This window comes from Pinus tabuliformis, chromosome 9, assembly GCF_031772625.1.
Source record: "Pinus tabuliformis cultivar Carrire ecotype Pingquan chromosome 9, CPIR1, whole genome shotgun sequence".
Taxonomy (NCBI): Eukaryota; Viridiplantae; Streptophyta; class Pinopsida; order Pinales; family Pinaceae; genus Pinus; species Pinus tabuliformis.
The window spans coordinates 1,306,422,509-1,306,494,597 of NC_142307.1; the positions used below are offsets into that span (position 1 = coordinate 1,306,422,509).

Here is a 72,089-nt window from a genome sequence, read left to right on the forward strand (position 1 = left end):
TGAACTTCTCCCTTATTTGTATATTGTTCTTCGCTTTGATCACCTTTGTTTTGATACCATGTAGAAATTTCACCATAGATTAAAACTGATTATGCAATGTACTAAAGCCAAATACTTAATCTACTTCTACAATCAAACTTGCGGAAGCTTAATCGATTTTGAGCAAGATCAAATAGAACATGTATAACAGAGAAGAAGAAATCATTCACACATGAAACACAAAAGAATACTCTGGGGAAAGCTTCAGCTAAAACCCCGCTATCTGTATTATAATACAAGTTCAAATATCTCAGGATTACATAAAGCTTTAGCTCACAAGCTATCTAGCTCTTAGTACAATCCCTCACTGCTGCTCATAGACAAAATAGACAATACATATGCCTTCCTTCAGTCCTCCAAGACTCCTATTTCCTTGCGCAGTTTCTCCTGGGTCCTCCAGCTGCAACTTGTGTGATTCTCACCTCACACACAACACTGACCTCTGAAGTAACTGCAATCCTGAAGGAGATGATTCCTTCTGCATGGATGAGTTTCCTATATAGGAAAAATCCTCCAACTGATAGTACACTGTCCCTTCCTCTGATCTCAACTGGGTCTCTGACTGAATTGACATGCATGAGTTATTTATGAGACAATATTCAGTTATCTGAAGTGCAGCAGTTACATGCATGAATGCATTAACTAGCTGAACTCACAATCAGTTCCACAAACGATTGGAACTAATCTAACTGGACTTAACTCAGTTAACTGAGCTAACTAATTACAACTCAAAGTACAACTCATCCTGACCTCCTTTAATCAAGGGATAACTTCCTCAATCAATGGAGATACTGTTGCATGCCTTCACATAGACTTCTTGTTTGACTTTCTACAACTAATTAACTCAAGATGAATTAATTAATTATTTTACAAACAGCTGCCAAGATCAAATTCGAATTTTACTTCTTAGTTTTAGTTCAGGGACTAACTAAAATTGGAATCTATCCCGAAATTCTATTTATAGCAATGCTAATTTTAGCATTTCTATTTTATCATTCCTTGTTGCTATATCCAAAAATGGTATCTGAGATGCTACTTATAGCATTTCTATTTTTAGCATTTCTTGTTGCTATTTTCAACACTCCCTCTCAACAAGAAAGGCATTCAACTCGAACCTAATCTTGAACTTTTGGAATGTTCTGCATGCAACACTTCTCCCTAGTGTTGTTGCTCCAGCAACTCTAGGAACAAAAAAAATCCAACCTGAATCTAAATGATGACTCTGTCATCAAAGTCTCTGATTGCTATTGCCTCTGTCAACCAAAAACTCTGCACATCTGTGCTCTTCAATATCTGAATTTTCTAGCCTCTGTCACTTTGATCTCTGACTGCATCAATCACACTGATTCCTACTACTGCATCCGTGCTATTGTTGGTCCTATCTTCTAGCACTGCATCTGCACTGCACCTCCTCTCATCATGTTACATCGTGCTGCCCACTGTTATACTGCAACTCAGTTACTGAGAAGTATGTAACTGATCTCCCAACTGACCTCCGTGTTGGGCTAGAAACATCCTCTGATGCTGAAGCTTCCTCTACCACTCCATCTGCATCTGTCTCTACCCACTCATCCAGTCTTGCTACTCCTCGTTAGGGCTCCCGTAGCAAGGTCTAATCAAAGAGGTTGGGTACCTCAATGATCTTGCCCCTATTCTAGCCTTCTTGGGACTGTCACTCCACATCACCCCACCTCCGACCTGGAGGTATGGATGCATGTGATCCCTCTGCCCACTTGGCTCGAAATTTCCCCCTACTAGAGGTCTCTGCATGAGTGGCTGCCTCCACTCGGTCTCCTCTCAGCTTCTCCAGTCCTCCAAGCCTCCTATTTCCTTGCACAGTTTCTCCTGAGTCCTCCAGCTGCAACCTATGTGATTCTCACCTCACACACAGCACTGACCTCTGAAATAACTGCGCAATCCTGAAGGAGATGATTCCTTCTGCATGGATGAGTTTCCTATATAGGAAAAATCCTCCAACTGATAGTACACTATCCCTTCCTCTAATCTCAACTAGGTATCTGACTAAACTGACATGCATGAGTTATTTATGAGAGAATATTCAGTTATCTGAAGTGCAGCAATTACATGCGTGCATGCATTAACTAACTAAAATCCCAATCAGTTCCACAAACTGTTGGAACTAATCTAACTTAACTTAACTCAGTTAACTAAGCTAACTAATTACAACTCAAAGTACAACTCATCTTAATCTCCTTTAATCAGGGGATAACTTCCTCAATCAATGGAGAAACTGTTGCATGTCTTCACATAGAATTCATGTTTGATATTCTACAACTAATTAACTCAAGATGAATTAATTAATTATTTTACAAACAGCTACTAAGATCAAATTCAAATTTTACTTCTCAATTTTAGTTCAGTGACTAACTAAAATTGGAATCTATTCCGAAATGATATTTATAGCAATGCTATTTTTAGCATTTCTATTTTATCGTTCCTTGTTGCTATATCCAACACTAGTACCTGAGATGCTATTTATAACATTTCTATTTTTAGCATTTCTTGTTGCTATTTTCAACAGATTCTCTAGATTTGAATCATCATGTAATGCAACTGGTGGGCCATGAGGCAACGAAGGTGGTTTTCTCATCTCTCCACAAAATGTGACATGTGCGATGGCCAATTTTATCTGCATGCTATTTGCAATGGTATGCCTAGTCTCAGCGCCAAGATGTGAAGAAATCTATAGCTCTGTCAATAATACCATGCTCTGAGATGGTCATGGAAACAATCTCAGAGGTGGTGCTACATGCGCAGGGTCTCTGAGAGCCTTGACACGTTTATAACTATGTCCCAAACCAGGTCCATAAAACCTAGATCCAATGCTAGTGTAATCTAGCCTCATATGTAGCACAAACTCTACATATATGTCCTTTGCAAAGTAAATGGGGACTTGGTCATGGTGGGGGAACTAACCCCAAGCTCTAATGAATCGATCATAAACAAAAGAGGTTGCATCAACATTCTTAAAATATTTTAAAAGAATCAGACCAACATGTATAGCACGACATTCCAGAGGGATGTCAAATAACTCCACATGAATACCAATTTTCTTGGTGGCATCTTTCACCCCCTTCCCAGAATGTGGGTCTCTAACCTCTAGCCTCCTAATCCTATGTATGGAATATAGGAGGTGGCTTTGTGGGTCTTCCCTCTAGTATGTCTCGATCAACCTATTGATGCTATCTAACATCAGAGATAAACTATACCTAGTAGGTGAACTAGCAAAGATTTTATCTAACTCTCGTGTGATCCATGTCTGTTGGGCCCTAACATCGACCTCAATAGTGATACTGTCTATAACACCATTCCATAGAGGGATCGATAGTGCACTTTCATCCTCATCTTCAGCTTTTTGAGGCTCTGAAAATGATATATATATATATATATATATCTACACACACACACACACACACACACACACACATATATATATATATATACACACACACACACACACACACACATATATATATATATATATAACAAACTAGAAGTGTAATGACATATACATTAAATTCAAACACATCAATTGAAGACGATTTAAAAATTAAAGAAAATTTCAAGACATAAACACATAAAGTTTAAAGAGGATTTAAAATGCAATATGTATACCTACAACAAGTGAAGAAGGTCCACTATTCATAGCAAGATCATCAACAGAGACAGAAACACTGCCTCTGACACTCTGACTTGTGTCGAAAGGATGATCTATGAGTGGAACAGACACTCTAGTATGGCTACATATCCCCAAACACTCTAACAGGTTGTGGTTGGGGGGTGTATGGGATATGGATATGAAAATTACATATAATACATATAAACTAATCCAAGAAAAAAATGTTGACATAGAAAGAATGTTGACAAGAAAACCATTTATAAACTCAAGTAGAATAATCTAGGCTAAATTCCTAAACTAAATAGAGTGTCTATTTTGATAAATTATCAACCAAAGTATTGAGTTCCATGTAAACACAATCGAAAAATGTGATTGAAAATCTAACTTACACTTTTTCCCATTTATAAATAATGCATTTTATTCATAGAGCATAAATATGTAAATATATGTAAAAAATTGAAATAAGCATATTTGCAAAACTAATAAAACTTCATGCCAACAAAATACTTCATAAGACAAGCTCTTATAATGTTTGATTTTGACACATGCCATGTACTAGGTGTAAGCACATGAAGGCAATGTTTCTCGTATGACATACTACATAATGAAACAATATGGTACAAATTAGAAAATAGTCAAAATGATTATATATTCACTTTAAATACACTTTTCATCATGGATTTAATGTATGTATCAATGATGCATTGTTAAAAATTAAACTTATATATATATGGAAGGATTCAGGGTGCAAGGGAGAAGGGAGAACTCTCCCAATGTCTACTGCTACTTGTATCATCCAGGGTTCGAATCTCGTCACCTCGCATCTGGGGCGAGCGCCAGTGTGGAGTCAGGAGAACGGTGTGATAGTCAACTGCAGATCCCCTTTCCTTGGGAAATTGATATTTTCAAGCTCTGGTTTACACTAGTCTGTGGAAATGAAGGGGAAGAGAAGAAGTTCTTCCTCTTCTACTAGTGTTATCGTGTTTGTCTCTAGCGACGCTACTGAAGTGCAGGTAGAGATGCCAAAAGAGGTTCTTTCTGGCGAGTGGCCTGGAAATTTCTCCATGTTTAACTTCAAAGATCTGTCTTCTTACCTAGAGCCTATGATCTTTAAATCAGAGAGAAAGGGATTTGTGGAAACTAGAGAAGGAGCGAATATGATGGCGGCGGAGAGATTTTTTGCAGGTACCTATTATGCGATTGTCCAGTCCCGTGACCAAGGAAACATTGACGATCACAACGCTGGATCTGTCTGCCTACACGCCAACAACTCTGAGGCCTGGGACAAATTGCCCTACATGCATCTTATCCACAAACCAGAGTACGACAACGCTGCACTTGCATGGTCATTGTTTGGATATGGGTTGATCCTTTCCTTTACGGAAGGCAGTATTATCTTCAGATACATCATCGATCTAACAGATTAGGCATCCAGAAGACCGAGCGACCCACACCACGACCAGATATGGAGGTCTGTACATGCCACAACATCTTTCTACTCTGGACCACAATCCCAAACCGCAGAGAAGGGTAATACATGGGCAGCGCTTACAGGAGCTTGGAAATCCCTAATACATTTGTCGACCCTACCAGAATATGCCCCAGAACTGACAAAAATGAAACTCAAACACCAAAAATGCCTGTTAGGCAAGCAGATCAGCGGTGATCTTATAGGTTGGATCAGGTTGAAGCTCTGCATGGAAGCAACAGGACGAATAGATCTGACAAATCCAGGCACATGGGTAACAAATTCAACAACACCGCAGGTGGACACACACCCAAAAGAAGAGGATCTGATACAAATTTTCATTAAAACACTGGAAGGCAAGACTCTTTGCTGGAGGATCTGGGAAGGGAGGAAGATCCAGGAGCTAAAAAACAAGATCTTGAACCAACTAGGTATACCAGCATACCGACAAAATCTGATCTGCTCAGGGCATAGTTTACAGGACAATCTTACACTGTAGGATTATGGCATCACCACAAACAAAACCATAATAATTAACCTGCATTTGAGGGGTGAAAGTGATGGAATCAGCTCAAAAATCACAGGATCCTTCAAGGAAGCAGTTAAAGGCAAGGAAAAAGCACATGACAAAACCGCAACATCAGTCGAGCTTCCAGAACCCTATATTGTAGAACACAAATCTGAGAACCATACACTCACAATTGCTCTGCCTAAGGTAAAAAACTTGTACACAGATCTTTATTCCAAATTAGTTATATGCAGATTCAATGAGTTTTGGCAAAAAACTGACGTTTTGCACCAATGGATATATGAGGCCTGGTCTCCAGACTGTGAGATATACTTATGCCCCAAGGGTTTTTTTTATAGTCAGATTCATAACAGAACAAGAAAGAGAATATATCCTCAACAAGGGGCCATGGTTTTGGGGCAATGCAGGACTATTTATGACCCCATGGTTCCTGGAATTTGACACCAACACAATGGTGGTATCAAAGATGCCAGTGTGGGTCAGGTTGCACAACCTCCCGTTACATTTTTGGCATCACAATGTATTAATCGCCATAGGGAATGTATTGGGAAAATTCCTAAAGACTGATGAGGACAGAATCTCAAGGGGGATACTCACATTTGCTAGGATATGTGTTGAGGTAGACCTCAGTGAGGGACTACCAGAAAGCATAAACTTGAATTTCAATAATACACAGTGGACACAACCACTAGATTATGAAAACACAACTTTCCGATGCCGTGGATGTCTACAAACAGGACACCTCCACAGTGCCTGTCCTAAAGCAAAACAAACTCCCAAATGGAACAAGAAGCAACAGAAATAGCCAAAAGGATGGCAATGTATAGCCCCCTTGGAGGAAGAAGTAGAAAAAGCAGAAACAGAGGATCAAAAAGACCAGAAGAGCACACTAAAGAAGGAGGAGGACCCCAACAACCAAACACAACACAAAACATCTCGACTAACAGGAATGGAAATAATGGGAATCAAGTGAACTCATGGATTAGAAGGATCTAATTCTGACAAAGACACTCTCATTGAAAATCAGCTTACCATTATAATGGCAACTCCCAAAACTGGAGGTTGGTGTAAGGTGGAAAAAAAGAAAGGGAGAAAAGAATAGTAGTCAATTTTTTATTTTTATTTTTACTTTTTGTCTATCTTGCATCCTGTGAAAACAGGTACAGGCCATATGCATATGCTTTTTAGCATCTACAAAATGTAATTTTGTCATTATGAATAAAATTACGATTTTTTCCAAGGGAATATATATATATATATATATATATATATATATATATATATATATATATATATGCTATGTTGTGTTATATAGTTAAATAAAAATATAGGAAGTGTAAGTTATAAAATCATTACTCAACTAATAAATTTAACAAGGGCGGGAACTAAGACATATATAGTTGTCATGTATCATTATATTAAATAATTCTACAAATATGAGTAATGGAAAATTTAAAGAAAATTACAGTTTATAGATCAACTCGAGTCTTAAAAAAGTTGTTGATCATCACCCATCTTATATTATTATGAAAAACACATTATATTAAATAGTTATAATACTATGTTAAATGTTATATATATATATATATATATATATATATATATATATATATATATATATATATATATATATATATGATGATGGTTAACGTCCACTGAGACCAAATTTTGGTCTATCAGACCTAAAGAAACTAATTATTTAGTTTGATTTAAGATTTTATTCCTATGCTCAAAAAGCTTGGAGAGAAGCCTCCCGAGCTCACTGTAATTTTGACAACGTAAAAGGCTAGGAAGGTTAGTATTGCAACAAAGATTTTGAAACTGAGATCTAATGTGGTTGTACACAGGGCACTCTAAGTGGAAGTGATTTTCATCCTCGATGTTCGTATTCTCACAGAGATAGCAGAACCTTTCCATCCATGGTGTTTTAGGAACTGCCCAACGACCCGTTTCACTATGGAGTTCATGAGAGTTCGGTATAATCTTGGCTCTATTAATTTTCTTCTTTGAGCTAGTTAAAACAGAGAGATACTTTTGATCTTCTAGGGTGGGGTTGATGACCTCCTTATAATATCTTAATTTTCTTTTAGCTACTAAAGTTTTCTCACACTACATTTTTTCTTTGAACTTAGAAGTAACAATATTTTTAATGTTATTAATGTTTTGCAATGCAACATTTTCATCGATATCCCAATGATTTAACCAGGCCCTGGTGTCTTTATACCAACCTTGTTTGAGCCTTAGGTGGTTTTGGTTGGAATTTAAAGCTAGCTTAGGAAGTCTATGGTCTCCTATGTTATTGAGTTTGTGCTTGTACAACAAAATCCTAGTTATAGCTAGGCTCTCGATAGGGGAAAGACCCATTTCTTAAGGAGAATAGGATAGGGTGTGTTGCTTTTAATTTTGAGGTTATACGTTATAAAACGCTTCTGGATTTGCTCAATCTTATAACTATAACTATGTTATATATAATTATATAGTTATGTTACATGCTATGCTATGTTATATAATTATATATCTAATTATACTATATATATATATATATATATATATATAAAATTATAGTTATGTTATAGTTAATTTTATCTTTTGTTATATATTTGGGTAATAAAATTTAATTAAATAAAAAAATGTTTTGGAAGCATTGCGCTATACTATAGATTATTGCTTGCAACTGAACCCGCCTATAAAATAGATTTTGGTGCATCTCTCTATGAATATGTTGGAATTCCTATTCTCTATTCTACAGTCTTCAAGATCATGGGGCTTTCCCATCAGCCTATAAAATAGATTATGGTGCATCTCTCTATGAATAGGCTAGAATTCCTATTCTCTATTCTACAGTTTTCGAGATCATGGGGCTCTCACATCATCAGTTGAGATTCCTTGTCAGTGGTTCAGATCTTTCTTCTTTATTAAAAAATATTTAAAATAAAAAATTAAATAAATTTTTTATTAGATTTAATAGAAGTTCACTATGAGAAACCATATTCATTATGTCAATTTAAATTTCCTAATTTATATATTTATTGGAATTTTATAATTTAATTATTTTCAATTTTGAAATTTTTTTGAGCATATCAAATTCGTTCGAAATTTAAAATGCATTTTTAGTAACAATTTTTTTTTTTTTGAAAATTTATTTCACTATATCTTAAAAAAAAATTTAAAACCTAAAATAATTAAAAATAAAATTCACTAAAAATATTTATAATAAACATGTTAATATAACATATACAATGAAAAAAAATCTAAATTATAGGTTTTCTTTTGTGCTTTTCATGGGTTTTGTTGGTGATTTTCATGATTGTTCTTTGTAGTTTTTGTATGCTAAGTTTTTTTTTTTTTTTTTTTTTTTTTTAATTAATTTATTTTATTGTACAGGGAAAAAAAAAATGATATGAAAGAGACAAAAATGACAAGAAACCTACCTCGGCTTGAGCCTCTGGGTCATTGGTGAGGTTGATGGGTAGCTGGATTGACTTCCTCCATCTTGGTCAAGCTTACAAAACTTCTGTCGAATTCCTTTTCCTCTCACGGTTCGAGCAAAATGACTTACGCGGGTCGCTCAGGGATTTGAATTGGAAATAACACTCGATCAAGCCACATAATCGTTTAAAAAATGTAGCTTGATCAACCCATAACACTTGATCGAGCCATTAACTCGGGTTAGAAAACTACTCGATTGAGAGTTTGTTTAAACAGTTGATCAAGTTATTTTTAAGTTCGATCCATAACACTTATCAAGCCATTAACCCCTGCTCGATCAAGAATTTGTTTAAACACTTGATCAAGTTATTTTTAAGTGTCTCAACAACTTGATCAAGCGCTTAAAAATTGATCAATCAAAAATTCATTTTTCTGCAAAACGTGCCCTCATTTTGTCAAAAAAATATTACCCAACTCCATACTTTGACCCTCCAACTTACATCTATATTAAAATATATTTATTATTTTAAATAATATATAATTAGTATATAAATAATTAAAAATAATATAGATATCAAACCAATTAAAGATGAAATGAAAAAATTGATATAATTAGACCATGAGCGTAACAAAAGGACCTTGAACCTTATAATCTTCAGTTTTAAAGAGGAGGTAGATGAGGATACTTTAGCCATAGCCCAGATAGAATTACATAATAGATTACAAATTGAAACAACGTGTCTCACAGAAGCAACAAGGTTGGGGAAATTAACTGAGAATAAAGGAAGGTTGATTCGAATAAAGGTGAGCTCTACTAACCATAAGTATGACATACTTAGTAAAACCTCAAGTCTGAAAGGAACGAGAATATTTATAAATGAAGATCTCATTCCAGAAGATCAAGAAGAATTAAGAAAGGAGGTTCAAAAGGTAAAAGAGGCTAGGAAGGAAGGAAAATGGGAAATAATCAAAAATAAAAAAGCCATTATTCGAGATAGAAACAAAAAAGATAGTAATAAATATCAATTCAACATGCTCCAGGTTCTTTCTTGGAACTGTTGGGGCTTTCCATGGAACAAAGGCCCCAAGCTAAGTGTGTTGATATTATATTGCTTGTTGAAACTTGGGAGCACGAAGAATCTAAGGTCCAACTTCGCTCTGCAATCTCGGAGTTTTATCATCCAACTTTGCTCTGCGTTGCTCGTAAGGGTGTATTTCTACAACTCTACAGATTGTATGCATAATATATCTCTATGACTTACGAATCCAATCTCTCCACGACTTGTATGAATTAGATCTCTCTGTGGCAGATGTGAATAATATATCTCTATGACTTAGAAATAAGATCTTTCAGTTGGACAATCTGTGGATCTGTGGCTAGTTTCTCTCAGGTCTACAACAACACTTTTATGGTCTCTTCCAAATGTCCAATCTCAGGGACTCTCACTACCACTCTAACAAATCCAATCTGGTCTGCAGTGTCATCTTTGCGAAGAATAACAAGGATTCGGGCCTGCGGTGCCTACGGTTCAATCATCTATGTGGTTTGAAAACTAGTTTTATAAAAAAAATTGTGTTGGGTCTGCGAATCGGGTCTATGGTGCGATTTTTCAATCCAATCTTTGCGGTCTCATCCATTCATCTTTCCAGATCCAATTTGGTCTGCAGGCTATAGTTCAATCCAATCCAGGGCACGTGTAGTCTGCGGTCCGGTTTGCTGATATTAGGTGCACACATTCCTTATCTTTTTCTAATACATATCTGCTCATATATTTTCAAGTATGAATAATTCACCACAGCTTCCAAAGGTAGACCTAGCACAGTTTCTCTACAAAGCCTTTATGAGTATATAGAGTCTTTAGAGAAATGTAGAGAAGAAAGAGAAGTCAAGCTACAAGCAGAATTAGAAGCCATGCTGGAAAATAAATTCACATCTCTTGAAGACAGGATCCAAAAACAAATAAAAAATAAAATAGAACTACTGGAGAATAAAATGGAGGTAATGGAGACTAGGTTGCAGGTTATAGCAAAACAAAACCAAGATATGAACCAAGCATCCCAGCAAGGAGATGTTAATACTTTAGAGAGTCTTAAAATGAAGGACATGATTAAAGAACTAGAAGAAAAAGTTAATAGCTGCCTCACCCTAAATATTGTGGCAGGTAAATTAGATATAAAACCAATTAAAGATGAAATGAAAAAATTAATAGAATTAGATCATGAGCGTAACAAAAGGGCCTTGAACCTTATAATCTTCGGTTTGAAAGAGGAGGTAAACGAGGATACTTTAGCCATAGCCTAGATAGAATTACATAATAGATTACAAATTGAAACAACGTGTCTCACAAAAGCAACAAGGTTAGGGAAATTAACTGAGAATAAAGGAAGGCTGATCCGAATAAAGGTGAGCTCTACTAACCATAAGTACGACATACTTAGTAAAACCTCAAGTCTAAAAGGAATGAGAATATTTATAAATGAAGATCTCATTCCAGAAGATCAAGTAGAATTAAGAAAGGAGGTTCAAAAGGTAAAAGAGGCTAGGAAGGAAGGAAAATGGGCAATAATCATAAAATAAAAAAGTCGTTATTCGAGATAGAAGCCAAAAAGATAGTAATAAATAGCAATTCAACATGCTCTGGGTTCTTTCTTGGAACTATCGGGGCTTTCCATGGAACAAAGGCCCCAAGCTAAATTGGATCTTGAATGATGTTGATATTATATTGCTTGTTGAAACTTGGGAGCATGAAGAATCTAAGGTCCCTAACATAGATGGCTTTGCACTATGGTCTACCTAAAACAAGCGATCCTCCCATAGAGGCATTGGGGGTATAAATTGTTACATTAAGAGGAACATCTCCCCCCATGCTAGGATTTATAAAAATGACCCTTACAACCAATATAGTTGGATAGAGATTACTAACATTAATGATAAAAAGACCTACATATAAATCTGTTATTTCCCCCCCATCAATTCTAACTTCTATATGAAAAAGAATCTAGATAAAAATAGTCCTTACAATGATTTAGAGAATGATATTTAAGCCTAAGGAATTCAGGTAATATACTTTTAATGGGTGACTTTAATGCTCGAACTTCAAGAAACCAAGTTATTCTTCTAAGCAAACATTCCAACCCTAATCCTCTTTGGTTAGACGAAGACCTTACTCTGGCTAGCCTGTACAGGAGGAGCTTTGAAGACGTCACGGAGAATTTGTTTGGGTCGGAGCTAGTCAAGTTTTGTAGTGCTCAGGATCTCATAATTTGCAATGGTCTAAAGAAGTGGCCCATTTCTAACCAGATGACCTGCATCCATGGGCTTGGTAGTAGCATGGTAGACTATGTTATTTCTGATCTCCCTTTATACAACGAAATAATAAATTTTGACATCTTAAACGACCACAAGCCTAACTCTGATCATAGGCCTTTACTTATAACTCTCAATTTTGTCATGCATAGAGATCCCATAGAAGATAATCCTTATAGCCAAAAGAACTTAATCTTTGATAGAAATAAAAGCAATCTCTTTCTAAATGAATTAAAAACTAATTTGCTTCCTTTATCTAGTATAGACAACATAGAAGGCCTCTATCATAATTTTACTACAACCCTCTCATATTCTATTAACAAGTTCTCAATTGAAGTTTCAAGTAATAAAAGAAATAACAAAACCAACCCATGGTATGACAAAGATTGTAAAAGTGCGAGGAGAGAAATTAAGGAAGTTGTTGATGAATCTCTTAAAATTGGCAAGATAAAAATATACAAAGCCCTAACTAAAAGGAAAAAAGGCAGTATATTCGTAAAATACAAGAGAATCTCTTACACATCTCTAAGGTAGCTCCTAAGAAATTCTGGAGGCAGATTCTAACTAGGAAAACTAAAGATAATAATAAAATTGCTTTACACGACTGGAATTCCTATCTTAAAAAGCTTTATGAATCTCCAAATGTCATGGATAACTTTGAAACCCTGCTTATAACAAAAGAAATTTTCTAATTAGAAGACATTGATTTTGGGGTTAAATGCCTGGCAAATGGGAAAGCTAAGGACATTAAAGGTTACCAGGCGGAAATCTTAAAAATTAGATGTCCTGTCCTCATCCCCCACATCCACAAGATTTTCAATCAAGTAGTCAAGCAAGGGTTCCCTAAACCATGGACTCAGAGCCTCATTATCCTTATTTTTAAAAGTGGGGATACAAATAACCCCTTTAATTATTGGACAATTATGATCAACCCGCTCTTAGCCAAGTTATATGGTATTATTTTGGAAAATAGGTTGAGCATATGGCTTGAAAGTGAAGGTAAGCGAGCTAAAGGCCAAGCGGGCTTTAGAAGGCAGCACTCAACAACGGACCACCTCATTACACTTAGGATCATTGTGGAGGAATGTCGCAATGATAAATCCAATCTCTTTTGTTGCTTTGTGGACTTTCGAAAGGCTTTCAATACAGTTCCTAGAAACAACCTATGGAATAGATTATAAGAGCTAAAGGTTCCTTTCGAGTTGAGAGCTTCTGTTACAAGGTTATACGAGAATGTAATTGCCAATTTAAAGAGCAATGAGGGGTGGTCGAAAGATATTAAGTGTAATATCGGAGTTAAACAAGGTTGCCCCCTCTCCCCTACCCTATGTGGCATTTACATCGACAAGCTAGAAGGTTGTTTAGAGGAAGCAGGCTGTGATGGCACATCTTACCTGGGATAGTCATCATCCTTCTTGTCTATGCTGACGATATTGTTCTTCTCGCAAGGCGCCCATCTGATCTTGATAAGCAACTTAGACTTCTTCAGGATTTATGCTCTACCATGGGTATGATTGTTAACACTGACAAAACAAAAGTTATGATTATCAAATCCAAGAAGGACACTTACACTAATTTTATATATGACAATAGTAACTTGGAGGAAGTGTCTTCTTACAAGTACCTAGGAATTGATATTCATCACAAGCTCAACTGGAACTATAGCATTGAGAAAATGATTAATGGGGGGTGGAAAGCTTATTTTGGTCTTGAAAATAATTGTAAAATGATAAACCTCGTAATATGGGATAGAAAGAAGTCCCTCTTTGAAACTTTAGTCACTCCTGTTATCTTATATGGATGTGAGGTTTGGGGTTGTAGCATCTCTAGAGAATCCTGGAGAAATATTGAGCAAATCCAGAAGCGTTTTATAACGTATAACCTCAAAATTAAAAGCAATACACCATATCCTATTCTCCTTATAGAAGTGGGTCTTTCCCCTATCAAGAGCCTAGCTATGACTAGGCTTCTGTTGTACAAGCACAAACTCAATAACATAGGAGAACATAGACTTCCTAAGCTAGTTTTAAATTCCGGCCAAAACCACCTAAGGCTCAAACAAGGTTGGCATAAAGACACTAGGGCATAGTTAAACCATTGGGAGATCGACGAGAATGTTGCACTGCAAAACATTAATAACATTAAAAATATTGTTATTTCTAAGTTCAAAGAAAAATTGTGGTGTGCGAAAGATTTAGCAGTTAAAAGAAAATTAAGATATTATAAGGAGGTCATCAACCCCACCCTAGAAGATCAAAAGTATCTCTTTGTTTTAATTAGCTCAAAGAAGAAAATTAATATAGCCAAGATTAGAACAAACTCTCATGAGTTCCATAGTGAAATAGGTCGTTGGGCAGTTCCTAAAACACCATGGATGGAAAGGATGTGCCATCTCTGTGAGAATATGAACATCCAGGATGAAAATCACTTCCTCGTAGAGTGCCCCACGTACAACCACATTAGATCTCAATTTCAAAATCTTTTTTGCAATACTGACCTTCCTAGCCTTTTACGATGTCAAAATTAAAGTGAGCTCGGGAGGCTTCTCTCCAAACTTTTTGAGCATAGGAATAAAATCTTAAATCAAACTAAATAATTCGTTTCTTTAGGTCTGATAAACCAAAATTGTTTTTTGAGCATAGGAATAAAATCTTAAATCAAACTAAATAATCCATTTATTTTGATTTGATAAACTAAAATTTAGTCTTAATGAACATTAAACCACCACCACCATCATCATCATCATATATATATATAATCATATAAATAATAATTACTAATTTTTTGATTTCATCCTTTAGATTTTTTTGATTTTCAAGGTCTTTTATCCGATACAAACATACCTAATACAAACATACCTAAGTAAAAATGGCATATGCTCCTTTTCATGACATTTTCCAATAACTTTAAACTATGAGATGATACACTCATTTGTTTCTTGGATTTTAAAATAATATATTATTTAAATTTATACAACGAAATTCAGTTGCTATTAGAACAACATCAATATTTAAAGGAGAATATAAATAAATCTGGAATACATATTAATAAATAATAAAAAATTAAATATTATTTTATTCCTTATTGGCACCTATAAATATTTAAATATATTTAAATGCAACTGAATTAAATTCCAAAACAATATTGTTATCCAATATCCCATTCACTATGTGTCAATTTCAAAATGACTCTAAATACAATTACCATCCACTATGTGTCAATTTCAAAATGACTATAAATACAATTACCATGGATTAGAAGATTGTTATCTTATATTTATCTATTTCTAACTCATAATTAGAGGGGTTTTACTGAGAGTAATATCATACTATATTTATAGTAGAAAATATATATTAAGAAAAAAATGATATAATATATTAAGCATATAATATAAGATAAAGTGTTTTTAAATTAGTAAATATAAAAAATAAAACACAATAATATAATTTTAGAAATATTAAATGAAGTCCAATACTTATAATTTAAAAGTACCTTTCCAACGAATTTATTAACTATTAAACATTTAAACTATACGATGCCAATATAGTTTTTCTAAAATATATATATATATATATAACTCTTAAAATTTTATAAAATAATTATGAACTAATATACATATATATTTTAATTTTAAAAGTGATGTTTTTTTTTTTCATTGTGTTCCGGTCAACAAAATTAAAAATAGACATATTTTTATATCCGTCGGGATAAGTTATATTGTAATTTCTTTTTAATCAAATAACATTGACTTTTTCTATTTTAAAAAATTTCTCTAAAATTTTATAAAGTTAATCGCAAATTATTATATTGAACTGGTGTTTTTCAAAATTAAAATTATTTTTTGAAGTTTTGAAATTCAAAATTCTTATTTTCTGATTAAACTAATTATTGAATAAAGAAGGGAGTTTATTTTGAAATTGTCAAACAGAAAAATAATATAGAAAAATTGTCAACATATATTTAATCTACAAACCTCCGTTTTGATTGTTTATTTATTCGCCACATTCCATTCCATTAAAGAAAGAAACGTAACCTGAACGCTTCCGTACGTGAAGCTTTGCCTTATTTGACTTCTCGAGCATTTGTTGCCGGCCTTTTTTTATCTTCCCATTTTTATTTTTAATAATAAATTAAAATAAAATGGATTCATTTATTTATTTTATTAATAAATTTGGAGTTAAAATCTAAACTCAAATTAAAAGTGTAACTATATTTTTTATAAATATTGATGATGATGATGGTGGTGGTTCACTTCCACTATTGAGACTAAATTTTGGTCTATTGGACCTAAAGAAACGGATTATTTAGTTTGATTTAAGATTTTATTCTTATACTCAAAAAGCTTAGAGAGAAGCCTCCCGAGCTCACTGTAATTTTGACAACCTAAAAGACTAGGAAAGTCAATTTTGCAACAAAGATTTTGAAACTGAGATCTAATGTGGTTGTACACGAGGCACTATAATATAGAAAAACTATTTATATTAGTTATCTATAAAATTCTATTAAAAATTATTACAAAACCTGACGTGAGTAATTTGGTATTTTAAGCTTGTTTTATTTGACATATTAACATTATAAATTAGTGTATGGATCTTAATTATTTATAAAAAAAGTATGATAATTTTTTCAAATCATTTAATTTCTTATTCGAATTAAATAATAAATATTTTCTTATTAAAATTAAATAATAAGTATATTGTTTTTTTAATTAAAATTTATATATATATATAAAATATTAAAATTATAAACAAAATTATTATTATCATTTAAAATTATTAATTACCTTTTACCAAACAACAATACTACATATTATACTTGTTTATTTTATTTTCTCAAAAACTAATATAATTAGTCATAATAATCTTCTATATAAATTACAATAGATTACATCTTTAAAAATCATAATACCACACAATAGTTTTATAAAAAGTAAACTAATCTTGTAACAAATTATTTGACTTTCTAATCACAAACATAATAAAAAATTTCCAACTCAAATTATCAAAATTTGATCCAATTTCTAAATCAATTAAAACTTTAACTTATTATATCCTTAAAATATAACAACCACACAAGAATTTACGATAAGTTTAAATGAATCTAAGTTCTACACCTCTTAGTGCAATAATGCCATGCATTACATATTTATATCTTTATTTTTGCCATCATATCAAGTATAAACTATTTCTTTATCACTTTTAAATATATTTATATCTTTATTTTTGCCATCCTATCAAGTATAAACTATTTCTTTATCACTTTTAAATATAGTATATTTCTATTCAGGTTATTTACATGTTTTTAATATACTAAAATTGTATTTTAAGTATTCAAAATAATAATATTAAAAAAATTATATTTAAGGTATTAAAAATAGCAAGGTAATTTTATAGTTAAGTGGATTAAATAGGTTAATAAATTAAATTGAAAAAAAAAACAAATCATAAAAATAAAAAAGAAATAATAAAATTTTACACAGTTTGATTTTTTTTTTTTTCATACTTTTTAGGTTTGAAGTTAAAATAAATTTATAATATATATTTTAAACTCCAAGTTTATTTTAGTAAAATATTTATTTATAATTAAAAATATAACAATGTTGAAAAAACATAATCACCTAATAACCAGTGATGTATAAATTTTGATAAGTATCAATCTCGCCAAGAAATACGAGAAGTCAGACAATTAAAAATTAAAAAAAGTATAGATTGGATAGACCAATTTAATCTTAGTGGATGCTAACCACTATCATCATCATGTAAACATCCGATAGACAGTTTAATGAAAAAAAGGGATTGGTTCCCTTAGCATAACCTTAGTTAGGAATTGGGATTCTGTTACTAAAACACCGAGGAAGGAAATTGGGTTAGTCCCTGGGCCCAGTCGCTCTCGACAATCCAAGAGCAAAAAACATTACCTCAACCATACCGGGGTGATATAATCGCGAGCATATGTAGTTACGATATGTATCAACGCAAAATACATTTAATTCTACTTGGTCAGTCATGTAACTCTTACCAAGCTAGTGTAAGGATGCTTGGTTATACAAATTTTACACTATACCTACATTCGTGAAATATTCAATATGTGTTATGTTGATTATAATTAAACGCCTAGGGTGATTGTGTAACCAACTGTAGAGTATTGTATTAAACAATTTATTTTTATGAATTTTATAGTAGGAGATGTGATAATGATTTAATTCTTGTGTGACCAACTGTAGAGTATTGTATTAAACAATATATTTTTATGAATTTTATAGTAGGAGATGTGATAATGATTCAATTTTCAAAATATACTATGGATGAGAGAGTTAGAGAGTTTATAGTTTTTATGACGAAAATGAAAATCATTTTTTCTTAGATTGTTTATCTTATACTAAAATTAAAACTTTGTAAATATATATAAAATAAAATTGTAATACAAAAACAAATAAACAATAAATAGATATTAAAACAAAAACAGTAACATAAATTAAAAAATTAAATCGAAATCGAAATAATAACAAATAACCTTACATAGTTGGCCCTTCTTAGTTTAGAAGACTAACTTACTATTGCACACACAAATCTTAGAATCAAAACATATGCAAATTGCAAATCACAATCTTGTATTAACTTTAAGAAAATAGAGTACAAAGTCTTGGAATAATTTTTGGGGTGATAATTGATGATATAATGTATTTGCATTCCCTTTATATAACATAAAAGTTCCTTTAAAAGTGATTTACAAATATCGCTATATCCCTGATCCTATGGGATTGTTAATATAGAACAAAGCATTCCTAATGGAACACCAACGTTTAAAAATCTTGTTACCATCTTAATAGTTGTATGAAACTTGTGGATTTATCTTCAATTGATTTTCTATTTTGATATGATGAATCTACACTAGTACGCTGTCATGAAATCTTCTTTGACTGGCCCTGCCACTTGTTTGCTTCTTATATTACTCGTTTGGTGAATAGATATCTATCTCCAGGCTATTTGTAACCTTGTCCAACTCATGCTTCCTTTTTTGGATACCCATAACTAAGACAAACAATGAGGCTACCACGTATTCTGCTACAAGATATAGTTGCTAGGAATTTTGAAAATTCTTGTAGTGAGTCATTACAAAATAATTTATATTAGAAATTATTTATTCGAAGATGAAAAATGCATTAAAAAAAATAAACAATTTATCTTAAAATTCTACTTTGATATATTATCCTGTAAATGGTAAGCTTTTATAGAAAAATAAAATAGAGATGAGGTATAAAACATTGTGGGTTATGAGTTTTAGTGGAAAAATCATGGCAAAAGGATGACAAAATTGTTGAAAGTGGGAACTTAACCAGGGAATGTTTTTTCTATTTTTTTTAATTAATATTTGTTAGCCTCACTCTCTTAAAAACAATTATAAATCTAAATAAAATAATTAATTAAATTAAATCATGAGAGTTAGTTTCTCAAACTAAGAAGTTTAGTTAGGAGGCGAGATTCTCTCCAACTTGCTCTCCCAAATTAGTGTTTATGTTGAGAAAATGTCTCAACCAAGTGAGTCTAAGATAGACGCACTATCTTAAGACCACTTGCTCATGTATTTAAACGAATTATTAAATTATTTGAAAAAGAGAGAATTACATGAGCATGAGAGACCACATGATGGCTCTCTGCCTTTTCTGCCAGTTTATTGTTTGTGAGTTAATTTGTTGTACATATGGTTTTATGGCTTTGTGATATGGTTTTCTGATTCTTCTTCATGTGGTATTAGAGCATTTGTAATTTTCCAGGAGACTTATAGATTTATCTCTGGGCATACCAGAGATCGAATCCAGCTGGTTGCGTATACAGAAATTAATGGTCGCGTAGATATTTGGGCATTCTTTCAAGATCAAATCTAGGGCATACTGGATGAGGGGGTTCGTCGCTCCGCGCCCTTGCTGAGGAGTGCAATCCAAGAGACAGTCCATGAGTAGTTGCAGAGATGGCAAATGCTTAGAGAGCCCCCCAATTTCCATGGCCTTTGCTCTGTTTTGACGATTTTCAAGCGCCACGATGTCATAGTCGAGGATCCTGTTGCAGTGTAGTCTCTGGGCCAGATAACACGAGTATTTGTGAATCCAGAGGGAGCATTCGCGGGCAAAGGGGCTGGAAAGATCCCCGAAACTTTGTGATATCTTGGCGAGCAGTGTTACATGCGAGGGGTGTTGCAGCTTGTCCTGTGTGAAAAAGGGGAAACCATCCCTCATGAGTCGATGAATGAGAGCCAGGATTTTCAGAGCCACGATCCACCTTTTGGTTCGACACAACCGCCGTTCAACCAAATGTTTTAGGTCTCATCGCACCCCGGACTTTCTCGTTGCAGCCAAGGCCACGTGGGCGTACTTTTCCTTGGGAGGGATGTCGTTGTGAAGAGTCGCTTTCACAATAGTTGTGTCAATTTCTGGATTCTTTTGATGTTCAAGCAGGATCTCTATAGTATGAGACGGAGTTAGCTCGAAGCCTCCAACCAAGTGAATATTGCAATGTGTTTTTTTATCAAAAGCACAACCATTGTTGTTTTCTACTAGAGTCTACCATGGATTGAGCTGGAGAGAAAGGATCGAGCTTGGCACCCACCGTGGGGTCTGTTAGTGAATAAAAAGCGTCGAGGTTGTCGTGAAGGCTCTGATTACGGAGATCGAGCTGGAGAGTCACCACAACCTAAGCGTTGTGAAGCGCCCTTGGTGGAGCCATCATTGTGTAGTTGTGGTTTCGTGGGCCTACTTCGACGAAGAACAAGTTTTAGACCATTTCCCACAGAGAAAATTATTCTATTTGACATGTTTGACGTCTTCACGATCTTCACACTGACTTTGTAGTATGCAGCGTATTATATGTTGTATGGAGGATGTTGGTCATCAATGCTAATCAACTTCCATTGGTTGGAAACAAGGCTCCTGATTTTGAAGCAGAGGTTGTTTTTGATCAAGAGTTCATCAAGGTCAAGCTATCTGAATACATTGGAAAAAAATATATTATTCTATTTTTCTATCCTTTGGACTTCACTTTTGTCTGCCCCACAGAAATCACTGCTTTTAGTGATAGATATTCTGAGTTTGAGAAGTTGAACATTGAAATTCTTGGTGTTTCTATTGATAGTGTGTTTTCTCACCTTGCTTGGGTTCAAACTGATAGGAAAGCTAGCGGTCTTGGTGATTTGAAATATCCTCTAATATCTTATGTTACGAAGGGTATTTCAAAAGCCTACAATGTTTTGATTGCAGATCAGTGAATAGCATTATGCAGACTCTGTTGGGTCCCTATAATACTAGTGATTACCCCATTACTATTGTAGTTATACCCCTTATTAATATTGTTGTGCCCCTATTGCCCCCATATTGTTATTACTGTGCCCCATAGAATCCCTCTATTGTTATTTTTGTGGCTTTATATTATTATTGTTAGGTCGGTTGGGTTATATTGTGACTCCTTAGACTCCTATATATAGAAAAAGGTTTTGTCATTTGTATCATCCAAGAATTGTTCATTTATGTAATGTAAAGGAGGTTGCCCCCTTGAAGAGGCTCAATTCTAAGGCGTTGATCTATCTTTTCTATCTTTACTTGAGCTGGTTTCATAACATTTGGTATCAGAGCTTTGGATTCTAGGGTTTCGCTGCTCCAAACAGGTCATCGTGGCATTTTCGCTATAACTTTTTTCTGCGACATTTCAGAAGCTAAAAAAAAACCCATTTGAGAAGACATCGCTCTGAATCTCAGGTCCGAATTTCAGAGCTTTTTGCGCTATATTTGTGGAGATATGATCTGAGGAAGTTGGTCTTCTTGCAGACTCCTGAATTACATTCCAAACAGGTGACCTGGGGAAAATCATCATAACTTTTTCCCTGAGCATTGGATTGAAATTTCGTAAGAAGGTGCAGAAAGAGGACGGACTTTAGTTTCTTGTATATATTTTTCAGAGCCAAAGGACGAAACAGTGACTCGTGGCACGTCATACAAGTTCGCTCTACTGAACTAGTCTATAATCAGGTCACTATGGGAGATTTCACATAACTCTTCCTTGGAGAATCCAAATTGGATCAGACTGGTGGCATTAGAAAGAGGACACAAAGGGCTACCACAGGTTGCAATTTCAGAAATAGATGATCTGAAAGTACAGAGATACATCAGAGGCAATATCGAGCTCCTACAAAGTCAAAAAAAAAGGTGTGTAGATTCTTTTAAATTTTTACTTAAGAGTGGTTTGAAAATTTATTTTGAAGGAATTCAAAGGGCTAGTAGAGCATTATTATCGGTAACTGATGCCCCGAGGAAAGAAAATGCAAACACCTAGTAAGGAACCTGAAAGCTCTAGCATGACTCATGAAGAAGAAGAAGAAATGCTATATGATATATCAAAATTACAAGAACAAGTGCAACAAGTGTCACTTGCACAAAAAGCAACAGAATCTAAGATGGATGGTTTAAGGAAAGATGTAGAAGCTAAGATGGATGGTTTAAAGAAAGGTGTAGAAGCTAAGATGGATTGTTTAAATAAAGGCGTAGAAGCTAAGATGGATGGCATGGAAGCTAAGGTGAATGGCATGGACACTAAAATTGATGGCATGGATGATAAGATGGAAGAATTGAAGATAAATATGAATAAGTTGCTACAAGAAATGGTCACTAATGGTGAAAGGGTACTAAAGAAACTCATGATGAGAACAAAAGAAATGTTAATCATGATTCCACAGACTCTAATGTTGGATCAAAGACTCACCATATTCCAAAAATCGATATGAGGAAGTTTGATGGCAAGGATCCCGCCACATGGATATTACAGATGGAGCAATTTTTTGATCTCAATAATGTGAAAAACACACAAAAGGTACGTATGGCAACTTTATATTTGGAACCAAATCAGTTTGTATGGTATCAATGGCTTTGCTCTCGTAAACAATTTATCACTTGGGCAATTTTTACGGAAGAATTGATAGCACATTATGAGGATACAAAAAGCAACACTTTTTTTAGCCAATTGATAAGTCTCAAACAAAAGGGTTCAATAATGGAGCACATTGAGGAGTTCCAAAAATTGAACATAAGGGTAAAAGATATTCCAGAGGAGCATAGGATTGATGTGTTCATACGGTCTTTAAAGGATAATATCCAACATGATGTTCGCCTTTGGGAACCCGATTCATTAGAGAAGGCATTCAGGTTAGCAAGAAAAATGGAAAGAGAAATTATGGCAACCAAGAAGCATACCACTCACAACTATAAAGACGGAAGTGTTGTTGCCCCTATTCTTCCACAACCTATAAGGTTGACACCACAACAATTGGAAGAAAAAAGAGCAAAAGGGCTTTGTTACAGTTGTGATAGCAAATACACTAAAGGTCATAAGTGTGCTGAGAAGAAATTATTCTACATAGATTGTGAAGAGGAAGAAGAAAAGGAGCAAGAAAGATAAAAAAAAGAGGAACAAAGCCTAGATGAAGAACAAATAAATCCGACCATATCTTGTAATGCATTGGCGGGAATTACCACTCCTCAAACCATCAAGATAGAAGGACAAATCAAGAAGAAAAAGGTAATAGTGTTGATTGATTCAGGAAGCACCCACAATTTTATTCATTGTAAGGTAGCAAAAGAATTGAATTGCTTCCTATATCCAGCACCAGAGTGTCAAGTGATGATTGCAAATGGAGGAACAATAAATTGCTCTGGAAAGTGCCATAATATCAAGCTATCCATGGGAGAATATGTATTGACTAGCCCAATGCTTTCCATTCCAATGGGAGGTGCTGATGTTGTACTAGGAGTCCAATGGCTACAATCCTTGGGTACAATAGCTTTTAATTTTCAAGAACTTTTCATCAAATTTTCTACGAAAGGAAAGGAAGTTGAATTAAGGGGTATTGCAAGGAAACTAGGAAAGATAATCAGCTCTAATAGTATGACAAAGCTTCTAAAAAAGGAAAAAAGAGGTGTAATTGCACAATTATGTTCGCTAGATGTTTCCACATCGGAATCATCTATTTCTCCAGATCTCCAAAAAGTCCTGGACAATCATTCCAAGGTATTTGAGACTCCCAAAGGTCTCCCACCTATGCGTGATCATGATCATGCTATTCATCTGATTCCAAGAAGTGTTCCTCCAAACATCAGGCCATACAGATATCCCTATGTCCAAAAGAGTGAAATTGAACGTATGGTTGCAGAAATGCTAGAGGCTGGTATAATTCAACCGAGTCAAAGTTCTTTCTCTCCTCCAGTAGTATTGGTGCACAAGAAGGATGGATCATGGCGCATGTGTCTGGATTATAGGGAGCTCAACAAGCTCACTATTAAAGATAAGTTCCCCATTCTTGTCATTGATGAATTACTAGATGAATTGCATGGATCAATTTACTTCACCAAGTTGGATCTTCGTTCAGGATATCATCAAATCAGAATGAAGACTGAAGACATTCCAAAAACAACATTTAGAACTCATGAGGGTCATTATGAATTTTTGGTCATGCCTTTTGGCCTTACCAATGCACCTTCAACATTTCAAGGTTTGATGAATTCAATTTTCAAACCATTCCTTAGAAAATTTGTGTTGGTATTTTTTGATGATACACTAATCTACAACAAGTCTTGGAAGGATCATGTTGAACATGTTTACAGGGTGCTACAACTATTGGAGGAGAAATAATTATATGCAAAAAGATCCAAATGTTTCTTTGGAGTCCAGGAGGTGGAATATCTGGGTCATATTGTATCTCATGAAGGATTAAGGTAGACCCTAGAAAAATTAAAGCCATTAAGGAATGGAAAATCCCCACATCCATAAAGCATCTGCGAGGATTTCTCGGGTTGACAGGTTATTATCGCAAGTTTGTTAAGAATTATGGGAGAATAGCAGCACCTCTAACAACATTATTGAAGAAAGATGCATTTTCATGGACTCCGGAAGCAACAAAGGCCTTTGAACATCTTAAAGAGGCAATGTGCCAAGCACTGATCTTAGCTACATCGGACTTCACAAAAACCTTTATTGTGGAATGTGATGCTTCAGGAAATGGAATTGGTGTTGTTCTAATGCAAGATGAAAGACCCATTGCTTTTGAAAGTCGTCCAATCAAGGGAAAGTTTTTAAGCAAAGCTATTTATGAGAAGGAAATGTTGGCAATACTCCATGCACTTAAGAAATGGCGACCCTACCTAATGGGAAGACACTTCAAGGTAAAAACGGATCATGATAGCCTTAAATAATTTTTAGAACAAAGATTATCCTCTGAAGAGCAACAAAAGTGGGTCACAAAGATGTTGGGTTATGACTTTGAAATCATCTACAAAAAGGGAAGCAAAATGTGGTGGCAGATGCACTCTCAAGAAAGGATGAGGATGTGGAAGCATTGTTGTGCGCCATTTCTATTATCCAACCAGATTGGATAAACGAAGCAAGGGAGGAATGGAAGAATGATGAAGAAGTGTGGGAACTTATTCGAAAGTTACAACAATATTCCAGTACGTCTGATACATTTAGCTGGCAAAATGATTCGTTATGGTACAAAGATGGCTTATACCTCTGTAATAATTCCCAGCTAAAACAAAATATTCTTATGGAATTGCACACTTCTCCCTTAGGAGGGCACTCAGGATTTTTAAAAACTTACCACAGGGTTAAGAAGGAATTTTTTTGGGATGGCCTTAAATAAGATATTCAAAAGTTTGTGGCAGAATGTTTGGTTTGCCAACAAAATAAAGTTGAAACAGTTAAGACACCGGGTCTATTACAACCTTTATCCATTCCAAGCCAACGTTGGGAGGAGGTTTCAATGGATTTTATCACATGTTTACCCAAGTCCGAGGGAAAGAGTGTCATCATGGTGGTAGTTGACAGACTTAAAAAGTATGCACACTTTTGTGCATTATCACATCCATTTAAGGCTAGTACAGTCTCTACTGCATTTATGGAAACAATTCAAAAGCTACATGGAAACCCAAAGATTATTGTAAGTGACAGAGATCCCATTTTCAGTAGAAATTTTTGGGCAGAATTATTTTCTTGTCTTGGTACTCAGTTAGCTCATAGCTCATCTTATCATCCTCAATCTGATGGCCAAACAGAGATAGTAAACAAATGTTTGGAAGGATATCTTCGTTGCTTTGTATCCGATAAACAGACATAATGGGTCAAATGGTTGCCTTTGGCTGAATGGTTGTATAACACTTCCTTCCATACAACAACAAAAATGATCCCATTTATGGCACTTTATGGGTATCAACCACCATCCATCACATCATATTTAAGAGAAAATTCTAAGGTTCAGGCAGTGGAACATCACATCGAACATCAACAACAAGTCCTCCAACTCTTAAAGGATAACCTCGTGTTGGCACAGTGTTAGGCCCCTATACTACTAGTGTAACCCCTTATTGTTATTAGTACAACCCACTTATTATATTGATGTACCCATGTAGTGCCCATATTGTTACTATTGTGCCACATAGAAGCCCACTATTATTATTATTGTGCCCTTACATTATTATTGTTATGTCGGCTTTGATTATGTTATGACCCATTAGACTCCTATATATAGAAAGGAGGTCTTTTCATTTGTATCATCCAAGAATTGTTCATTTATGTAATTTAAAGGAGGTTGCCCCCTCGAAGAGGCTGAATTCTAAGGCGTTGATCTATCTTTTCTATCTTTCTTGAGCTGGTTTCATAACATTTGGTATCAGAGCTTTGGATTCTAGGGTTTCGCTGCTCCAAATAGGTCATCGTGGAATTTTCGCTATAACTTTTTTTCTGCGACGTTTCAGAAGTTGCAAAAAAAACCCATTTGATAAGAACTCGTGCTGAACCTCGGGTCCGAATTTCAGAGCTTTTCACGCTATATTTGCGGAGATATGATCTGAGGAAGTTGGTATTTTTGTAGACTCCTGAATTACATTCCAAACAGGTGACCTGGGGAAAATCGTCATAACTTTCTCTCTGAGGTTCAAATTGAAATTTAGTAAGAAGGTATAGAAAGAGGATGGACTGTAGTTTCTTGTATGCATTTTTTAGATCCAAAGGTTGAAACAGTGATTCGTGGCACGTCGTACAAGTTCGCTCTACTGAACTAGTCTATAATCAAGTCACTGTGGGAGATTTCGCATAACTCTTCCTTGGAGAATCCAATTTGGGTCAAACTTGTGGCATTGGAAAGAGTACACAAAGGGCTACTATAGGTTGAAATTTCAGAACTTAAAGATCCAAAAGTACAAAGTTACATTCGTTTCAAGATCGAGCTCCTAAAATCAAGAAAAAGAAAGATGAGGAAGTTTGATGGCAAGGATTCGGTAAATTGGATACTTAAGATGGAGCAATATTTTGACCTACATGGTGTACCACTGTTACAAAAGGTATGTATTGCATCTTCATATTTAGAACCGGATCAATTTTTATGGTATGAAGGGCTTTGTTCTCGTAAAAAACTTGTTACGTGGTCAATTTTCACGGAGAAAATGATAGCACATTATGAGGATACAAAGAGCAACACCTTCTTTAGAGCAACACCACAACAATTTGAAAGAGTAAAAGGGCTTTGTGACATAGTGGAAAGAAAAAATATGGAAACCAAGAAGCATACCCCTCACAACTATAAAGGTGGAAGTGTTGTTTCTCCTAGCCTTCCACAACCTACAAGGGTTACACCACAACAATTGGAAGAAAAGAGAGAAAAAGGGCTTTGTTACAATTGTGATAGCAAATGCACTAAAGGTCATAAGTGTGCTGAGAGGAAATTATTTTACATAGAATATGAAGAGGAGGAAGAAAAGGATCAAGAAACATCAAAAGAAGAAGATATACGCCAGGACCCCACCCTAAAGAAAGAAGAAATGAATCAGACCATATCTTGTAAGGCATTGGCAAGAATTACCAATCCTCAAACTCTTAAGATAGAATGACATATCAAGAAGAAAAAGGTGCAAGAAGTGAAAGATCACATTGAGAAAGAAGAAATGAACCCAGCCATATCTTGTAATTCATTGATAGAAATTACCAGTCCTCAAACTATCAAGATAGAAGGACATATCAAGAAGAAAAAGGTGAAAGAAGTGAAAGATAACATCGAGAAAGAAGAAATGAATCCAACCATATCTTGTAATTCATTGGTCGAAATTACCACTCCTCAAACTATCAAGATAGAAGGACATATCAAGAAGAAAAATGTTCAAGAAGTGAAAGATCACATCGAGCATCAAGAAATGAATCCGACCATATCTTGTAAAGGATTGGAAGAAATTACCACTCCTCAAAATCTAGAGATAGAAGGATATATCAAGAAGAAAAAGGTTCAAGCAGAGAAAGATCACATCGAGCATCAACAACAAGTTCTCCAACTTTTAAAGGATAATGCCACTTCAGTGCAAAATCAAACGAAACAATAGGTAGATCAACATCGTAGTGAAAAATGTTTTGATGTAGGTGATTGGGTATTTTTACTGCTACATCTCAAGCAAGCTATTTATGAGAAGGAAATGTTGGCAATACTACATGCACTTAAAAAATGGCGACCTTACCGAATGGGAAGACTCTTCAAGGATGAGGATGTGGAAGCATTGTTTTGTGCTATTTCTATTATCCAACTAGATTGGATAAACGAAGCAAGGGATGAACGGAAGAAGGATGAAGAAGTATGGCCATTTATTCAACAGTGGTAAAAGATCCCAATTCAAACAATATTGCCAGAAATTGAAGAAGAAGGAAAAATCATATTGGAATGTGGAGCAGTCATAGAAACAAGAACCCGATAGCTACGAAATCGATCAATTTCAGAGTATCTCATCAAGTGGAAGAACTTACCCGCTGAAGATTCCACATGGGGGAACAAGAATTTTATACAGAAGCATCAAAAACTACTCAAGCGTTGAGGACAACTCTTTTTCAAGGAGAGGGGCATGTTAGGCCCCTATACTACTAGTGTAACCCCTTATTGTTATTAGTACAACCCACTTATTATATTGATGTACCCATGCAGTGCCCATATTGTTACTATTGTGCCACATAGAAGCCCACTATTGTTATTATTGTGCCCTTACATTATTATTGTTATGTCGGCTCTGATTATGTTATGACCCATTAGACTCCTATATATAGAAAGGAGGTCTTTTCATTTGTATCATCCAAGAATTTTTCATTTATGTAATGTAAAGGAGGTTGCCCCCTCGAAGAGGCTAAATTCTAAGGCTTTGATCTATCTTTTCTATCTTTTCTTGAGCTGGTTTCATAACACATAGAATAGAATGAAACAACAGGCAGATCAACATCGCAGTGAAAGAAGTTTTGATGTAGGTGATTGGGTATTCCTACGGCTACAACCATATAATAAAATGTCCCTCAAGCAAGCTAAGAAGGATAATAAATTATCACCAAAGTATTATGGTCCGTACAAGGTGTTGCAAAAGATTGGTACTATGGCATACAAATTGGAGCTTCCTGCAGCTTCTCGATTGCACCTAGTTTTCCATGTTTCATGTTTAAAGAAGGTTATAGGTGACAAGCTCCCAGTTCAAACAATATTTCCAGAACTTGACAAGGAAGGAAAAATTATATTGGAACCGGAAGCAGTGATAGAAACAAGAACTCGACAGCTACAAAATCGATCAATTTCAGAGTATCTTATCAAGTGGAAGAACTTATCTGCTGAAGATTCCACATGGGAGGATGAGAATTTTATACAGAAGTATCCAGAACTACTCAAGCGTTGAGGACAACACTTTTTTGAAGGAGAGGGGCATGTTGGGTCCCTATAATACTAGTGATTACCCCATTACTATCGTAGTTATACCCCTTATTAATATTGTTGTGCCCCTATTGCCCCCATATTGTTATTACTATGCCCCATAGAATCCCTCTATTGTTATTTTTGTGGCTTTATATTATTATTGTTAGGTCGTCTGGGTTATATTGTGACTCCTTAGACTCCTATATATAGAAAGGAGGTTTTGTCATTTGTATCATCCAAGAATTGCTCATTTATGTAATGTAAAGGAGGTTTCCCCCTCGAAGAGGCTGAATTCTAAGGCATTGAACTATCTTTTCTATCTTTTCTTGAGCTGGTTTCAAAACAGACTCTTTATTATTGACAAGGAGGGTGTGATTCAACACTCCACAATCAACAATCTAGCCATTGGTCGTAGTGTGGATGAAACGTTGTGTACATTACAAGCTCTTCAATATGTTCAGGATAACCCCGATGAAGTTTGCCCAGCTGGGTGGAAGCCAGGAGACAAATCAATGAAGCCAGATCCCAAATTGAGTAAAGAATACTTTGAAGCTATCTGAAAATTAGGATGAAAATTAAATATAGCGTTGGTCCATAGCGCTGCATTGTGGTCCAAGTGAAGGTTTACTCGGGATATTAAAGAATAAGGCATTCAATTTTGATTATTTTCTTGATATGTAGTTATTTTGATGTCACCTACATTGAAGGCATGACTGCGAAGATCAACGTTTTTCAAGTTTGGTCGGTTATTAACCGAAGCTGGCATTTGCACGTTGTCCGGCGCCATTTTCAGCAGTTCAAACGATTAACTAAAGACAAATCAGCAAAATACTGGCTGGCTCACAGCATTCGACCGTGCAAAGGTGAATTAAATGGGAATTACGTAGAATCGATGCATGCAATTGCGATTTCGCATGTGGCTATAGTTTTCTGTACAAGACAAGTTTCTTGGCTTTAGTTTGCATTCATTTTTTTTACAAATCCTTTTAAACACTATAGGATAAGGTATGCTTTTAATTTGTAAAATTTTATTTTGGAGTGATAAGGTGAAAGTATTTTGAATTTTGGAGCGATAAGGTGTGACTTATAAATCTTTGGAGTGATAAGTGAAGATTTTTTGTTGTATTTTGAAGAAAGCTTTAGTTTTAGCAATTGAGTCAGTGCAGGCCATTTTTGAAGACAAAGTTTGCAATTGTGACATTGAAGATTGTTGTACTCCAGTGGTTAATAGAAACATATCTTTTTGTGCTGATCATGTCCTAGATCCGCCCCGAAATTGAATAAGGGGATCATAGGTACACTCTGTGTCGTGAATGTGTTTGCATGGTTTGTGTCACATTCATTAAATGCTTTCTTTGACATCTGTTTACACAAACTAAATGGGCATAAGAAACGCTTAAGTATAAGCATGCTTGATCAAGCTCCTAAAATCAACACTCTTGTAATCACTTAAGTTCATAAACACAAAGCGTCACATCATCGACTTGATAAAAGCAATCTTTTGCAACAACATTTCACAACAGCTAATTCATGCCATCAAGTTAAGGATGCTACACACTCAAGCATTTCAAGTCCAACCAACATCAAAAAACGCTTTTTGTATCACTTGCAATGTTTTAACTGAATTGTCCAGGTGCATTTCCAGTTGTAACCGACACCCTCATTTGATTTGTTAAAGTGCATCATTAAGTCAAGACAATTGTTACTTGAACATTGAATTTATCATTTGTCATTTTGGTACATTTTCGACAGTGTTTGACACCCATCATTTTTCAGCACATCCAGTGCATCATTGAGTGCAGTAATCACCCAAGAGTTCAAGACAACAGGTGTTTAAAACAAGTACAACAATCATCAATAAGCAAGCATGTCATTAAAAACAATCAAACAAGCAAGTATTTCAAGTAAAAACAATCAAGCAAGCGAGTGTGTTCATAAAATAATCAAGCAAGAAATCATCATCAAATGAGCATGACTTCTAATGTTCAAGTAAGCATCAAAACAAGCATGTGTATACAACAAGTGCACTAAGATCTAGTGAGTGTGTCAAGTAACCAAATCAAGTGCGACAGTTCAATGCACAACAAGCGAGCTTGTGTAAAGTTCATTACAACATTCATAAAGTTCCTTTCAAACAAAGTGATCGTCATCAAGCGAGTATCAAGTCAACAATTCAAGCAAGTGTTTAAAGCATCAGCAATCAGCAAACAATACAAGTGAGCTTGTCATTTCAATGATCAACTCAAGTGCATAATTTTCAAGCACGACTTCTACATCAAGCAAGCCTGACTTCAAAGTAAGCAAGACAACATGGCGACACACATTCATTTGTCCCAAATTCTTCACAATTTAATGTTATCATCAGCCGACGACATGGTGCACATCAACAAAACCACTCTTGCTGACATTCAAGTGCGTCTTCAACATGCACATGAAACGATTGAGTTCCTTCAACTAGAATCACAACTACAAAGAATTGAGTTGCAAGAGAAGCATGTTGCTTCCAAGTCTTTTCCAGATACCGTTGATCATTCGAACTCATTCATCCAACCAGCTTCAAGTGTTGAAGTTGATCCAATTCAAGTTTCTTCCAAACCAATCATCAAGCCATGGGAAGAAATCCAAACTAATAGAAATCGACGTGGCTTAGGATATGTCGAAGATGACGACAACGTACATATCCTGATTATTCCAAGCCTATTCAGTTCGTTAGTGCTAGATTACTTAAACATATCACCTCATCAAGTTCTCCACAAGTTGCAGACAGACATCAATACATATAAAATCAAGTTGCAGACAAGCCAAAATGTTCTCATTATCAAAGAATCGGTCATCTGGAAGATCAATTTTTTGATCTCCATCCTTGTCACCATTGTGGCAAGTCAAATCATTCATCAGAGAAATGTTGCAAACACGACCAACCAGCCAGATTGAAGATAAATTATTCATGGATTGATCCTTGGGAATGGTTATCCACAACCATAAGATTGTACAAGTTTTACAATCGGATTCACTCACACATATTGCAGCCAACAATCAAATGAAGATGGTACTATTGTGTAGTTGAATGGGGGAGTACACCAGTGAAATACTCCTACACCTACAGGGGGGGGAGTTCAGATATATTTTGGAGAAGATTTCCTCTCCTTTCAACTGACAAAGGGGGTAAATGTCAATGAAATTGACAAGTGGTTGTCAGACTGAAAGTCTTGACAACATCAGCGAAGTAGCCAGTGGGCATCTTCATCAGCCATTAGGCATTTTTCATCAGCAGTGAGCATCAACAAACTCTCCAGTGGGCGATCGACAACAAAAGCAGCAGTGAGCAACTTTCGTCATAGCAAAAGCAACATTGAGTTGTTTTTTGACATCTTCGGCCAGTGGGCGATCATCATCAACAAATACACCAGTGGGCATTCATCAAATTGTGTAAGTGGACACCGGATGCTATTTTCAAGCAAAGGATAGTTGGATCTTTTTGCGGCTTGGCACACCATGGAGTTGTCAAGCGTCATCCAGAGATGAATCAGTTATGCAACTGACTCATAGTCTCTTCATATTACAGTCTCTTCAACATCTAGATTTTGTGGTTTTTTTCAGGCAAATGATTTTTGTGGAGCAACTTGAGAACTTGGAAGATGGTTCCTTGTTCTTTTTGGATTTATCATTGTGGCAGGGGGGAATGTTAGCCTCACTCTCTTAAAAACAATTATAAATCCAAATAAAATAATTAATTAAATTAAATCATGAGAGTTAGTTTCTCAAACTAAGGAGTTTAGTTAGGAGGAGAGATTCTCTCCAACTTGCTCTCCTAAATTAGTGTTTATGTTGAGAAAATGTCTCAACCAAGTGAGTCTAAGATAGACGCACTATCTTAAGACCACTTGCTCATGTATTTAAATGAATTATTAAATTATTTGAAAAAGAGAGAATTACATGAGCATAAGAGACCACATGATGGCTGTCTGCCTTTTCCGCCAATTTATTGTTTGTGAGTTAATTTGTTGTACATATGGTTTTAAGGCTTTGTGATATGGCTGTGTGATTCTTCTTCAATATTTAAATGTATATTAATAGTTTTTATATTTAGTTTAGTGTGGGTAACTCAATTAGCAATGGTTGTGAAAATGAAGTCTCGTTGAACCAGAAGTCTTGGGTTCAAATCTTATGCAATCTCCCAAGAGAAAGCCCGGCCTATGGGGAGATGGATATATCATAAGCCCCCATAAGTTTACTAATGGTCTGTGAGATCCTCTAGATTACAAAAAAAAAAGGTAATTGTTATATTTAAATTATATCAATATATAATTGCTATGTGGAAATGAGTTTTCTTTATAGATATATATATATATATATATATATATATATATATATATATATATATATATATATATATAATTTCATATATTAATTTAATGTCACCATAATCTAGCTCCATCCAGGTGTGGCCACTGGAAAACGTTGGCAAAAGGATAGGGTATGGCCCCTCCACCACCTCAATTGCATGAAGGAGGGCAAGAGGCCAACCCATGCCATTTGGATCACCATTATGACATTTAATTACACCCTCATGATGATACTTGCTCATTCCAAGGCACGAAAGGTGGTCTTGCCTCCAAATACATTACCGGCCTTTTCTGCTAGCCCGTTGTTGCCTCAACTGGTTTGCCTGCAAGCTGAATTGAACTTGGTATTTGCCAAACATTTCTCTGAGGTTCCTGGTACTCCTCTTAGCATTCACGCAGAGAACGATCAAATGGTCCATCAATTGTCCAGGATTGAGAATCTCCTTAAGAAAAATCAAGGTCAACTCTCTCCAGGAGACCCCTAAGATCCGATTGACGTCTCAACTTCCTCTTAACTATCTATGACATATCTTACATCTCTTTCTTAGGGCATGTCTCAACTTGTTTATTTAGTTCTCGATGTTTATTAGTTAACCAGGTTTTGTTTTAGATGTGCGTGGCTTTTCCAACCCAGCTTAGTTAGATATACTTTTGATTCGTAAAAACTTTTCTTCTGTCATTGATCTGATTGTCATTGGTCTAGTTTCCCTAGTAACATACATTGATAAGAAGGAACTATGATGTACTTTAACCTCTAGTTTATTGCTAAAATATTTATTTAAAAAAAATGCCAACATAATCTTATAATAATAATATATATTATTTTTTAAAATATTTGTAAAACATCATGAAGTTATCTTATATTAATAATGGTATTTTATTTAAATTATATCAATATACAATTATTATGAAATACATTTTCTTAAAAAAAAATTATATATTAATTTAATATCACTATAACCTTAAAGTTATATTACTATTATTATTATTTGTAAATAAATAGTGAGATTTCTATTCATAGTCAAAACAAAATTACATTCATAGTCTTTTGCAGCTGGTTTGCCTACTTGGAAACTAGACTGACTGCAATATAGCCATATTTCCATCAAACTCCTAGTTATGACATTGTAGATATTTTTCTTCCTAAACTAGTTTTTACAAAATTTACAATAGGAAAAGTAAGTTCAGATTTGTCTATAACTTCGAACAACTTTTCTTTGCTAGCCCAGCAGCTCGACCCTAACATACTTTAGATGCTTACCAGTGCTAGACATAACAAGAATAGATGCGACTTCTAAAAATCATACCCAAAACCATAACAAAGACATATAATATCAGATTACTTTAAAATTAAGTGAATTAAATATATATTTAAAATAAATTATAAATATAAACTAAAACCAGATATACAATAAAAACAAAAACAAAAAATATTTACATAACAAAACTGAAATCACAAAATAAAAAATGATTAATGGAATAATACTTTGTTTTTTTTTATAAATTAAAGAATCAAACCATGATTATTGAAATGTAGAAGTAGAAGTGTTGGAATTATGAACTTCTACCCATCTCATTTTATAAATTAATGTGTACTAGTTCATCAAATGAGTGGATTAGTTTGTTATTCCATTAAGTGGATTAGTTTGTTATTCCATTGATTATTATGACGTAGAGTTAGTTTCAATTTAAATAATTTTATTTATTTTTGTCTACTTTAGGAGGTTATTAAATTTAAGTGGATGTGAGAGTTTCTCTAAAATTAGTTTATTTTCTAGGTTAAACTTGTGTGGTTAATATATTGTCTAAACACGTTGTTGGTGTGATAAGATAGTGTGTTTATCTTAAGACAATGTTTTATGTGTTTAGATGTGTATTATTACATTGTGGAAGAAATAGATAAGTATAGTTTTGGTGTGTGGAAACAATGTTTACTTTTCCATATCTTTACATAATATGAGATTGATCCAAATGGAAATTCATCCATGGTGTTTAACTATGATAATGTAATAAAAGGCTATAAATAACTTACCCATGGTAATATCCACCCAGGATATTCACCTATGGTATTGTAACTCAATAAGGCTATAAATAATAAGCTTTGTTTTGTACAAGCACAAAGGGGTCTACACAATGTAGCTAAAACAATTTCCTTTATTTTAATAAAATGTTTTTTTTTTTTTTTTTTTATGATTTTTGTGTTTTCCTTTTTTTCTCTTGGCATTCTTAGATCTTGGTTCTCAACATTTGGATCAGAAGACCAAGTATCAAAGATCTCATTGAAGACCAGAAGCCATCTCTTGCATGTGAAGATGAAGAAAACCATCAAGCAATTGTAAAAAAAGAGAAAAGAAACATGTTTTCTATGATCCATGAAAACAAGGTTTGATAAGCATCACTTTCTCTCACAATTATTAATTTAAGGCTACATTATTTCATGATTTTGAAGAGAAATTAAGTTTAGAATTTCCTTCAACACTAAATGAATTCATTGACATCCATTAATGTTGGAAATTGCAACTAGGTTCGATCTTCATTTAATGTATTCGAGTCATCATGACATGTACTTTTCAAAATAATAAAGACTAAGTTTTTATTATCGTAACAATCACTTATTAAAGCATGGGTTTCATGCTTAGGTCATCATTATATTAGTCAAAGTCCCCATTGTGGACTCCTAGGATTAATATTGAGTTTATAAAGTCATTGTACATTCAAAGAGACCCTTCTTGGGCTTTTGAATCATGAAAAAAGGTTAAATATTGAGTCAAATATGATTTATTAATCCTCCACACCAAGTCGGCCTAAGGACCCTAATTCGACCCACAAGAAGCCTACAAAAACAAGCTAGTTGAAGACATTTGCAGTGTCACAATTCAAGCTACTATGATATCTCAAGAGTAGCTGGGGAAGTGCGAAGTCTGTTGCCGTGAAGCCAAAGGAAGTGCTAGTCTGGAGAATTCTAAGGAGAAGAAGAAAATTGAACTTTTGGTGCCTCTCTCTTTTTTTTGCCCTAGTTTTGGAGATCGAATTCTTCCAAGTTTTGTTGTTGCCTAGTCGAAGTTGCTTGAAGGGGTTGAAGATCTAGGAGGCTAACTTGGTGTGGAGGGAAGGTTTGGTCTTTGTCTAGGGTGAAGAGTCTAATACTATTGAAAGGAAGAATTATCTTGACAGGGTTTCCCCTCGATGTGGGTTTTGCCCTAGAATAGTACCTATATCTTGTATCTCTTGTTTTGTGATCTTCATACACACATAATATGGTAATTTCTTGATGAAATATAAGATAATAAAGAAGTAAAAGAGGCCAACACACTCACAAGTAATTATCAAGAAAGGAGAATCAAACCCTAATATAACTACTTTGATTTTCCAACATTGTATCGGCGCTAAGATCACTTTGTTGGCATGGATTCTCCCTCTATGATGCTACATAAGAATGGGTATCAACACAGCTAAAAGCTAGATCAACAAGGTCATCTACTACTTGTTCAACAAGGTCAAAAGCCAAGGATTCTTAGCTGCTCTTATAGGTTCTCTTACTGATGCCAATACATGGATCATTGATAGTGGAGCATCGAGACACATTACAATATAAAGTAAACAACTTCATACACTATCAAAGGAGCCATCTTCTCATGTAGTGGAATTGGGTGATAACAAAATCTATGTTGTTATAGGCCTGGGACCAACATTGTTGAAGTTGAATAATGGATCGAAGTTGTATCTCAACAACATTCTATATGTTCCAATTTTGAAAAAGAATTTGTATTCTATTTCTTGTTTAGAAGATAAAGGGTAAATAATTGATTTTGTTGATGGAAAAGTATTGGTTTGGGGAAAAGACTCTAGCATTGATAAAGCTAGGGTTATTGGAGTTCGTGAAGGAATTCTTTATAGAGTCATTACACCACCTCCTCAAGCTCTGGTTCATATGGAAATAATTCCCATTGAGCTATGGCATAGGAGTTATGATCATCTACATTATAAGGTCATCCATACTCTTAGTCAACTGGTTCATGATATTCCTAATATGAAGTTGGATCATGAAGGTGTGTGCAAGGGATGCTATTAGGGAAAACATATAAGATATCCATTTCATAATAGTGAAACTAGGTCTAAAGAGATATTAGACCTCATCCATTCTGATGTGTGTGGGCCCATGTCTGACAAATCACATAGAGGTCATCTTTACTGTGTGACATTTATTGATGACCATTCTAGAAAGACATGGCTCTACCTTCTCAAAACAAAAGGTCAAGTATTTCATAAGTTCAAGGAGTTTATGGCTAAAGTGGAAACCCTAACTGAAAGAAAGATAAAAACTCTGAGGTCTGATAATGGTGGGGAGTACACTTCTAAGGAATTGATTGCATATTGTAAAGAAGTAGGTATTAAGAGGGAGCTCATTGTTCCCTATTATCCCAAACAAAATGGATTGGCTGAAAGGAAGAATAAGTCAATTGAAGAAGGCATTCGAACTATGCTCCTTGATCAAGATCTACCAAAGTTATTATGGGGAGAAGCAACGATGACAACCGTATACATTCAAAATAGAAGTCCTCATAAGAGTCTTGATAATACAACACTCAAAGAAGTATTCATAGGAAAGAAGCTGAGTGTGGATCACCTCTAAATCTGTGGAAGTACAACATATATCCATGTTCCGAAAGACAAGCGAAAGAAGTTGGACTCTACAAGTATCAAGGGAATATTCGTTGGATATAGTCTCTCTTCAAGAGCATATAGAATCTTGTTAAGTTTAGGTATGTTCTATGCTAGAGCAATTTATTTAAATTTTCACAGTTAACAATCACATCAGCATTACGATAAACTGCAGATAGAACATAAATATAAAACACAGAAGACAAGCCAAGGCAAGAGGACACAAGATATGGCGCAAGCCAGGGACAAACCCCACAATGTGTGGGGAAACCATTTGATCAAATCTTCTTTTATCTTCAAAGTTCAGCAGAGAAAGAGAGAGAGAGAGAGAGAGAGTACAATTACAACAGAAGTCAACACTTTGACTTGTCTAGATCTAAGCATAGATCATCTTCTATAACAATGAGATCAGTTGAAGACATTCTGCTTCAACTGATTCTCCAAGGTGACGGCTTCACCTATCCATTTCGTCCATTTGCTACATCTTACCGTGGAGCACCATCTCAACTGTTTTCATCATCATGCAACCTCATCCATCATCATGCTGTCTCATAAATCAACACGCTGCCTCATACATTAGCATGCAATCTCATTGCCAATTATGCTGCCCCTTTACATTATCATGATCATGTTTATCTTCATAGTCCCATTACTAATCATACTCATATACATATATATTTATTGATCACCAATTATAAGTCATACCCTTACAGATCTGATTGGGAGAATGCCAAGATATACTATAATAGTTCTGGAGAGAACGTATCCCTTCTGATTCAAACCCTAACCATCATTGACCATTATGCTGAGATTGCTACAGGAATACCACCTGGATCTACTTCATCAATGGTAAGGTGTCACATCATATAAGGTTTCCATGAACAGCGTTGAGAAGTCTTCATGACTGCGTATGGTCTTCCATAATTATATAGACAACTCTTCCTCCAATCGAGATCCTTACAAGTGTGCCATGACATGAACAATGTACAGGTTTCCTTTCCATATATAGCGGTTCTTCTATCCCAGTGGCTTCATACATCTCCATTGCACGGATTCATAACAACGTTGGATTATTGCCTACGTATATATATATATATATATATATATATCTATATATATCTATATATATATATATATATATATATATATATATATATATATATATATGTATGTATATATATATATATGTGTGTGTGTGTGTGTGTGTGTGTGTGTCCTGCATATATATATATCTGATTGTCCTGCGTATATGTATATCCGACTGTCCTGCGTATATGTATATATCTGACTGTCCTGCGTATATATGGCTATTGCATTCATGATCAGCGTTCTGACTGCGGCCTTTTTATTTTACAGCGGCTACATTTATGTTGGACAGTGTATAAGTGCTCCAAGCTGTGCGTATATATATATATATATATATATATATATAAATGTTGTGTGTTCATAACAACGTATAATGCCGCTGCCAATGCCTTGCGTTCACCATGACTGCGTATCACCATGGTCCAGCAGAGCTCGTAAATGAATCTGGCAGCAGGCACGGGCGCCTGCAACTTGAAATTACTCCCGGCTGTTTTCCATTCCCGAATGCAATCCTCCATAACATACTTGCACTCCACCGAAAGCAGAGCCATGATAATACTGCACGGTGTTTAAATCTGTTGGTGCTTCTAAACCAAAACTGCTTCCTTTACCTGAACTGCGGCTGTTGTTGCTGCATCATCATTGAGGAGGAGGAGGCTTTTAGGAGATTCAAACGCTTGATGTAGATGAAGGAAATTGTCGCTGCAACGGTGAATTGAATTACTCCAATACTAAAAAGAAATTTTGCGCAAACCCTAAGGAAGATTGTCGAGGGCTTTGCCCTGCATTAAAAGAATTTTGGCCTTGACAGAGAACGAAATATAAGCATAGAAGGGGGATGCCGTAGAGGATAGAGGACAAATGCCCGATGGGATATTAGTCACATGCTACGGTCACCCAGATTAATGCTACAATAGTTAGGGCATCATAGCAAGAACTCTTAGCGTTTTCTCCTTCTCCAAAAACCCAGACGTGGAGAGGAGATCACCTAAAGAGTGTGTTTAAATGACATCAAATCCTCTTATATTTATACTAAAGTGAGGATGATGAATAGACACGTCGGTTGGGCTTCTAGAGCCTACATATGTGCTGGTCGGCTTGATAATAATTACATAAACAAAATAAATTCATATCTCCATAAATACTTATCGGAATCGGATGATCTTTGGATCAATCCTACACCTCTCGATGAGAGGGATCCAATAAAAATATCAGCTGCCAGAAATAAGCCAACCCACATGGAGTTTGGCCCTAGTTTCCAATTTAACAAATCTACATCAAGGAAGGAACATATACTGAAGTAACCAGGGATGTCATATTTGATGAGAATCAAGCATACAAGAAATCAAAGGATATTCCTATTGATTATGATGATGAAGAAGCTCCCATATTTGAATAAGAATTTCGTCATGAAAACTCTACTACAAATATCGAAGAAGAAGGACCAAGTGATCCTACTACATTGGTGGTCATCCTAACCACAAGGAAGAGGCAAAATTGGTTGAAAGCTACATTGGAAGATGTTGAAGGACATGAATATGCGAAAGGAACTTTCAGGGAAAGAAAGAGGCCAAAAATATATCATGGTTATGCTGCATATATGACAAAATTGATAGAAGCCGAGCCATCTATATTCAAGGAAGTTGTGCATAAAGAGGTTTGGAAGAAAGCAATGCAGGTAGAATATCAATCCATCATGAAGAATGGGGTTTGGGAAATCATTCCTAGACCTAGTGACAAATCGATTGTCACATCTAAATGGATCTATAAGTTCAAACATGCAGTTGATGGAAGTATAGACAAGTATAAAGCAAGATCCATTGCAAGGGGTTTCTATCAAAATGAAGGCATTGATTATGAAGAAACATTTGCACCTACAACAACGTACACTACCATTAGATCATTGGTTTCATTGGCTGCTACAACGGGGGTGGAATATCCATCAAATGGATGTGAAGATTGCATTTTTTAATGGGACAATTGATGAGGAAGTGTACATCGAACAACCTAAAAGATTTGAAGTTAATAAGAAGGACTCTCATGTTTGTGCACTTAAGAAGGTCCTATATGGCTTGAAGCAAGTGCCTAGGGAATGGTATGAAAGGATGGATGCATATCTACTTATAATTAGGTCTATGAAGAGCTCTGATGATCCGAATCTCTACATCAAGGTTGTGAATGATGAGCCCGTCATTATTCTACTATATGTGGATGATCTATTCATCACCAGTGTGGAACGAAGAATGCAAGAATGAAAGAAGATGTTGGAAGTTGAATTTGAATTGAAGGATCTAGGACTAATTCATTATTACCTAGGTCTAGAAGTATGGAAGAGACTTGGCGAGATATATTTGGGGCAAGGAAAGTACATCATCAATTTGTTGCAGAAATTTGGGATGATGGATTCCAAACCTATGACTACTCCTATGAAAACCGATCTCAAGAAGTTGAGGGACTCTTACGCTAGTCTCATGGATCCTACCTCCTATCGTCACTTGGTGGGTTCCCTAATGTATCTGATAAATAATAGGCCATATATATATGTTTTGTAGTAAACATTCATAGCCAGTATCAGTTGGCGCCCCATCATGATAACTGGATAACTACTAAACATATACTGAGGTATCTTTGTGGCACTATATATCATTGCCTAAAGTATGATAGTAAGGAATTCAAGCTAATTGGCTTCATTGACTATGATTGGGGTGGCAGCGAGACTGATGGAAGGAGAACTACTAGAGGATGTTTTAGTCTGGGAGTTTCTATGATCTCATGGATGAGTAAGAAGAAATATCTTGTTGCGTTGAGTAGTACCGAGGCAGAATATGTGGCTGCATGTGAAGTAGGAAAGGAGACTGTTTGGTTAAGGAAGATTATGACATATTTGTTTGAGAAGTCTCTGGGTTCTAATATGATTAATTGTGACAATCAAATTTGTATCAAGATGTCTAGAGACCTTGTGTTTCATTCGAGGAAGAAACATATCAATAATAAGTTCCACTTTATTAGGAACCTAGTGCAGGATGGGATCATGAAGTTGGAGTATGTCTCAACAAATGAACAGGTAGCAGACATACTAACAAAGGCTCTTCCGAATAAGAAGTTTCAGTATCTGAGAAACCTATTGGGTTTGGTAGACATTGTTGATTGTATTGATGATAAGGAAATGGAAGAGATTTGTTGAGGCTTTGCGAGTGAAGCATTGCCTGAGAGGACATCTGGCCCACACTTTGTGTTGATGTCTAGGTATCAATGTAGGGAAGGGTGGCATGGGTCATAGAGCTCTGACCATGGATACACACCTAGGTCCCTGGGTTGGTGGTTAGAAAGTAAGCCTGATGGTACCTAGAGGGCCTAAAATCTTGAGTCCACCTTATTCCCACTTGGATAGATTTCCCTGGTCAGGAATCTAGTTCATGACATTGCAACGCTTAAATTGTTGAGAGACCAATGGATGGATTGCCTTGGTCAGGAAGCTAGTCCATGGCATTACGGTGCCTAAAGTTCTTCATTGTTTCATATACTTTGAGATCTTCTATTGTATTTGTATGATGAATACCTCCCTAGTTAAGAGGGAGTGTTGGAAATTGTAACTAGGTTCAGTCTTCATTAATGTATTTGAGTCACCATGAAATGTACTTGTCAAAAAAATAAAGAAATTTCTTATTTTAATTGTAACAATGACTTATTAAAGCATGGGTTTCATGATTGGGTCATCATTATATTAGTCAAAGTCCCCATTATGGAATCCTAGGATTAATATTGATTTTATAGAGTCATTTTACATTCAAAGAGACCCTTATTGGGCTTTTGAATCATGTAAAAAGGTTAATTATTGAGTAAAATATGATTTATGTATCCTCCACACCAATTCAGCCTAGAAGAGATCAAGTCGGCCTAAGGACCCTAATTCTACCTTTGTAGAGATCAAGTCATTTGCAGTATCACAACTCAAGCTAGTTCGATATCTCAAGAGTAGCTCGGGAAGTGCGAAGTCTGTTGTCGGGAATCCAAACGAAATGCGAGTTTGGGGATGTCTAAGGAGAAGAAGAAAATCGAATTTTTGGTGCCCCTCTCTCTCTGTTTCTTGCCCTAGTTTGGGAGATCAAAGTCTTCCAAGTTTCGTTGTTGTGGGAAGCTGTTGGCTAGTCGAAGTCGCTGGAAGGGGTCGAAGATCTGGGAGGATGAATTGGTGTGGAGGGAAGGTTTGGTCTTTGTCTAGGGTGAAGAGTCTCAAAGAATATTATTGAAAGGAAGAATTATCTTGACTGGGTTTTCCCCTCGAGGGGTGTTTTGCCTGGCATAGTGCCTATATATTGTGTCTCTTGTTTTGTGATCTTCATACACACATAATATGGTAATTCCTTGATGAAAGATAATATAATAAAGAAGTAAAAGAAGCCAACACACTCACAAGTAATTATCAAGAAAGGGGAATCAAACCCTAATATAACTACTTTGATTTTCCAACAATCAAGGCAAACACACTTTCAAAAAATTAATCATAATATGGATGATATATAATGGGTATTTATGGGAAATTTCATTTATGATTCATCTAGGGAAGGAAGTGTTGATTATGATTATGATTTTATTGGGCAACTTGATATAAGATAAGTAAATTGACATAATCTTCATGCATATCTAGAAATTTCAATAGCATATTTCCAACAACATTAACATGATAATAATTCCAAATTTTCTCATAATTTTGAAGAATCTAACTTAGGAAATTTCTAGCCATCATTAGCCTTCAATGTTAATGATTTTACACGTTCTTTATATTATGGAAACTGCATTTTCTATAAATTGCACGTGATAGTAAGGAAAACATATATAAATAAGCAAAAATTTCCATTTTTCATGTATGGGCCAACAAGCTATTTCATGCGTCTAGGAAACATTTCTAGATTTTAAATTTCATTATTATATGTAGCTTCATGCTCTTTCCAAGACAATTTTGTAACAAGGAAGCCCAAGAGTGTAATCCTAGAGGATATATATGAAATTACTTCCATTTTTGATGATGTAATGTATCCCTCAGAAGAATATTATAATCTTACTCAACTTTGGCTAGAAGATATAAAGGTGTATGGAATTTTGTACATGAGTGTGATGTTTTGGCTCTCTTCAATGACTATTTTAGACTTGTTTCTATGGGGATTCCAACTCATATATACATGATGTTTGAGGTCTCCTTAGAGTTCATAAGCAAACATAAGAGAATATGTTTCTATCTAAACACAGAGATAGAGTGGTTCCATTGGTTTTATGAACACCTAGCCCTTGTATTTTATTCATGTAGCCTACTAGAAGTAGAAGTAATATGTCTTTGCGAGACATAAGGAATATGCTATCTATTGCGAGCATTGACATTATTGGCTTGTGTCTTACTTGTAAAGCTAATTTTGATGAAGTTGAAATAAGTTTGGATGTGTTGTTTAAGGATGAGACTTAGACCATCCCTCCACATGTCCTTCTTCTTTCTTCCCCTTTTTTTATAGGTGTATCAAATATGTTGGGGTTCTTATGCACTCTTCTTCAAAGAGCACATGTCCCTAAGTAGGGGTCATTTTTTACCCCTCATATTGACATGAGTGGTAAAATTGATATGTACAAATTGATGGGATCAATCTAACCTTCAAAAGGTTGGAATGTTGATGGAGGTTGATTCAAAAAAGTATACTTTTCTTCCGGCATCTTCATCATGGTGGTCACAACATAGTCACTTTCACTTAGTGTTGCAAGAATGACCTCTAATATGGTGATGAATTTACCTACTTCCATTCATATTCATATCATTTCCATAGTTTTACCTAGATAATTTTTTTATTGCAAGCATATTATAACTTTTCCTCACTAAAGTCCACTTCTCACATACATTTTCACAACTTCTCATCATTTTACCTAGTTGATTTGTGTATCACATCACATCTTACCATTTTTCTTAGGTAAAATCCCCCATTACGTCTACATTTCACTTCACTTCATCTCCTTGACGGCCCATAATGTTTTTGTCTATAATTCCCTAAGTCTTAAACCATAATTATCCTCAAAAACTCATATTTCCACTTTTTCTAGTGGAAACATAAACCTAATTAATTTAGGATATTTTAATTAAAATTTAAAAATCCTAAACCTTAGGTTTAGTGCCTAATATTTGCATATCAATATTCATTATTTTAATTCTTCAATGAGGTATTTTCCCTATGTTTTATTTGTGAATTTGTCACCAGGGGTTATAACTTAAGTCCATGGGTACACATGAGAGTAGGCACTGCCTCTTTTGGCACGAGGCAAAAACACAAGAAAGAAAACTAATTTTCCCTCACCTTAGCATAAGCCTTGTTCACACATGGAAAGTCATTCATGTTTTGTTCTTACCCTTTGGCACAAGTTTTGAGGAGTTAGTTGAACCTTTAGTTGACTAGGAAGATTATTTACCCATGCACCCTAGGGTTTTGACCCACAACCTCATCCACCTTATCAACTCATGCACACATCCTAGGTGGTGTCACAGGGGCTTCACTAGAGGAGCAATATCAAACCACATGCATTCATATTGGGGGATATATATTGAGGGAACAATGATATAATATATTGAGCATATAATAAGGGGTAAAGGGTTTTTATATTCATAGATATAAGAAATGGAGCTCAAAATTAATGAAAATATATAAAGGGGTATAAAAAATGTCAATGAAAAAATGGATTCCTACAATATATAGTGAAAGTAGGGGCTTCTTAAATTGGTAAGCTGTATTGGGTTTGTATTCGTACGAGGTTAAATAATGTGATTTTTAGAGGTATATTCCAATATTTAGTCAAATTAAGGGTATTGTTTATTATGCCACGAACGCACGTGCTATGTCCAAAGTTCATTAAGTGAATCCCCTTGGGTGGTGTGCTCCACTATGAGGATATTTCCTCTTGTATAATCTTGTTCACACCTTACACACATGTGAAGTGACTAGTGAGTATTTGACTTAGTCAAAGGTTACCCATTTTCACATATTTTGAGATCACATTAATTTGACGAAGCCCCATTTGAACGAGTGTTAAGAGAACCCCTTATAGGGTGACAAATTCAAGGTTGACTTGATAAAAGTGGGCATAAATGTACATTATTCAAGGGTACACTCATTTTATCTCTTCTAGAGTAAATTCATGCATGATGAAGGTTTTTATGTGAACTTGGAGCACAATTCTATGTGTTTATTTCAGTCAAAGTGATCAACAAGGAATAAATATGAAGGGCACACTTACAAATGAATTATTTCAGAGTTTTATTGGTTAAATGGATTATAAAAAGAGATCTAAAGCATTACACTTGGCATTGGAATACATTTCTACAAGTGCATATTCATAAGTAAAGATTTATAGATGGAAAACCAGTGATTTTCTTGATATTTCTCCTGCCTCAAATGATAATATTATTATGAGGTGGTTATTTCTAGGAAAGCACCTTCATCTTATAATTGTAGAGATGGAATTTATGCACACCTATTGGAAATTTGCACTACCCTTTTATTATTATTTTTCTTGTGAGGAAGATAAATGGCATCCAGATTTTACCTTTACATGAAGAAAAGGGTGGAAGAAGATGACATGTGGCATTAGAATTATATTGAACATTATATCCAAGAACTTTCTATGGGGTTTTGACCTAATTTGTCCACTTGGTAGTTGTAAATATTTTAGTTTATTTTTCTTGGAGAAGCTCATGAGGAAATAATATTTATTTGTAGAGGATTTAGAGCTCAAATCCACATAAGGATTTACTCTCTCCATTTGTAAGATGGATTTTATTAGTTAGAGAGTAATGGGAAAAACTTTGTCTCACCTTTGCAAACTATTGTGTAATATTGCTTATTCTTTAATGATGTTTCAAGGGTATAGTGGAAATAGTTTGTACATAACAAGTCTTCATTAAGCAAGAAGCTAGTACAGAGAAAAGTGAGGTATGATTTATTGCTTAATTCATTTATTTTAAGTTTTAAGCTGGATCTATTGTATTGGGGGTGAATATCTTAAGGTTTTACTTCTTTCCCTTAGGTTTGTAGGTTTTAACCCTGTATAAAAATTACCTACATACGAATTCTAAAAACAGAAAATAAACAATGGCGAGAGCATAAAACATAATATATATATATATATATACACAGAGATTTTCCCATAGATCCCAAGATCGGGACTACCTGATTGATTTTTCATTATGTTTCTTTCAATGTTACAATAGATATATATACATGTTGAAGCATCCATAAACCACAATCCATTAACCCTGGATTAGAACATAACCGTAGTTCCCTTGACCGAATCTACAAAATACCATAGACATGAAACCATCATGCCCAAAAACATGTGCGAAACCCATGCACAAAACCATAGGTAGGTCCGCCCATCTAATATAGGGTCCAATTTTTTTTTCTTGGGGCACTACCCCAAACCCTGTGCAAGGGGGCTACTACCCCCCTGCATACCCTCTGACAAGGTAGTCGTGGAAAGAATATAACGCAAGCCAGCAAGGGTCTTGTTTAAAATTTTGAGTTTGTAATACTTAGATTCTTCATGTTTAGCCTCTTTGTGATTCTTGCATAGTTTTGATTTCATAGTTTGATCCTCACTACACAGTCTTCCAAGATGTTTGGGGACTTTAAACAATATGATAAAAGGAAAAATAATAAGAGTGGTTTAGACCCCATAACTTGAGCAAGATAAGAACATCTTGCATTCACTCATCATATGAAGCCCATGTTTTACATTTACATCATATATCCTTCAAAATTGTGACTAGGTTCTCAAGTGAGCCTGGTTGACCAATAAAGAAACCCTCATTGGCAAGGAAACTTTTCCAAAGTCTAAAATGCATAGAGTATAGAGGTAACATTGGCCAACCTCTAGAGGTCCACCACAGCTCCACAAGGTTGACACTCATCTTTGGGACTTTGAGCAAAGGTGATGGTTTGTGTGGTAACAACACGGATGGGTTTCACAATCATAAACTATATGTATCTGCAAAAAAAATATACATTAAAATCATTAATAGATGTATCCACACATGACATGAGTCATTAAACGAGCTGGATAATCCAATAATTGACTTGGAGTCAGTGCCCATTTCATGGAGAGTGGGGCGTATTTTCGGGTTACAGCTTTCTCGCTCACACGGCCTCTTTGCCAGCCGATTTTAGAACCCATTTACATCGACCCACTCTCACCCGTACCCGCTTTTCAGGTTTGTCCCCACCTGTCTGTCCTCAGCGTCCCACCTCTTCAAGTTACTGCCCCAATAATTTCACTATCCACATAGCCTTCAGGCTCAGGTTCAGTCTCCACTTTGATCGCTTAGGATTCTCCTCTGCAGGAACCCCCAATAATTTCTTCGTCGTCATTACATGGAGTTTCCAATGATGTGAGATTTATTACTACTGCCAGGGAGATGGATAAGCTAAAATGAAACCTATTTTATTAGTTGCAAGTTTGAACACCAGAGAATGTAAAATTCAGGTAATTCAACTTAATTTCTTTTACGTTGCATTTATTTCTGTGCAATTGCGGCTGCCTGACATAAAATGGTTTTTGAACGCTTAGTACATTTTCAGTACTCATTACTGCTGTGTCTCCTCAAAAAATCTAATCATTATAATCATCAAGAGCTCTATAAAGCAGAGTTACCAAGTCCGGAAATTAGCTGACACAACTCCGTTAGCGTAATACGTTACGGATTGTTTGGTTGAGCAAAAATTTTATTTTAAAAACACAAAATAGGGTAATTTTTATATTAAAAGTTTATAGAAATTTTATACTAAAATTCTCAATTTTTAGAGTATTTTATGGATTTTTGGTTTTTAAGGATGTTTTTTTAAGAGCGAAAAAAGCTTGATTGTATTATATAAGATATATAAAAAAACATTCATATTATATCATGATATAGCTTGTAAAAGTGATTCGACCAAAATCATAACAGAAGCAGATCTAGATATGACAGGTGGTCAAAACGTGCCTCCATAGTAGGCAAATAGACAGCAAAAAGTTTCAGAGGAATAGAGAATGACCTAGATAGATAGAAGATAGCAAAAAACATCCAGCATAATCCAGAGGAGCTAAAAAGATGATATCAACCTTCCGGGAGGGGAAAAAGAGAAATACGTTAAAGACCAAAAGTTAAAGACCAAAAGCAATGTAACACATAAGTCATAACTGGGAAATCTGCAATGAAAAATAGAAATTAAGTGCCAAGGAGAGAGAATTCCTAAATGGAAAAAATTTCAGCTCCATATATAACATCCATATTCCAGAAACCCATTTGTGAGTGTAGACCTTTCTTGGATAATATATCAGCTTGAGAATTTTGAGCTCTGTTGATATGCTGAATTGTATAGCCTTCCTTCCTCCCCCATAGAGACGTGATTCTATTCAACCAACCAACAAGATGCTGCTTTTTGATATGATTCTTCCCTGTGACATGATCAATAATAATCTTGGAGTCTCCGCAAATCAGAAGGGATTGAATGTTAAGAAAATAGCTGATAAAGAGAAGTCCTGCTAGTGCCATGGCCTCTACCTTATTATTGGTTTTTAAAAATGTTAATTAAAAATGTATTTTAAGCATAATTATAAAAAATTCAATTCTCAAAAAATTATATATATATATATATATATATATTTCTTGTAACAACAATGTCTTTTATATATATATATATATTTCTTGTAACAACAATGTCTTTTATTTATATTTTTTCTATTCATTTAAAATTTAAATAATTTTGATAACAATTTTAAAATTACAATTGTTATTTCTAAAATCTCTCTGTTTTTCAGAACTCAAAATCATATCCCTCCCAAATTTTATATCTTATTTAAAATCTTTTTGTATTTCAAACTAAATCCCTTCTTAATTTTTAAATTTCAAATATTATCTAAATCCTTTTTAGTTAATACATATTTGAAAACTAAATATTAAGAACTTATTTTTGTAAGTTTCATCTAATTATATATATTTTAAAAATCAATTATTTTTTATAAAATTAATTAAATTTCAATTATTTTTATAAACTTTAAAGTTTAAACTCAAGTTTTTGAAATTTAAAACCGAGAAATTTCCATTGGAGTCATCTACCGAAGGTGAGGAATTGTCTGGACGGCTAAAAGTGGCCGGAATCCAGGCAAAAAAATTTTAAAAAAATTCTTGTAGAGGCTCTGTTTGAATCGTGTTTTAGCTCGTGGAAATAGATTCAGCACCATCAAAAACTTCTAAAACACCTAAAATTTTGAAGTTTAACAACTATAATTTGGATTTACAAAAATCGTTGCCAGTTTTTCTCTAAATATAATCGGAATTTCCATAACTTTCCGAGACAATTCCTCCGACTAATTAAATTAAATTACGACATTTCCATTCACAATTAATTTCGAACCATTCAATTCACTTATCATTCCAAACACACAAACTACCAATTACGAGAAAACAATTTACTTACCATTCTAACCACACACTACCAATTATAACTCGAATTCTTATGAGATAATTAATTTGATATACGAATCGATTTATCGAATTTCCTTTTTCTTTATCCCTATATAGACGTATGTATTTGGTAACTATGATTTTAAATAATAAAAAATCAACATTAAAATCATATTTGGTAAGTGTGATTTCAAATAATAAAAAATCAAGATAAAAAAAAAAAACGGTTTTCCCAGATTCCAACCAAAATTTTTAAAACAATGAAACAACCACATTTTGGCAGGCTCGTTGCATCATCATCGTTAACTCATAATGAAAACGAACCGCTAAAAATAACAGCGCGCCGCAAGCTCTATAAAGCGAATTGAATTTGAATAAGTGTTCGCTGAAATTTAGGTCAAACTGGTTTATGTTTGGAGGCGGATTGAATAAAATAATCTTCAAAATGTTGGCGTGAGTGAACAAAACACGGTTATGAATCATATTCATAACACCCAGTCCCACCACTTTATTATTCGACCTATACACGAGACCCCTAGGGCGGCGCGTGATGGCCAAATTCAGCGGCAGAAATTATGGCGGGAAAGTGAGGGTGGATAACGTTCGCGCCAATTTCAAATGGACCGATGGCGGGCAAGTTGGGCAGCGCGAGAATTCGGGGCAGGCTGCGTTCTCTCCTTCAATAACCTTGACGTGGTTCCCTCTTAGAAAAGAAGTTAAAATGCATTTATTTATTGATTAATATTGAGACTTGGCTATCCAAGTCCTAGGATTCCCTTTATTGATTGGCGTGTTAGGAAGCATTAAATATCGTGCTACATTGCTTTCATGTGATTCCCTGCGGGAGACGATTTGTTTAAGTATTAAGTGGGCTGTTCTCCTTCATTTAGTACGTTCTCGTTTATGGCCACCTTATCTTCCTTCCCACGATTTGAAACTTGAATTAATTTTCTTAAAATTGTAATTTTTTTTATAGGATGTTGAACCCCCGGATCATGAAGGACCCTCTTGCCTCGACTTGGAGATAGAATTGCTGGTAACTTAGTAGAGGGGTTGGATTGAAACTTGGATTGAGATGGGTCACTTCTTTATCCATTTTTATTTTTATTTTTTTAGAGTTAGAAAATAATTTATTGGGAATTATTTCGCTAGTAGTCTATAAGAAGACAAGGTTAGAATAAAATCTGAACCATTAACATATTTCCTTACATCCAAAAAAATACTCAAACACCAAATCTTAACTTATTATTTACATTTAAAAATAGATTCAATAATTTATAAATACAATATAAATTTATGATTTAATAAAAAATATGAGAATAAAGCTTATATTCTTTTAACCTTACTATAATAGATAAAATTATAGAAGGTTAGAATAAAATCTGAACCATTAACATATTTCCTTACATCCAAAAAAATACTCAAACACCAAATCTTAACTTATTATTTACATTTAAAAATAGATTCAATAATTTATAAATACAATATAAATTTATAATTTAATAAAAAATATGAGAATAAAGCTTATATTCTTTTAACCTTACTATAATAGATAAAATTATAGAAAAAAATACAAAACTTACGACTTCCGGAGAGGTCACCCATCCCAAATCTCCTTTGGCTGAAGCGTGCTTAACTGTGGAGTTTTCCCCACAATCAAGCCCACTTAGCTTGCTAGTAATGAATGATAATTAAATTAGCCTTGAGCCAAAGGCCATCTTGGTTATCGGGTGCACCGGAAGTGATGATTGACCCTATGTGATTCATTTCCCTAGTTTCAATCTCACTTCTTCACCCCTGTGAGCATGCTAAGTGGACTATCAAAAATCATGAGAAATTACTACCTCTCATGGAAATGGTCATAGATGAATGACTTACTTCAAGCAATTGAATCCCAAAAAATGATATCTAATAATGATAATACTTATTTAAAAAAAAACTTTAAGAGAAAATAATTTATTTTTCTTTGATGTATATATTTATGTATAGAAGTAAATTTTTCTACATTAAAAAAGCTTTATCTTAAATATGATATCACAATTTAATTATGTAGATAGGCATATTTAGTTTGAAATTGAGTTTCAACAAATTTATTTTAATTATCATCATTATTAGATTAATAGTAAGGATTTAACCTCCATAAAATATTTTTAAATATTAATAGTAGTATACACAATTCAAAAGATGAAATTTATATCCAAAGTGATAAAAAAAAATCTATCTTATTTAAATTCATTAAATAAATAAAATGTCCTATGAGCAAATGTCCTATGAAATGAGTTATATAGGTTTTTTGGGCATGTGGTATTAATAAATCATGATATTAGTCTATAGTATTGTAACAAAGCCTATTTACAAATTAAGAATTTCCATAACAAAGTGGGATGAATTTCCATGATTAAGAATCTTGTTAAAGTTTTCTTTTTAATTTTTAACACATATATTATTTTTTTATCATTAATAACTATTATAATTTACAATAAATTTATAATTTAGTTAATGTTTGTTTTGTTTTGTTTTATTTTTTTTAAATTGCAGCAATTTGAAATGTATGTTGTAGTAAGTGTTTCAATATCTATTATACAACTTGAGTGTGCCTAATGGTTAAGAGCATGTGTTTCCTCCTAAGATGTCATAGGTTCAAAATCAGAGGGGGTAGAGTATGTACGCGTTGGTAGACACAGTCAAATGGCTGCCCAGAGGTGGGTCTCTTGTCCCATAAACAAGGGGGTCTCATACACCAATTAGGTGTATGGCTTGGCCGTGACCTTAAAAATTGGATAATAATAATAATTATGGATTGATGTCTATAAACATTCACCAATCATTTAATTTATATGGCTACACTCTATGATATTTTTTTGGTTATATATATATATATCTATATATATATATATATATATATATATATATATATATATATTCATTTCTTTAATTTTAATATTTTTCTCTTAACAACTTATGTTGAATTTTTTATATGTATTTACATATTCATATTAAGCATTATAAATAGGTTTAGTCTAACTTACTGATGAAATGCCCTTTTAACCAAAATCTTACAATCTCAAGCAAGATTGTGATTTTTTGTTATTCAAAATACATTTTTGAATGCATAAATGGCTTTAACACCTTGAAAAGGCACTCAAATTCTACAAACTCAAGTTTTTAAAAAATTCTGCCCCATTATGATTAAAATTAATTAGAAAAATGCTATGAAAAAGGACCATTTCATCTATAAGTTAGACTGCTCCATTACAAATATATTAATTCTGAGTGAGTACGCTATTTCATATTGGATTCATTGAAATCACAAGTTTGACAGGTGAACTCTTAAAATTTTTTGAGGGGGTTAAATCCATATATGCATTACAATCAAAGTGCCACAAAGTTTTTTGAGAGCATTAAATCCATATATACATTCAAAAATGAGTTTAAACACTTAAAACTACTCCATTCTTAATTATATTCTTTTGATCCTTAAATTTTATCTTTTATTTTTATTTATTTACTTTTTAGCTCTTATCCCATGATCTTTCTTTATTGTTTTCCATCTATATTTATTATTTCAATAGGGTTTTCACTCTTATTTATTCATAGTTATTTATGACATAATTAATTTTCCTTTTATTCATTAGCTCCTTATTATTTTATTTTCTTAGGTCTCTTTTTCTTATTGATTTCTTTTATTAAATTTAGATTTTTTTATTTAATATTGATTTTTATTTAGAATATTATTATTTAATATTTTTTATATATTGGAATTTACCGTTGCATTTTGACATTATTTATTCTTAGTTTTAGATCAGTTTTTCAATTTGATCTTGATGATGAGACACATTAGGTGGTTCCAAATGGGTCAATCTGAAAATATTTAATGTAGTTTATTCGAAAAGCTATTTGTAATCAAGGTTTCTTATTGTTAAATATGGTAAATATAAGGTTGGCCAAGGTTGAGCATGGTTAACTATTTAAACATAGACTATAAATGTTGATTTTGTTTGACTATGTTTGGCTAATGCTATTAATAATTATTATTAATAATAATAGGCAATTATGTTTTACTAAAGTTGATTATCAAATACACTCAACCACATTGGTAAACCAATGTGTTTTAAACCATATTAATATTAATATTTTCTGAATTCAGGCTTCTGTGATCAATATTTTGTTAATTAAATTTCTTTTAGTAAAAATCACATAAGGATTTTGGAGTCTACACGTTTCAAACCAACCAGTGTGGTTCATCGTCAGGAAAATGCCAGATCATACTTGACATGAACCTTTATCGCAATTACCCTTCCGTGCAAGGTTGTAATTTATGAATTTAGGCTTTTGTAATCCATGTTCTATATATTGAAATTATTTTGGTAAAAATCACATAAGAATTTTGGAGTCTACGCATTTCGAACCATCCAGTGTGGTTCATCGTCACTTGTAATTTCTGAATTCAGGCTTCTGTGATCCACATTATGTATATTGAAACTCTTTTGGTAAAAATCACATAATAATTTTGGAGTCTACTCGTTTCGAACCATCCATAAACATTGATTATGGGTGGGCATGGTGTAATGCCTCCTCCCATATCTACCCACTTTAATTGACCTGCTTGGGGTAAACATGAGTTGAGGGCTACTATGACATGACTTGACCTCCTAGATAAACTTAAGGAAATGGAGCTGACAAAACAAGACCTTACTGACTTCCCTTAGGTGCTATAGGACCCCTAGGAGCTAACTAATCACTCCAAGTGCCCAACCCCTACGTTAACTTGCTATTTCATTGAACTAGAGCCTCATTCGCTCCCATGACAAGGCCTCCATGTGACTAGAAGCCTCTAGTTGCTCCCACAAGCTTGCTTCCTAGCGACTGTAGTCTTTTTCACTCAGTTCTATGCTAGCAACCCTGAGAATTGAACCACTTTTTTAGGGCTAGGATCCAAGCCTCTGCCTAGAACTTAATGAAACTCCCAGAAATGATAAATAACACAAATACAAAGCCTCTAACACAAATATTAATCAAGGACTTGACTTAGCCTGGTTTAACCATGACAGTCATTTCATCAAACACATTGAGAACATAAGATCTACAGGTCATGAATGCATATTTTGACATAGGGATATGAAACTTATCTGAGGTTTACCAAGAAGGATTAATGGCCTCTCACAATAGTCGCAGTAACATCTATTGGTCATGCATTCATTACTTGGATCTATCATAAAACCATTCTTATAAGCAGCATATAACTAGATAAATAAAAATGATAGAACAACCATTAAAGCCACATAATAACAAATTAATTTACTCATATGATATAATGAGGAACTTAGCTCGTATTGACATATGCAAAATCCAACAAACTCAGGGACTTCCATGTACCACCTGACCATAGATTGGGCTAAACCAAATATTTATTTCAGCCAATCACCCCCATACCATATTCCAAGCATGAATGTGGGATCTCATGGAATAAACCAATCCATAAACAACCAAGGGAATCTAGAGGTTAAACCACCTCCACCCTCATACTACCGTGATCTCACCTAAATTGGTCATGAGATCACAAAACCAAATGAGCTTGGATGCCTCAAAATTCCTTCACCATCCCTTGAGGGATTTTCCTATCTCCACCCACTTGTTGAGGGCTTCCCAGAGAAAACCATCTCCAACCCCAAACCCTTGGTATTTTCCCGAGACCACCTCACCCAGAACCAAAACCTTCTGACAATCCAAAGCTCAATCAAGAATGAATCCCATCACACCATGGAAATCCGGAAATGGCAAGGCAAGGCTAAAACCATTTTCGAAACCCGACAAAACCCATGCCAATAACAACAATTGAACCAAATGCACACATGCATAAACCATGCATGCCAAAACTAGCTAGGAAATCATACATGCAACCTATTACCTACAAGTATTCCTGTTGAAGTCACTTGATCCAACCTTTCCTTGCTTGATACTTGCTTTCATTTTCTTTCTCGGTCCTTTCTTTACCCTCTCGTGTTCCTTATCCTCTTGGTGCTCTTCTTTATCTAAGAGTAATTCCAAAGCCAAACTAACAAAAGGCCCCAAACTGATGCTTTGATGTCTTTATATAATTGATGCCTCTAATTTCTTCATTTTCCCTCTATTTTCCTCCAATTTCCTCCTCACATGTTACATGTGACCTTTCACCTTCCTTTCCTCCTATTTTCCATTATTTTAATAAATAAAATGCCAATAGTTCATTTTTTGTCTTTTCAATGCCTTGCCAATTTTCCCTTTGCCATAATAAATAACAAGTGATGTCCACTGGGATGTTTTTCCCAACATTCATCTTGGAATAAGTGTCCCATGACCTTGGTCTTATTTTTCCTTTATTAACTTTATTACATGAACTTTTAACCCGGGGCTGTTACAGACCCCTCCCCCTTAGGGGAACACCATCCTTGGTGTTCAATAACACCTACAATGAGAAAAATCACTGAAAAAGAAAAACTTATTTCCCATGGAGCTTTATAACCTAGCTTGTTGCAGTATTTATAGTAAAGAACCTGCTCAAAGGCAAAACCATCATGACAGACATGATAACATGGCAACCATACTTCTTATTAGAGCTTTATAACATAGCTCATTGTGGTATTTACAATATTAACCATACATAAATATGTACATATACCAAAAACTCATTTTCCTCCACTGGAAAATAATGAAGGATACATACCCTGCATTTGATCAACCATCTCCCATGTAGCTTCTTTGGGCCCAAAGTGCTTCCATTGCACTTTAACTTGCTCGATTGTTCTGTTATGGAGCATAAGTTGTTTTTGTTGCAATATGCATTAAGGTTCTGACTGGAATTCTCCTTATAGCTCCACCTACAATATAGACCAATCAATAACATGATCAACATATTTTACATATATTTTAAGCAATGAAACATGGAAACATCATGGAATTTCACTATTAGAGGTAGTCCAAGTCTGTAGGCCATTGGTCCAATCCTCTCAAGGATCTCAAAAGGCCCGCAATACTGAGGTGTCAACTTTGCACATGACCCAATCCTTAAGGATCTCTTCTTGGGCTTGATGCGCAAGTACAAATTCTCCCCAACTTGAAACTTCTTAAATTTCCAGTGCTGGTCTACATAACTCTTCTACTCGTCCTATGTTGCCTTTAAATTATACTTGATAACCTGCATTTCCTATTCCATTTCTACCAACATGTTCGGTCCAATCAGTACCATGTTCATTGGATCACTCCAGCTGATGGGAGTATTACAACTCTACCCATAAAGTGCCTCAAACAAACTCATCCTCAGTGACTTCTGATAACCATTGTTGTAAGAAAACTCAACCACTAGGAGATACTCCTCCCACTTCAACTATTGATGCATGACATACATTATCAACATGTCCTCCATAATATTGTTGACCCTCTCTATCTTTCCATTTATCTGTGGATTATAAGCTGTACCGAAGGCTAAATTTATACCCAATACTATGAACAACTCCTTCCAAAACTTGGAAGTGAACTTACCATCTCTATCCATCACAATCTTCTTCGAAACACTGTACAACCTCACTAGCAGAATAAGTAGTCTTCACTGGAATGAATTGAGTTACCTTACTCAACTTTTCAACCACAACCATGATGGAATCATGCTACTTTGATGTCCTTGACAAACCTGTGATGAAATCCATGGAAATGACCTCCCATTTCCATTTTTGAATTGGAATAGGTTGTAATAAACTAGTTGGGTTCTTATGCTCAACTTTCACTTGTTGACAATCAAAGAATTTAGCAACAAACTCTGCCACTTCCTTCTTCAAATTCGACAAATAGTAGAACTTCTTCACTGTTGTCAATATCTTCTGATATCCTAGGTGACTTGAATATGGATCGACATGAAACTACCTTGAGATAAGCTTCTTTAGCTCACTGTCATCTGACACATAGGTCTCATTCCTAAATTTAACCAAAACATCTGCTATGAGATGATAGTCCACATCATGATCACCTGTACCTTTCTGTAACCTGTGCTTAAGCTTCTCGTGCATGTCATCCTGTTGTCTTGCCTTCAGGATACAATCATGTAAATCTGTACTATAAGAACTCATAGTTGCAAAATGGTTTAACAACACTCTCCTACTGAGAGCATCTACAACCATGTTCTCCTTTCCTTTTATGTACCTGATCTCATAGTAAAACTCACCGAGGGTGGAAAACCATCTAGCTTGCTTGGAATTTAGATTTGGTTGGTCAAATAGGTACCTCAACCCATGGTGATTGCTCATCAATACAAACTTCCTTCCATGAATATAGTGCCTCCACATCTTCAACACATGAATGATTGCAACCAACTCAAGATCACTTGTCACATAATTTTGCTCATGCTCTTTCAGTTTCCTTGATTCATAGAATACTACCTATCCCTCCTACATCAAGACTCCACCAAGTCCTCTCTTGCAAGAATCTATGCACACCACAAACTCATTGCATGGATCTACAATCTTTAACACTGGAGCGTTTGTCAACAACTCCTCCAACTACTCAAAACTTGATGCACGTTCTTTTGTCCATTTAAATTTCTTTCCTTCTTGCTGCAAGGATGTAATAAGATATGAGATCCATGAGAAGTTCTCGATGAACCTCCGATAATAACCTGCTAACCCCATGAATGATCTGAGCTCGTCCACATTTCTAGGAGCTTCCCATTCCATGATAGCTCTTACCTTTTCTGTATCTACTCATATGCCTTCCTCAGAAACTACATGCCCCAAGTAATGTACCTATGTTTGAAAGGAACTACATTTTCTAAGCTTGGCATACAGCTGATGCTCTCTTAGAAATTTTAGTATTGCTGCTAAATGTTTGGCATGCTCTTCCTCATTCTTAGAATATATCAATATATCATCAATGAAACATTAACAAACTTCTCTAGATAAGGACGCAACATACTATTCATCAAGAACATAAAAGTAGCCGGAGACTTAGTCAAACCAAAAGGAACTACAACAAACTTATAATGCCCACACCTGGTCCAGAAAGGAATCTTATAGATGTCCTCTTCTTTAATGTGTACCTAATGGTATCTTGATCTCAAATAAATCATTGAGAACATCGTTTCTCCCTTCAATTGGTCAAACAAATCATCAATCCTTGACAATGGATACCTATTCTTAATGGTCACCTTGTTCAGTTGTCTATAATCAATGCACAATCTTAGAATAACATCCTTCTTCTTCACAAATAACACTGGTGCACCCCAAGGCAATACACTTGGCCTAATTTACCCCTTATCAAGCATTTCCTTCAACTACAACTTCAATTCCACTAACTATGGAGTACTCATCTTGTAAGGTACCTTTGATGTTGGTTCTGCCCTTGGTACCAAATCAATAGAAAAGCCCACTTCCCTATGGGGAGGCAACTCTGAAATCTTTGTGGGAAATGCATCTTGAAACTTCTATAATATAGGGTACCTCTTGAATATTTCTACATCTTCAACATCCTTACCCTTGTCACTGGAAACATGAGTTGAACATAGTACACACCCTTTTCTACTATTGTGCTTGGCTTGCATAGCTGTAATCATCCTCATTGATGTAGGCTTCTTCTTTCCTTGCAAGATTATATTTTCCCCATTATCATCCAAGAACTCAATAGCCTTGTCATAGCAATCTACTTTGGTCCTGTGGAGATACAACCAATCCATACCCAAAAGCATGCTATATGATCCCAATGGAAGCACATTTATATGTACTGATGTAGGCATACCATTTAGCTCAAATGCACAAGCTCTTACCTAGTGATGAACTCTCTTCTTAGTACTTGTAGCCAACTGCACCAACCAAGACTCTGCATGCACTTATTTTCTCAAACCACACTTATCCACCAGGTTAGAATTAACATAACTATAATTAGATCCAGGGTCAATCAAAATAGAAACAACTTGACCACAAAGCTTACCTTCCATCTCAATAATGGATGCCTGGTGATTTTCTTGCTTGATGTCCATAGCTGTATAGATCTAAGGAATGTTATGACCCACATCCCCAACTGTTTGTGCCTCCTAAGCACTATATATTTGAGGCCTACCACCGTGGCACAATGCACAAACCTTCTTGCAATGATCTTTGCCACATATCCAACACCGCAACGGTTCCCTACCATCACCTTTGTTCTGCTACTCTCCAGGCTACGACCCATGTCCCTTCTCAATTGCTTTAAAATTTTTGTAAGGAACCACATTCTCTTTCTCACCTGCATCTTGAGGTCTTCCCCACTTTAGTGGCCACTTCCCTTTAAATTTCTCATTCCCCTTCAAATCACGCTTAGGCTCAGCTTTATGATTTGACTGCTCATAACAATGCTTCAGTTTCTTGATGGCCTCCTCTAATGACCGTGGCTCATCAAACTCAATCCGGTCTCTATATACTATTTGCAACCCACTGATGAACATGTTAGGGTCCTATAATTTATAGGATCTCAAGGTAATTGAGTATTATATCTCATGAATTTTATTTTATAAATACTTGTCAATTTGCTAATTATTTCCAAATAAAACAAAAATAGAATAAAAAAGGAAAAGATGGTATAAATATGAAAAACAAAGAGAAAAACAAGAATATTGGAAAAGAAGAAAAGATTGAAACCCATCAAAAGAAAGAAAAATAAAAAAAAAAGGAATAATACTGAAAGTGTTGCAAGTCTAAATGTCACTACTCATAGATAGTTTTGCTTCATCGTTGAAAAATAAAAAGTTGTGTGCAGCTTGTTCAAAATGCCACAATTACTAGATTTTAGTTTAATCATATAGTGTAATCATGATTAAAATCATTTCAATTTATGTAAATTAGGTTAGAGAATAAACATTTTCCCAACAGTTTAATCTGGGTAAACCAATAGTTAGGAAGAAAATGACATTGATTCAACTGTTTAATATGGATCAATTGAAGAAATAAGGGATAGGTTAGATAGTTTTACATTTTGTGTAAAAGAAAATAAAGTGGGTTTGCTAGTCTAAGTGCACCCTAGAGACAAAAATAAAAATGCTAGTTTAGCTAAGGGTAGGTAGATTAGATTATTGGTAAATATTTGCATCTGTAATTTTTATCCTAAGTTTAAAGGATATGATGAAAAGGGAAATATGTGCGTAATGGATAAAGTACTTTTATATGTTTCACATTTTCTCTTATCCTAAGTCGGGAAGGAAAAAGTTAAAAGTGCATATGAACAAATATTTGCTTTGTCGTATTTGGTTAAAGTACATCGCACTAAGCAGCCTCTGGATCCGCCCCCATTTCTCATCAACGGCCCTCACCCACCTTCGGCCCCCCCTCTCCATCCTGCCTTTACCTTTAGGGGGCATCCGAAAAGTTGTTTCTTCCATTGGGCCCCTTCCCCTATGTGTCATCCTCTCGCGTTTTCACACCCTCCCTGACGAAAACCACATACCATATCCTACCCCCTCTGAAACCGCCATTCCCTCGCCCGCTCTACCAGGCCCACCACGACTCCTCCACCATTCTCCACCCGCCACGTTGCATAACCGTTAAGCCAATTAAATACTCTCCCGGCCAAAATGACCGTTCTGCATTAAATTTGATTATCCTGGGCAACCATTCGGCCTAACGGTCCCGCACCATTTTCAATGGTACATTTGCCGCATCGTTTAAAACTTGTTTAACCCATCACTCTCCTTTCTTAACGACTCATCCTATCACTCTCTTTCATTTTACTATTTTTCTTCTATTATTGACAGTTTTGCACAACGATCACTCTTAGAGATATTCTGCGACTAGATCAAGACAGAAAAACTGACAGTTCCCTTTCCTTTTCACTTGGCAGTTCGTTATTTAAACTATTGCTCGGTAAGCCCCTTTGATTAATTTCTTCTTATTTTCCACTAAATTCCTCTTGTTCTCAGATTCTTACAACCATGCCTCCAAAGACTAAGACTCAAGATAAGCCTATTAATCCTTTGATTCCCCCTTCTGTAGATTTAGATCATATACCTTTAGCTGATAGGGATTAAAAGATTAATGAAGTATAGTGCAATTGTGATTTTCTGGGATTGTATTGTTGGTTAGAGGATAAACATGCAGAGGACAAACATGCAGGTAAGACGGATGAAATTGGGCTCTAGTAGTCCAACCTCCCCCATTACATTTTCCCCTTAACATTCCAAGCCCCAGAATTTACCAAAAGGTGTCAAGCATGTTGTATCCTTTCCCAAAGAGCCATCATTGCCCCTACAAGTGACATTCTCTTCACAATTACTGCCCAGTCCATAGACCAAATGATGTTGGCTCAAACTGTGGAAAATACTACTCCTTTCTCCCTAGAAGCCCTCACCCAGCTTTATCAAAAGCTGGATTTCACCACCAGAGCCAGAATCTTTGAGATATTCTTGCCTAAGAATACCCAATTGCCTAAAAAGAATCCTCCATATCCTTCCTCCATCCTCCCTGATCAGGCCAAGCAAATTATATCCATGATTTCCTACATTTTAGGTTATTATTCTGATAATTGAATAGATGAGCCCATTTTAGGATTCCTTTCCATATTTTCCACAGACAACGAGCCCTCCTTGGTATTCACTTTTAGTCAATTCTTGGCTAATAGTATTCATGAACAATCCATAAAGTTTCCCACAGAAGATGTGTTTAATTACACCTCCATTCTAATTTATATGTTCCTTTCCTATTAGGCAGACAAATTCAATTTTGCATTGCAGAAGCTTAATGATGTAGGGAACTAGCACCGTTGATATTTTGGACCTTATTGGTCATGAGAGAACAACATGAATTCACTTACAAGTATTTCATTTAGGATTTTGTCCATCCAGCCATGAACATTCTGAACAATGCATTACAACCTAGTATCAGTGAGGAAATCAAGAGAATTCTCCGTTTGATAGGTCAGGTAAAGACTGGGGATTGGTATTTATACCAAAATTATATAGAAATCAAGGTGCATGGTTGTGAATTGGCACCCTATAAACTCCCCAAATACCTCCCAATGAGGATTTTTGACCTGGAGTATATTAGACATATGCTTCTGAACAGTGCAGTACAACCTAGTATCAGTGAGGAAATCAAGATAATTCTCCATTTGATAGATCAGGTAAAGACTAGGGATTGGTATTTATACCAAAATTATATAGAAATCAGGGTGTACGGTTGTGGTTTCTTATTACATGTCTGAGATTTTTGTTCTAAATTGTGATTTAATATTCGTAGAGCAATAGAGTAGGTTTGTGTCTTGTGATTTTTGATTAAAAATTCATGAGCATTTGCAAATATACAACCTAATTTCTACATTGGGTTACCATGCATGTAACATCCATTACCACTGCGTAGTGTAAGGATGGTGTGATATTCATATCAAACCTCCCAATCCATTAATCAACTGAACTGTGGTTGCATAACCCTTATGATTACGCTTTGAAGGCCAAGTCTTGCAATTCAGAGACTTACAAGAGACCTTAAAAGACTAACCCCTTTACTTCATCACCTTCTTTGCAACCTGATGAGACTGTAGACCTCGATAATATTGTTCAATCTGATCCAAAGAAAAAAATTCCAATCCTACAAAGCCAACATAGACTTCAAAGAACCCATTTCATCCATAAGTTGGAGAGAAACTAGACTAAACTGGTAGTGGTGCCATTTCACCCGATTCAAACACAATTCACCCATCAACCCTGAACTTGGCGATGGGGTAGAGCCAACTAGTTAATATCTATCTTGATATCCTATAGGTTATAGAACTTAAACAACTTTAGCTGGTGGATCAATAATTATTGGCTGTAAAGCTTGCAAATTTACTGCATCAGGGCCATCAACTAGGGCATAGTAGTCGTAGGTGCCACATATATAGGCAGTAGTTTAACCATCAGTGTTAGAGGAGAAATAATTAGAGGCTATAGCATAGGCAAGTGTCAGGGTGGTAGGAGGAAAGGCAAAGGAATTTTAACTTGTCCTATCTTTCATCCGTCTAGTTTCAGATCCCGCAAGAGAATTTGTTCCAAGACCACTAGATTCAGACCATGTTTACCATATAAAAAGTAGTTGAACCGGTTGACCTATCAGAAGAAGTAGTTCCAATACATATGTATCCATTCCAAGTTTTTCTTCTACTTACTTTTTTTCTGGTGCTTCATTGGTATGCATAATCAAACAGATATGGAACAATCTATCCTCGACCTGGGATGAATGTAACAGGCACGAAAACTAGCCTCTCGTTTACACAATCAATGTCCCCAATGACATTATCCCTAATTGGCACCCATAGGCATATGAATATGACTTGTTCTCAATAAATTGAGTCCAAGTGAGGGATTCAATCAGATGGCCTTCCCGTGAGAGAATTTGTTCCAGGACCATTAGATTCAGACCCTGTTTAACTTATTTACCATATAAAAAGTAGTTGAATTGGTTGAATTATTAGAAGCAACTATTCCAATAACGTTCGATGACCTTGTTTACTCAAAATCAATACATATGTCTCCATCCCAAGCTTTGTTTCTTCTTACTTTTCTTCTAGTGCTTCATTGCCATGCATCATCAACCGAATCTGGAACAATCTATCCTCGACCTCGAATGGATGCAATGGGCACGAAAATTGGCCTCTCGTTTACACAATCTATGTACCCAATGACATTGTCCCCAATTGGCACTTGTAGACATATGACTATGACTTGCTCTCAATACATTGAGTCCAACTGAGGGATTCAATCTAGCGACCTTCCCGTGAGATGATGATCCGAGAACCAACAAAATTCCATGTTTAAATAATCCGAGGAGGTATACATCTCATTGTTTGAAGGATTTCTGATTAGCCGCGAAGGTGTTTTTGAGAAAAAACATTAGTCTGATACAGTAAGAGAGTGTGGCCTTCTGAAGGGCCAAATAATAATAAGGAACCCCAATGTTGCAAAACGTGAAACTAATGCCACAACTTAACCAACAGAGCACCAAGCTCTTCAACCTCATGATGCTTAAGTGAATCGATCCCTGTGTCGAAGACATCCTCTTCACAACCACTCATGTTACATTCTACGAATTCAATATAGAACAAAGCCAATGGGTGTGCAGTCATTTTTTGTCATCCTGAACATGAAACAAACTTTTGCTGGAATTTAATTCTGGACTCAACGTTTTGGTCATTTTATTGGTTTTTTTGCAAAATTTAATGTTTGAAAGTTGTTGAGCGATCGTGCCTCATCGAAGTGTGGAGGTTTTTGTTCCTTGTTCCATACACCATCCTTCCACACATATTTGAAAGTGTTATGTTGTCATTTCGAAGCAAGACAACCCACCTCAGACCCAATTGTAACAACGATATTTAATAATGTTAAATCCAATAGCCATTATATCTAGCATGTTTTTTATTAAAAGTATAAATATACAATTTTTTTTCTAATTATTATTTTAGAACATATTTCACAAGGAATGCTTCCCCCCTCATGAAATATGGGACCCACATTAATTAATAACATGATTGAATGTTAATGCTGATGGAAAGACATTATTGAGTGTGAAAGTAGTTGTGTGGAGGAAGCATGTGTGGAGGTGGTTGTGTGGAGGAAGCTTATGTAGAGAACAAATGACTCACTGTGCAGACAATTGTGTGGTGAGAATAAATTAATTAGCTATAGAGGTAAAAACTATATTGCATCACAATTATTAATTTTGTTCTCTTTATCATATAAAAATTGATAATTTTATTTTTAATCTCATCCAATATCTCAATAAATTATTTTTTTTAACAATATTATATCTTCATCACATGAGGGTTAGAGGGTTAGAGTTAGTGTTTATATTTTTGTTCTTATACAATATCTCAATGTTAATAAAAATATGAAGCATTATCTTATATAACAACTTGTTGAGAAAAATGAACTTAATTGTATTATAGTTAGAAACTTGATTTTCAAAGTACAAATTGACTCATGCCCAACAACAGAAGGCACATGATACCTCACAGGGAGGCACCATCTCCAATAGGAGCCAAATGTTGTAGCCTAATTTTACCTTTTAAAAATTGAGCTATCTCTTCTAATTTCATTCCACTTTGATCCTTATCCCATGATTATGAGTCTTATTCTAACTCTTAAAACCTGGCATCCTTATTTTAATATGCTCTTTTAGAACTAATATTATTTTGATTATTTGGGTCACAAGTCATAATGCACTCCTCTCAAAGGTACATAATAAGAACATAAAAAATGGATAAGTTCAAATTACAAAGTCTAAAATGCTAAACAAAATATAAATTAAAAATTTCCATAATAATGGGAAATATTAACCTTAATCTTAATCAAATCATAATAGCATTAATGCTAAAGCATTAATATATACATAAATATAAAATTAATTTGATAATAGAGTGAAATCATGAAAATGGGTTATACTTTTGGGTCAAATGTGGCGATGAAATTTCAAGTTTTTCCTCTTTTATCAAATTGCAACCCTCAAAATTCATACAAGAATTGTGAATTTTGATTTGGAGTAACAAGACAATATGTGGAGAATTATGTTGTTTTCCTAATGATGTCTTTTGCAAAAAAATTAATGTAGTATAATCTCTCAATTTTTCCATTAAATGTAATATATATCCTTGAAATTTTTTTCAAAACTTAAGAGGTATGTGTGTGTTCATGAAACATAACTTAGTCTAAAATGTGTAATTTTTAAAATATATATACATTACCATGATATACACGGTGAGAACTAAGTTTTTCGTATTAAAATTTTATTTTTTAACTACAAAATTATATTTTTTATTATTTTTAGAAGTTGGTGAAGTAATATTTCAATTGAAAAAACAAGAATACCCTTTTGAAGAGCACTCGTAAACAAAGATAGTGATATTTTTTGAAAATTTTTAATTGTGTATATTTTATATTATTGATTTTTTATTCAGCCCCTTTGAAATTGTTCAAAAAAGTTTTAAGCATTATATTTAAAAGAAATTAGATAAAAAAAATATCAGATGAATTCGAAAATGTCAAACTCATATGCCATTAGATAGAGGGTTCCTTTCCGAATCCAACATGATCAACTCCAACACTTAAGGACAATTTTTTTCTTGGAGTCCACTAGAGTACAAAATGGTGTTGCCGAGAAATCTGCAGAAGAGGAGCTAAAACTTTGTTTTGTAGGCCCTCAACAGCTCGATCGGGCACTTAAAATGTTCGATCAAGTATTTGAAATTCAAATTTCAAATAGCTTATTCGAGGGTTTAATAAACTTTCGATCGAGCCCTTAACGTCGTTAAATAGATGCTCGATCGAGTTATCATAATTATCTATAAAAAACAAAGCCTCTCAATACTTTTCTTTAAGCGAATTTTGAATTTAAATATAACATATTTTTATACTTAATCATTTTATAAAAAAAAAAAAAAAAAAAAAAAAAAAAATGATTTTAAATATAACATATTTTTATACTTAATCATTGTTGGGTAATTTAATTGACTCTTAAATTACTTGCATTTATATGTCAATCCAAGTACGTGAACTTGCAAAGTATACATGCATTGTATGTGCTAGGAATTTTACTTTCAATTCAAAAAAAAAATAAGAAAGATGCAGAAATGTAATGAAAATCTATCTATGACTAATTGAACATGTTTTTTTTTAATTCCAACTCAAGACTTGGAATTACTTCATAATATGCCATTTGGATTTAAGAATGCGCGTGGTTTGTTATTAAATCCTTTCAAAAGTTGTTAAGCAATTTAATTACTTCATAGTATGCCATTTGGATTTAAGAATGCACGTGGTTTTTTAATTAAATCTTTTCAAAATTTGTTAAGCAATTTAATTATACGAATGGGGTGAACACATCAGGGTGGACTATCGAAAGCATTATCTTGAAATTATATATATATATATATAATTTGTATGTGACCCAATTACTTGATAATATGCCATTTGGATTTAAGAATGGACGTGGTCTGTTATTAAATCTTTTCAAAAGTTGTTAAACAATTTGCTAATACGAATGGGTTGGAGTAATTTAATCAATGAAGGTGGACTCGTGAAAGTTTAATAGACTTGAAAAGAATATTCGTGTGGCATCAGTTAGTATCCTTCTAAGTCTCATTGTAAAAAAAAAAAATATAGAAGTAGATAAATATAATTTTATAAGAGTAGATAAACATAATTTTATATTTATATAGGAAATGCATTATTACCCACTTTTTTTTTATAAGACATTTCACTTTTCCCAGGGATGAATTATTGATGCAGTACATAGAATGCGTGAAGTACATCGGCCCCTCTTTAGCATGGAAAAATAGGAAATGCATTATTACCCACTTTTTTTTATATAAGACATTTCACTTTTCCCATGGATGAATTATTGATGCAGTACATAGAATGCGTGAAGTACATCGGCCCTTCTTTAGCATTACTTTTTCCATGGATGAATTATCGGTGAAGTATAGAATGTCTCTGGTGTAAATTATTATAGAAGTCCTTTGATCTCTTTTAATATAATATAGAAATATAGAAGTCTTTTGATCTCTTTTAATATCACATGGAGAAGAAACTATGTTAAGGTTCGAAACACACATTGATATAACAAGCATGTTCACTTAGCCTAGTGATAGAAAACATGTTGTGAAGAATTATTTAACTGTAAAAATTTGAAACTCATTATTTAGTTAATTTGTATATTTGAACCAATTGCCACATAATGTGATAAATGCTACAATAAATAATGGACCATAATTTTAAACGTGAAGGTAAAAGTAGCATTAAAAATCAATCTGTCAGAGCATTGGATATCCTTAATAATTAAGAACTATGTTGATTCTTCAAGAGTCACCTAAATTCCACAAAGAACAACACCACATGGACCAAATGCCAATCTAAAAGGACGCTAAAAAATCATGATTCTTTTTGCTTTTCAAAGGAAGAAACTACAGTGATCCAAGTTCCAAGGTGGATGAGGCTTCCAATAAAAATAGAAAGTGTATGTTAAGATGAGCTTATAAGATAAGTTAGTTCATAAGCAATTCTAGTTAATCTTTTTGTCCATACATAAGCTAAAATATCTGTACTAAAACCATTTATGGAGTGAACATGAATTGAAAAAAGCATTCATCCCTTATCGTATCGCAGGAGCACATGTTGTAGCATAACAAAATGTGTAGGTTGTACTGATTAGAATATTGATTATAATCTGCAATCTTCTTTCCCGACACGAGGTAATTTTGCATATTACTAGGCAAACCATGTAACATGTGACTATTTAAATACATTTTATGTTATAACTGGAATAGCTAGCAAGGAGTACATTAATGCCATGAAGTTTCTTTTTCTCCTTTTAAAATATTTCTTCCATGCATTAGGATCTGAACACAATCTCATACTTCTCACTCATTCAACCATTTTCTAGTGTTTTCGTTACACACTTGTTTCCATTTTCACTAGACAATTTTGAAGCTATAGATTTTTCCTACAACTCTAGGAGGTTAGAACTTTGATTAATGATTTGGATCATTCGATTCTTTGGGATAAATAGTTAATGCAACATATAAGGTATTATGCTTTCATCACCATTGTATGGACCATGATTGAGCCTCTATTTGTTCTTTTTTTCTTCATTTAGAGGTCAATAGATGAGAAGCACAAGCATTAAGCTACCTAAATGATACACCATGTCTTTTGTCTTGCACCGTGCTTTTCAAAAGATTGGAATTTTACAAATTTTGCCCTCATTTCTAGAATATCAGTTGGTTGATGAATCATATGCAAATATAAACTTAATTTTGGTCTAGTTGGATATGAAATGGGTTTTTATGGTTTTTTATTGTTTAGGAAATATTTATTGGACATTAAAAAAGATAAAAAGGACAAATCCTCAAATACAAACAAAAATTAAAAAGATGGATAGAAAACTCAAACAAATAAAAAATAATTAAACTTAAGATTAAAATATTTTGAACCATCCTTACATCTCGAGCAAATCCCAACCAAAGTGGTTATTGAACTACTTCCTCAAATTCACTAAATGTGTCCAAATTACAAGGAAGATGCAAAATCAAATCATATGAGTTTGCCAAAGAGACAAAACCATAGTTTGGAAAGGAGGACAAGGGCTTGAGAGATATTTATAGTAGATCTAGTGGCTGCAACAGCCTATTTGTTCTTAAGGAAAATTTCTAAGAAGGATTGCAAGGATTTGTGTTAATTCAAGCCCTATGTATTCCTTCCTTAATTATGTAATTCTCTAATTTAGAAAATGTGAAGTGTTGAGACTTAGAGAACCATTACTCCTTTTTATCCTATTTGGTAGACAACGAAAATAGTGATTTGCTTAAACACCTGACATATTATAAATGTTTATGAACTAAGTCACATGATTTGAATTCATAT

The 72,089-nt window shown here is 34.5% G+C and overlaps 1 protein-coding gene across 1 annotated transcript; it reads left to right on the plus strand.

Moving 5' to 3' along the window:
* The first annotated feature begins 21,286 nt into the window (after window positions 1-21,286).
* On the plus strand, window positions 21,287-30,877 carry LOC149153344 (2-Cys peroxiredoxin BAS1-like, chloroplastic). The gene is made up of 4 exons (XM_089443791.1): window positions 21,287-21,666; window positions 23,503-23,519; window positions 27,393-27,399; window positions 30,495-30,877. Exons 1-4 carry the CDS (start codon window positions 21,287-21,289, stop codon window positions 30,706-30,708), a joined length of 618 nt encoding a protein of 205 aa, XP_089299917.1. The 3' UTR covers window positions 30,709-30,877.
* The last annotated feature ends 41,212 nt before the right edge of the window (window positions 30,878-72,089 follow it).

Excerpts from the sequence above, each read along its gene's own strand:
- LOC149153344 (XM_089443791.1), top strand. The coding sequence starts at position 21,287 with ATGTTGGTCATCAATGCTAATCAACTTCCATTGGTTGGAAACAAGGCT.